The 67,933-nt window shown below is 35.2% G+C and overlaps 2 protein-coding genes across 5 annotated transcripts; one reads left to right on the top strand and one right to left on the bottom strand.

Annotated features, from left to right (window-relative positions):
* Positions 1-28,202: 28,202 nt before the first annotated feature.
* On the top strand, positions 28,203-37,188 carry LOC132051710 (NADH dehydrogenase [ubiquinone] iron-sulfur protein 6, mitochondrial-like). Its single transcript, XM_059442896.1, has 3 exons — positions 28,203-28,426; positions 35,686-35,770; positions 35,923-37,188. The coding sequence occupies exons 1-3, from the start codon at positions 28,298-28,300 to the stop codon at positions 36,030-36,032; spliced, it is 324 nt and encodes a 107-aa protein (XP_059298879.1). The 5' UTR covers positions 28,203-28,297; the 3' UTR covers positions 36,033-37,188.
* A 194-nt stretch (positions 37,189-37,382) lies between these two features.
* On the bottom strand, positions 37,383-41,148 carry LOC132051709 (calcineurin B-like protein 7). 4 transcript variants are annotated; one of them, XM_059442893.1, is made up of 9 exons: positions 40,995-41,148; positions 39,496-39,657; positions 39,226-39,308; positions 39,017-39,076; positions 38,746-38,854; positions 38,585-38,637; positions 38,362-38,442; positions 38,158-38,270; positions 37,383-37,966 (listed from the first exon to the last, which is right to left on the bottom strand). In XM_059442893.1, exons 1-9 carry the CDS (start codon positions 41,080-41,082, stop codon positions 37,903-37,905), a joined length of 813 nt encoding a protein of 270 aa, XP_059298876.1. In that variant the 5' UTR covers positions 41,083-41,148; the 3' UTR covers positions 37,383-37,902. The 4 variants fall into 4 exon arrangements, with proteins under 4 accessions (XP_059298876.1, XP_059298875.1, XP_059298878.1 ...); XM_059442892.1 differs by lacking the exon at positions 40,995-41,148 and adding an exon at positions 40,616-40,727; XM_059442895.1 differs by lacking the exon at positions 40,995-41,148 and adding an exon at positions 40,258-40,469.
* Between the last annotated feature and the right edge of the window lie 26,785 nt (positions 41,149-67,933).

Genomic DNA, 67,933 nt, shown 5'->3' on the forward strand with positions numbered 1-67,933 from the left:
AAGTAAGCATGCCTTACCTCCTAGTGACGCGTTTTAAAGCCGTGCGGGCCTAGGCCCAAAGCGGACAATATCATTAGTGGGCTGGGCTGTTACAATGACTTCTCTATGTCACACCCCATTTTACTTAGGGATCAAAATTAGGTTTTAAGGTGAATTAGGGCACCTAATTATTAACTTAAGGTAAAACTAACCTCAGTTAATAGTAAAACCAAAGGTGATTCTAGGTAAGAGTTCTATATTATCCTAAAGGGAAGGGGTTAGGCATCCTTTAGAATCCGTTAACTTACGCTATCCGACCAAACTTAGGTTAATTAATTAAAGCTAAAATGACTTACAAATATTGCTAAAGTTTTAAAGAAACATGTAATAATGTTGTTTAAAAATGAACTTACGAGAAAATAATAATTTGCATAAAAGATGTCTTTAAATACTATTTAAAATAAGATTTATAAAAATTTGTTATGGACTTTAAATGAGAATAGATAATAATGCTATATAAAATGAGATTTGCAAAACATAGTAGTTTGTATATAAGCGAGCGAAAAATGCCGATTTAAGCAATACTTTGATATTTAAAACAACTCAAATGATAAAATATTAACGATTTTCAATTTAGGAATATATAAAAAAAATAGCCAATGTGAGTTTTCTTTATTACTTTTTATTATTTCTTATTAACTATACATGGTTAAATATATGTGTGATTGATTCAAACTTGAGGGATTATTTATAAAATATACTAGAGCTCATACTTGCATATTAATAACATTTTAGTTTTTTTCTAAGATAGTAGGCATAAGTCATAAATCTTTTAGCTCAAAATATGTAGTCATACTATTTGAAAATCAATTATTCTAATGATAACTATTATAGGTATTTATAAATGACATTAATATAAAAGAAGGAAATAAAACTTGTGGAGTTAATTGGTCTTTCTTCAATTAACTACCCCTTAACTAAAACTAAGTTCCATACTAATCTACTAAGGTTCATTTAGCTAAGGAAACAAACAAGTAAAATGTTAGTTGCACAAATACCAATCCAATGCATAAAAATGAAATAAAGGAGCGAATGATATCAAAATGGGCTCAGCCCATATTTTGGGGCCTTGCGACCGAGCCACTCTTGGGCTTCGGCCGGTCAATTTCTAGGCTAAAGCGGCCGTTTTTTTATTTATTTGGGCTTTGACCCGGAACTCCATTTTTTGGCTGCGGACAGAACTGAACATGGGGGGAAATCGTATTTCGTTGGGCCTCGGCCCAACACCGAATGCGGGAGACGAGTCCTTCGGACTCATACGCGATGTTCATGCATAAGATAAAGGAAAAGGAATTAGTATATAATCAAGGAACATGGTTAAATACATAAAATATAAACTTAAGACAGCTCAGTCGGTTATGTATATCCTGTGTATATTCAATATACTTTGCATATACATGATTCTACTACGACCAGCATACAAGCAAATAGCACCTAGACATGGTAGCAATAAACACTTACAATGTTTTAAGATTCGATGTCCCCTTTTAAACCAAATTCCTATATGCTCATCTAAGCTTCAATTGAATACGGAATATATGTCTATATGATACTAACCATAAAAATAGAGTAAACACATATTTCACACATAGGCAACCATCGATCTAAAGGTGCTTTTGCCGGCATGAATGCCATTCGGTGGCAAAGGAATCACTTGCTTCATTCTAAAACAAGAGCAAACATAGGATGGACACAGGACAGAATCCTTTCAATTGGTACCAACATGATTTCATCTACCAAACTTCAAAACAAATAGGGCATAATAGAAGAACACAAACAAAAAGAAGATTGAATAGCATAGGGACTGAACTGACTTAATCAAACGTATACTAAGTCACAACGAAAATGAACAGATTCGGGATTGTGCCCCATCTAATCAAACAAATTTCCACTTAAACATAGTAATATTCGTTCACAATGTATTATGCCCTTAAGAGACAACTTCAACTAACAGAGGACCCAATTTGAGGAAAACGATTAGTTGCATACAAAGTCCACCCCTATAGGGTCATATCAACATATGATTACTAATTAAGCGATTTACGGTCCATACATACAACCCAAACTAATTCAAGAAACGCAAATATGCATGCTCATTGGTATCCTAGCGATTAGACCGAAAACAGGATCCAACTAACTAATCCTAAGAATAAGCAATGTGCTCGATACCTACTTGACCAACCGAAACCAAACAAATTCATAGATACATGCTAAACTAATTAGACGAAACAAGAATGACAATCATGAGACTCCATACTTGGAATTTAATCTAAAACATAAAAGTATACAAACACATCTTTGGGACAAGATCACACAATGAATAACAAACATAAGATATCTTGATATCTAAACCAACCTAACGAAAGAACATAAGCCGATTTGAGTGAAATGATAATAACAAGGCATCATAACATGATTTTCTATAGCAACGGAATTCTAACGGAACAACCGAGTCGAAATGCATTAGATTTTACACATTGGTGGTGCGATGAACGGGGCGTCGAAGGTCTCGAATGCGTGTTCGAACTCGAACGCGACGGACAGAGGGTGCTTCGATAGAGCCCAAAATTTGATTGTATGAGAATATAGATGTTTTAGAGTAATGTACGGCTACTGTTTTTGAAACCCGAAAAGAACCCAATTTCAACAAATCCAAGATTTTGAATAACAATCGGAAATATCGAAAAAATTCAATCCCCCTTCTACCGATGGTATGAGAGAGTATTTATAGGCTCGTTTTGGGTTCTATTTTCGGCGGGATTTTGAATCGATTTTTAAAACGAATTCAAAGTGAACCGTTGAAATGTTCACGTGATTTGATTCGGTGTTACCCGAAGTGGACCAATTTTCTTCGTTCTTTAAGAAGGCATTACTGTTTTGAGGCGAAAAATGGAAACTCTTCCTCTGTCAACAACGAGAAAGAAAGCGAGGCGAGAGGAAAAAGACAATTTTCATGGAAATGGGGGGAGCAAGGTCGTATAAGATTAAAAGGGGCCCGGTTTTCACTAAAATGGAAGGGAGAGAAAGACAGGTGGGGAGAGAGAGAGACGACAAAGAAACCAGAGGGTTTTACACGAAAATGGCCTGTTTGACTCTGCCATGGTTGAAAGCGGGCGGAGCAGCGGTCGAAAATGGAAGGGAAAGAGATGAGAGAGAGAGGAGCGGAGAGGAGAGAGATAGGGAGGGAGGCGGCTGAGGAATGAAAAAAGAAAACCCTAGGCTTCATTTGTTTAGGTGACAATTGGGTCGGGTCGGGTCGGATTGCGGGTATGGGCTGGTGGATGAATTAAAGGTGGGCTGATGAATATGGCTAATGATATTAGGTACAGCAATTAGCGGGTAGGGTACTATTTTAGGTGACGATGGGCTTCTAATTCTAAATATAGACCTATCTTAATTAATTATACCAACGCGTGTTAAAATATTATACGATATAAAAGTATGTATTTATTAGTACTTAGACAAAATAAAATGACGTCGTAATAGCCGTGCGATAATATATTTGAAATCCAATAGTAAATAAACACTATTATTTAATTGCGCGAGAAATAAATGTAGTGCGTGTGCATACGATGGTAAAAATCTTTGAAATGATAAAATCCGAATAATAATAATACTTTGTAGTAATAAATAATAGCAAAATAATAGTAGTAGTAATAATAATAATAATAATAATAATAATAATAATAATAATAATAATAATAATAATAATAATAATAATAATAATAATAATGATAATAATAATAATAATAATAATAATAATAATAATAATAATAATAATAATAATAGTGATAGTGATAGTGGTGACTATAACAAGATAATAAAATGTCAGTATTAGTAAAAGTCAATAATTATAATAGAAATATAAATAATCATTTCTTAAATTGCCAAAATTACTATAAATTTAAATAAATATTTAGGGAAGGCGGGACAAAATTGGGTGTCAATAACTTGTCCCTCTTTGCCCGGTAATAATGAAAGAATTTTCGGGCAAAGACGTTGACTCAGTAGCCTATTTTGTCCCGGCTAGAGGATTTTGGAGGACTAAGGTTAAGGAATGTGAAAGGATTACGAAGATTGTGGCCGAACTCCGGTCTCCGAGTTGCCTACATATCTCGGGCTGCACGAGAATCAGGCCGCGTGTAGTTCTGGGATAAACTACGACTCTTATGAATAACGAGTGCCGATTGACGCAGATCTTTGCAAAAATTGTCCCAGTGTCGAATTATGATGACACTGGATATTATGATAGAGCTTGAGAGTTCTGAAAATTGAGTGTGCTGGAATGCAAGCGGAATATTTGGAATTGGAGATGAGTGTTCGAGGTAGATCCTTGACCCGTGTCGGGAAGTCTGCTTATCCTTCCCAACGTATTGCCCCAAGTTAATTCCGAAGAAGATAGTTCCACGAGTTGATGTGTGATGCTAACTTTAATATTTTCAAGTAGCCACCAGCTAAAAACATTTGTCGTGATAAAGAAATATATGTGAATGAAATAAGGTTGAGGAAGTTTATACTTATAACCCATGTTTCGGTAGTCGAATCCACATCGTACTTTGGAGATGTATTGAATTTATGGCTTCCACTTGAAGAAGAAATTAAGTCGACATCCACAATTATATTAACGAAAGCTAAATCCACATCCACGTCTGTTTTGAGGAAAGCTAAAACCGTGATGACACCACATTTTTAGGGGAGCTAATTTGTGTCCATATTCAAAAACCTTATGTACAAAATTCACTTTGCGTAAATATAAATCCACGTCCTTATCCACGAAATCCATGCTCACATCATAAAACTCATGATGCAGAAAAATGAATTCATATCCACACCCACAAAAATCCACTATGCACCAATATAAATCCAGTCCACGTCCACATTCCACGGTATAAAATGTAAATCCACATCCATTTCCATAAACTTTAAGTGCAAAGAGATAAATCTATTTCTACATCCACAAGATCTATAATGTAAAAAATAAATCCACATCCACGAAATTCACTGTACTGAAATTTAAATCTACGTCTATGCCCCAAAATCCACAATGCGAAATATAAATCCACGTCCACTTTCATGAACTTTATAATGTAGAAATATAAATCCACGTCCACATCCACATTCCATGGTATGAAAATATAAATCTACATCCACTTCCACAGATTTTAAGGGCGAAAAGATAAATCCACTTCCACGTCCGCATTACACGGTACAAAAAATGTAAATCCACATCCACTTCCATGTTACAGAAATATAAATCCACATCCACTTCCACGGTACAAAAATATAAATCAACTTCCATGGTATAAATCCACATCCACTTCCACTGTACAAAAATATAAATCCACATCCACTTCCACGGTACAAAAAATGTAAATCCACATCCACTTCCACAGTACAAAAATATAAATCCACATCCACTTCTACGGTACGAACAATATAAATCCACATTCACTTCCACGGTACAAAAAATGTAAATCCACATCCACTTCCACGGTACAAAAATATAAATCCACATCCACTTCTACGGTACGAACAATATAAATCCACATCCACTTCCACTGTACAAAAAATATAAATCCACATCCACTTCCACAAATTTTAAGAGCGAAGAGATACATCTACATCCACGTCCACAATATTCATAATGTAAAAAGATAAATCCACTTCCACATCCACAATATCCACAACGCAGAAAAATAAATCCACATCCACACAATCCACGATGTAGAAATGTATATCCATGCTTATGTCTACATCCAACATCATTCGTGAAGAGATATAATTCCACATCCTAATTGACGTCCTGTTGTGTCGTAAGTTAAATCTACAAATGTCCCCACGATTTGACATATGATGCAAGATTTCGATCCTGTCATCTCATTAAATACCACATTCTAAAAAGAAACTTGTTAGCGACGTGAAATAAATAAATATGTACAAAATGATGACAAATTTGAGGAATTTAAACTAATAACAGGTGACCATATTCGTATCCACTTTGAAGAGCATTGAATCCACGATCATGTGCCCTTGATCCATCGAGAAATGCCACGAGCTAAACAACTATTAGTGATAAGAGTATGTAAATAGGCCAAAGAATTTATGCTCACCTTCCAGTTGAGAAGATAAATTCATGTCCACTGTTGTGATCAAAATTTCATGAAGAGTGGAACAACATCCACTGTTTAGCGCAAGCTAAATTTACATCCACATTGAAGAATATTTGCCTTTGAAGAAAGCTAACTCTTTGCCCACGTCCATAATCAAAATTTGAAGGGAATTCAAATATGCCCCACATTCATGTTAATTGAAACCTGTCTCATCAAAGAAAAATTGTGAGTTTTAAAAGAAAATTGGTTGACTTGTGCATATCGGGGAACTTGATCCTTGAATTGATTCTTGTCTCGATCGCATCCACATTCTTCGAGGCCCCACCAGATATTTTGCTTGACCAAGGAGTTTCAGTAATAAGTAATAAAGGATATTAAGAGTAATGAGCTTTGGAAGATTTCGAAAGGGGATACTTAGTGGCTTTAATAGACAAAATGATTATGAAGACTGAAATTCAAACTAAGCGACATTTTAAAAACTTTATTTAAAATTTCTGAACATTTAAGACCACTTTTGTGCTACTTCTAAAAATTGTCCCAGTTTCTAGTCCCGGAGGCGCTTTAATCGAAAAGTGAGAAGTTATAACGAAAAATTTTTGAAAGCGATTTGATCGATTTCAAAATTTGTCCCAGTTTCAAGATACTACTACACATAAATTTAAACAATGGGAAGACCAAAACTTTACGCAAAATCCTCATGTATCTCATAGGGACGAAAATTGTCGGATAAAACCAAGACTTTGAAATTTTAAAATAGAAGGGCCGATATTGCCTACGTATCCCAAAGGAATCGTAGATGAGTAAAATAAGAACTTTTGAGATTTTTAATAAAAACAGGGCCGAACCCGATATGGGTTGCCTACGTATCCACAAGAAAATCAGGCCACACGTAGTTCAAACCTACAAAACAAAGACACGGAAATTTTGAAAAGAGTGACCGAACCCGATATGGGCTGCCTACGTATCCAAAAGGAAGTCAGGTCAAGCGTAGTTCATTACAACAAATGTGTAACACCCCGTAAACTTGAACTTGGTGTGAATATATAAAAATCTACTATTAAGATGATATTTTATAAAATTCGGGTGGAGGATGGTCGTTTTGAAGTCAAACCAATTAGTGAAGTTCTTAAGGCCTCTTAAATTGCCTAAGTTTTGGTAGGTCTATCTTAAATTTTCATGAAAATGTGTTGTGAATTTGGAAACACTTCCTCAATGAAGTTGTAGATCTTTGAAATATATTTCCAACGGTAGGTCGCCCGGAAAACGGATCTAGGTACAAAAGTTATGCCCATTTTACCGAACACGTCGACACACGCTAGAATTCCGGGCGCGTGCGGACGCGTGCGATAGCCACGCGCCTATCGCACAAAAACCCTTCTCTGAATTTGACCTGAAATGGTCGTGCGATGGCCATGCGTCGCACGCCCATCGCATAATAGGCCCGATTCGGGTCAAAAGTCGGGTTTACGCGTTTTAAGTTATATTTAAGCTTGGGGTTTATTTCCCAACAACCCTAGTCACGAAAAATCACCCTAAAGTCGGGAAGAATAAGTTCCAAACCTCAAGAACCCTACAAGTAAGTTTTATCATAATTCTAGGTTGAATTCAAGTCCCTAATCCCTTTCTAACATCAAACCCATGATTCTTAATATGTTTTGTGATCAAAACCTAGGATTTGCAACATAATTCTTCCCAAAGTGATTCAAGATAGGGTTTGGGTGCTCTTCATTAGAAAAGTTATTTGTTAAACCTTGTTTAACAAATTAAGGTATGTCCTTTTGAACATACTCTTTCTATCGGTCTTGAACTTTTTGGTTGTGGTTGGTATGTCTTATTTAAAAATCATATTTTGGCTATAAGGATGATTTGTATGTCTTCCTTTTAAAAATCTTATTTTGGATGTATTCTCTTTTGAACATACTCTTTCTATCGGTTTTACGAACTTTTTGGTTGTGGTTTGTATGTCTTATTTTAAAAATCATATTTTGGCTATAAAGAATGTCTCTCTCTTACAAATTTATTTGAATGAAAGTCACCTTTTGAAACTATTGAAACCTAAATTTTATTCAAGATTAAATGAGGGAAAAAGTAATCGTTTTATATTTCTTGAACCCTAAATTATGTATAAATCTTTGGTTAATGTGTGTGAGGGGACAAACCCACATTAAACCTAAATCGTAAAATGATATATGTATAAGTTATTATGGGTGTTTTTCTCTATGAAAGATGCTACCAAATGGTTATTGGTAATGACACCATTTAAATTGGGATATGGGAATATTTTATAAAAAGTCATGGATTTTCAAACTTTATTGGAATGACTTATAACCTAATGAACCTTTAATGTTATTGATGGTGTGACTACTAAAGATATTTTGTGAATCGGCTTCTATGCCATGGACCTTGTTGCTTGTGTTTGCTTGGTTCGGGAGGATGAATGGTCACCGAGGGTCTCAAAGGTGTGCTTACGCCTATTCGGGAGGATGAATGGTCAAAAATCTCATAGTGAAACGCCTAGCCATTCGGGAGGATGAATGGTCACCGAGAATCTCATAGTTTGCTTAAATTTATTCGGGAGGATGAGTGGTCACCGAGGATTTCACATTACTGTGTTTATGCCTAGCCATTCGGGAGGATGAGTGGTCATAAATTTTATAATCCGAAGACCAAAACTTTATCACAAAATTGATTCTTGGGCACATATCTTCTTATCCTATCATGGAATTATTGATGACTATCTTAATTGACAAAAAGGATTCGAAAATGTAACTTGACAAAAAGGCTTTGTGAATGATTTTTGATATTTATTATCGAGATACATAGAAGAATATTTGCGACGTTGATTTCATATGATTTTCAAGGGATTTCTTCATGTATTATTTTACTTTATTTTCGTATTATTCATTGTCCCCGAACTCGGAGTACGAAGTACTCGAGCATACCATTGTTGTTTTGATGGTATGTTAGGTAACGGAGAAGAATACTTTTGGAAGGATTTTTAATAAAGTTTCGACACCCGATGATTTTTCTTCATTACATTAGTCCGTCCCGATGATTCGAGAACTCATTTATCTTAGGCTCCCGTCTACATTTGTGGGTAGTTATTGAGTTATTGATTAACTCTTGGGCACTCATTATGTTTGACAAGTAGAGATAACTAAAGACTTCGAATTTAATTCTTATATGCATGAATTGTTTACCTTTATTTTATAAACGTTGGAGGCGAATGTTGAACCTTTCAAGTGTTATTATTGTATTGTTAGGTTCTTCCGATGTTGTTCATGACGTCGGATGCCGGTTCATTTTTGGGGGCAACAAATGACAACATCTTAATTTAGAAAGGCCGTTACAAAACATAGAGGCGACACGACAAAAACAAAAAGGTTCCAAATTATGCCTCCGGCCTATTACAAAAGAAAATTTAAACTTAAACTACCTCCCGGCGAATCGGGGCTGAGATGCAAATCCAATTCTTGACTCGGGTCTGGTTCGGCGGCCGTAAGGTCGGTGTTTCGACAATGTCTTCAATTACCACGGTATGATCATCTTCATCTTCCACGAACAAATTCTTGATCCCTTCCACAATATCATCATAGGAAACTTCAACGTAGCGATCCGAAGTTTGGGAGATGGCAAGTTTTGAGAAAGTTTGATCAATATCAGGAATAGGTTTCGGCAAGAAAATCTCCTTTCCTTTATTCTTTCGTGCCTTCTTCACTTCTTCCTCAGTTGGTTCATATCCCAAACCAAATGTAAACTGTTGTGCGGGGAGGACTACGAGGCTCAACCCGCCCATTTAATGTCTTCCCTAACCCAATCCAGGTTGGTACCCATTTTTTAGCATTTCCTTTGCAACCATGATTGCGGCGCATGACATTTTCGATTCTTGAATTTGACTCCCGTCACCCACTCTAGTAACATTCACAACCTCCCACGCATGGTAAGTTGTTCCATCAAACCCTCCCCGTTGCCTCAATGAATGGGATAGATTGCTCTCGATAGATGGACGTGTCACATTCTCCTTGTATGCATATTTGTTGTTGATTCCACTCAAATTTGACAGTCTGATGCAAAGTAGATGGCACAGCTCCAGCCAAATGAATCCACGGTCTTCCTAACAACATGTTGTATGTCGTGGAGATATCAAGTACTTGAAAATCCATAATGAACTCAACGGTCCAATCGGTTCGCGTTTAACTCTATTTCTCCAATAGGACGCCTTTGAGCCCCATCAAATGCTCGAATATTCATATCACTTGTCTTAAGCTCGCTAGTATTATATCCGATCTTCTTCGACTCGTTAGCGGCAAATGTTAAGTCCGATCCTCCATCAATCAACACTTTAGACACAAACATGTTACGACACTTGAACGGTTATATGGAGCGCTTTGTTGTGACTACATCCCTCCGGTGGCGATTCTTCATTATCGAAGCTGATTCGATGACTGTCAAGCACGCGCTCGATCATTCCAGCTAATGTCTCACTAGTTGTTTCAGTCGAAACACATGCTTCACTCAAAATCTTCAAGAGTGCATTTCTGTGTACATCCGAACTCAAAAGCAAAGAAAGGACAGGAATATGGGCATTGGTCTTTTTCAACTGATCCTGTTGGTATTCACTGGCCTTAATCTTCCTCAAAAATTCTTCGGCCTCGGCTTCTGTCACAGCCCTTTTTGGAGGCGCATCACTTTCTTTGGTTTGCCTCAACCTAGCTAGCTCTTCCGGGGTATAACACCTTCCAGACCTTGTCATTCCTGACGTCTTACTCTTGTCAGCGATCGTTTCTTTTCCTCGACACTCCATCACAGCTTGTTGATAATTCCATGGTACGACTTTGGTATCGAGCACTGGTAACTGATTTGGTGCTGGAACTACTTCCACAAGTGTTGATGAAGCTCCTAATATCTCAACAGGTACAAAACCCCTTACCACTATAGCCAGAGAAGCAACGGCTATAAGACCATAATCTTTCACGCTATTCACAGGCACTATAAATTTGGCCAAATCATCATCATTTTCATCTATACCAATCATATTTATCGAGGCCTCATCATGTGTCGGGAGTGGGTTGTTATCCACATTTGGTGTCGGTTCTTTGACCATGATTTGTTTTGCTTCAATAAGATCTTCAACCTTATGTTTCAATGCGTAACAACGATCAGTAGCATGGCCTTTTACCCCGAATGATATGCACACGTTTTAGTAGGATCAAAACTTTTGGGTAACGGATGCGGAATTCTACCTTCCACGGGATATAATAAGCCGAAGCTTGCGGTCTTTCAAAAACAACGCTTAACGGCTCTCTAGCGGTGTAAAATTACGAAAAGGTCTATTTGGGCGAGGTGCGGATGCATTGTTTGGATGATGAGATTGTGATGGTGGAGCTTGGTATGTTGGTGGTCGTGGAGGTCGGTATGTTGGTTGTGTGTGGTAGACGGGGTAGGAAATTTGTGGTGATTGAGGTTGGTAAGATGACAAAACTTGGTTGTATGGATGCGATGAATATTGAAAATATTGTGGGTGGGGAGCGTTAGACTGGTATCGTGGAGGTTGTTGATGGTGGTATGAGGTGTTTCCTAGAGCCATTACATTGTCGCTTCTTTTTCTTTTTTCTTTCCATTTCCGAGAGCGCCGGTTTGTATGGCCTTACTAGTAGGCTATGCCGCTAGACTTGTTATTCTCCCTGTCTTAATGCCATCTTCGATCATGTCCCCAGCTTTGATCACTTCCAAAAATTTTCCACCCATTGTCACCAAACGTTCATAATACTCTGGCTCTAGCGCCTGAATGAAGAAAGTGACCATTTCGCTTCCTCCATCGGAGGGTGTACCTGGATGCTTCTTCCTCCACCGTATAGCATATTCTCGGAATGATTCTACTTCTTCTTCTTTAATTTTGTAATTGAAATTAAATCGGAGCGATCTCGACATGAAACTTGTAATGATCCACAAAAGCATTTGCCAAGTCATCCCAAGTACGCCATTTGGTTGTATCTTGTTGAAATACCATTCAAAGCTTTCCCACTTAAACTTTGATTAAATAGTTTGACTCTTATCCCTTCATTTTTCCCTACGCCAATCAACTTTTCGCAATAGACTTTCAAATGGAAGAAAGGATTTCCCGACCCATCAAACTTCTCAAATTTTGGAATCTTGTAACCTGGTGGCAATTCTACCTCAGGAAATGCACACAATTCTTCATATCTCACGCTTTGGTTACTACCGAGTCCACGTAAACTTCTCATAGCCTCCTCCAAACTTTTGAGCTTTCTATTTATCATTTCATCATTAACGCCCTTGTCTCCTTTTCGACTTCGACATAATGATCAACATCTGCGTGACATAGTCCTTGGGTTTGTGTCAATGGCGGAGCTGTGGCATAAGTATATACCGGCGGAACTTGATGTGTATTGGTAACATGATGTGCCGGCGGTATGTACTGAGCCTTTGAAGAAGTAGCTGTAAACAAGAGAGGAGCATTTTGAGTGACTAGGTGGGTGAGAGGTTCAGAAGTAGCCGGTTGAGAGGTGGTAAAATAGTTCGTTTGGTTAAGTTCGTCTAAGTTTGGGAATGGGGGTGGCATGGGCAAAGTCTGACGAACTCCCTGAGATGGAGTCATATGTGGCGGAGTTTGAGAAAATGACCGGTTTTGTAATACCATGTGACTTAGTTCAGCCACTCGTTGCTCCAGACGAGCAATGACCTCCAAATGTGTTTCTGGTTCATTAGAGGATGTGGGATCACTTGGGATAGGTAAACTAAGAGATGACTCAGATGAAGTGGTTGCATTGATCAAACTTTGCTCCATTTTAGAACGAGTCTTTTTGGTTAACCAGGTGACTAATGACGAGTCAGAGTCTGATTTCTTCGCTTTAGACCGTGTGAAATATGGATGCTCCGCCAGTTCCCCTTTAGCACAAGTCAACCTTCTGTTTTGAAAATAAGTTTAAAATAAATAAATAAAAAGATAGAAAAGAAAAGAAAAAGAAAACGAGTTAGTATACGGCAAGGACATAATATTGCACATAAACACATTATTGCACATAATACATCGTGTTCTATAATGCAAGGGACCTCTTTATGCCAGAGGTAGGCCTAACGAATATTTGAAGGACAAATATGTCTTTTATGTATCATTCCATAACTCTTCCTAAAACTAATTAACAAGAATAAATAAAAAATTTATTACATGCCAATTAATAATACAATTCAAAGTTAATCTAAGATATCTAATAATTCATCTCCACTAATTTTCTTTGGTTGTCTTCAAACCTCCGGCATTAATTGGGTGCTCCACGACAACCTGCAACAAAGCGTCAGTTTTCCCCGAAATATTTATCTATAGAGTACTAGGTCCACATATTCCTCACATTTGTCCTTCAAATAATGCACATACATAGTGAATAGTGTCACTTAGAGTCATAGACTCATTTGAACATTTGGTAAGGTTGACTAATGAACTTAATACACCAAGGGTATTAAGCTTCCTAGGCTTAAAATGATGCATGTCCTTACAAGGTTTTGGTTTCGCTCTACGCTAGGTTGACTAAGAATTGGTTTACTAGACGCAAGGTTCCCGAGCGGACTACTCGAGTGAGAAGGCTACGCGGTCACCGGTATTCGGACACCCCGCGCATATGCCAACTCTCCTAAAATTTGGATTTTTGAAAGAAATTTGCGGGTGCGCAAAACACACCTCGCGTGTACGTGTGATAGTGTGAGTTTCCAGAAGTGGAGAAATATGAACGGGATGACAGTTTATATCAAAACGAATAGCATAAACAAAATTTATATCAAAACGGTAACATGTAAGCAGTTTATATCAAACAAACAATTAATAGCATGTAAAATCAGTTAACAATCAATAAAGCAATTAAAGTAAGCACACAAAGCCTATTACTAAGTCCGTTATGATTAGAACCTGAGTGATTCCCCAGCGGAGTCGCCAAGCTGTCACACCCCATTTTAACCGGGATCAAAATTAGGAGTATGATGTATTGGAGATTCCTATTTGTTTTATTTTAAGGAGTCGCCACCTAATTGATTTTAAGGTGAATTAGGGCACCTAATTATTAACTTAAGGTAAAACTAACCTCCGTTAATAGTCTGCTTAACCAGTGTGATTCTAGGTAAGGGTTCTATATTATCCTAAAGGGAAGGGGTTAGGCATCCTTTAGAATCCGTTAACTTACGGTTATCCGACCAAACTTAGGTTAATTAATTAAAGCTAAAATGACTTACAAATATTGCTAAAGTTTTAAAGAAACATGTAATAATGTTGTTTAAAAACAGAACTTACAGAAAAATAATAATTTGCATAAAAGATGTCTTTAAATACTATTTAAAATAAGATTTATAAAGGTTGTTAAGACTTTAAATGAGAATAGATAATAATGCTATATAAAATGAGATTTGCAAAACATAGTAGTTTGTATATAAGCAGGCGAAAAATGCCGATTTAAGCAATACTTTGATATTTAAAACAACTCAAATGATAAAATATTAACTGATTTTCAATTTAGGAATATATAAAAAAAATAGCCAATGTGAGTTTTCTTTATTACTTTTTATTATTTCTTATTAACTATACATGGTTAAATATATGTGTGATTGATTCAAACTTGAGGGATTATTTATAAAATATACTAGAGCTCATACTTGCATATTAATAACATTTTAGTTTTTTCTAAGATAGTAGGCATAAGTCATAAATCTTTTAGCTCAAAATATGTAGTCATACTATTTGAAAATCAATTATTCTAATGATAACTATTATAGGTATTTATAAATGACATTAATATAAAAGAAGGAAATAAAACTTGTGGAGTTAATTGGTCTTTCTTAAATTAACTACCCCTTAACTAAAACTAAGTTTCATACTAATCTACTAAGGTTCATTTAGCTAAGGAAACAAACAAGTAAAATGTTAGTTGCACAAATACCAATCCAATGCATAAAAATGAAATAAAGGAGCGAATGATATCAAAATGGGCTCAGCCCATATTTTGGGGCTGCTGTGACCAGGCCACTCGCACTGGCTTCGGCCCAGTCAATTTCTAGACTGCTGCGGCTGCTTTGTTTTTTTATTTATTTGGGCTTTGACCGGAACTCCATTTTTTGGACGGACGGGCGAACATGGGGGGAAATCGTATTTCGTTGGGCCTCGACCAACACCGAATTTTAATCGGGAGACGAGTCCTTCGGACTCATACGCGATGTTCATGCATAAGATAAAGGAAAAGGAATTAGTATATAATCAAGGAACATGGTTAAATACATAAAATATAAACTTAAGACATTCCCAACTGACTCGGTCGGTTATGTATATCCCTGTGTATATTCAATATACTTTGCATATACATGATTCTACTACAGCCTAGCATACAAGCAAATAGCACCTGAACATGGTAGCAATAAACACTTACAATGTTTTAAGATTCGATGTCCCCTTTTAAACCAAATTCCTATATGCTCATCTAAGCTTCAATTGAATACGGAATATATGTCTATATGATACTAACCATAAAAATAGAGTAAACACATATTTCACACATAGGCAACCATCTGATCTAAAGGTGCTTTTGCCAGCATGAATGCCATTCAGTGGCAAAGGAATCACTTGCTTCATTCTAAAACAAGAGCAAACATAGGATGCACACAGGACAGAATCCTTTCAACTGGTACCAACATGATTTCATCTACCAGCTTCAAAACAAATAGGGCATAATAGAAGAACACAAACAAAAAGAAGATTGAATAGCATAGGGACTGAACTGACTTAATCAAACGTATACTAAGTCACAACGAAAATGAACAGATTCGGGATTGTGCCCCATCTAATCAAACAAATTTCCACTTAAACATAGTAATATTCGTTTACAACGTATTATGCCCTTAAGAGACAACTTCAACTAACAGAGGACCCAATTTGAGGAAAACGATTAGTTGCATACAAAGTCCACCCCTATAGGGTCATATCAACATATGATTACTAATTAACTGATTTACAGGTCCATACATACAACCCAAACTAATTCAAGAAACGCAAATATGCATGCTCATTGGTATCCTAGCGATTAGACTGAAACAGATCCAACTAACTAATCCTAAGAATAAGCAATGTGCTCGATACCTACTGACCAACTGAAACCAAACAAATTCATAGATACATGCTAAACTAATTAGACGAAACAAGAATGACAATCATGAGACTCCATACTTGGAATTTAATCTAAAACATAAAAGTATACAAACACATGCTGGGACAAGATCACACAGCAATAACAAACATAAGATATGCTGATATCTAAACCAACCTAACAGCAACAGTAAGCACAGATTTGAGTGAAATGATAATAACAAGGCATCATAACATGATTTTCTATAGCAACGGAATTCTAACGGAACACTGAGTCGAAATGCATTAGATTTTACCTGTTGGTGGTGCGGAACGGGCGTCGAAGGTCTCGAATCTGTGTTCGAACTCGAACGCGACGGACAGAGGGTGCTTCGATAGAGCCCAAAATTTGATTGTATGAGAATATAGATGTTTTAGAGTAATGTACGGCTACTGTTTTTGAAACCCGAAAAGAACCCAATTTCAACAAATCCAAGATTTTGAATAACAGTCGGAAATATCGAAAAAATTCAATCCCCCCTTCGGCTGATGGTATGAGAGAGTATTTATAGGCTCGTTTTGGGTTCTATTTTCGGGGGATTTTGAATCTGATTTTTAAAACGAATTCAAAGTGAACCGTTGAAATGTTCACGTGATTTGATTCGGGTGTTACCCGAAGTGGACCGATTTTCTGTTCTTTAAGAAGCTGTTCTGTTTTGAGGCGAAAAATGGAAACTCTTCCTCTGTCAACAACAGAAAAAGAAAGCAGAGCAGAGGAAAAAGACAATTTTCATGGAAATGGGGGGAGCAAGGTCTGTATAAGATTAAAAGGGACTGAGGTTTTCACTAAAATGGAAGGGAGAGAAAGACACGGGAGAGAAGACGACAAAGAAAGCGAGAGGGTTTTACGAAAATGGCACTTTGACTGCGCCATGGTTGGTTGAAAGGGCGGAGCGACGGTCGAAAATGGAAGGAAAGAGATGAGAGAGAAAGGAGCGGAGAGGAGAGAGATAGGGAGGAGGCGGTACCGAGGAATGAAAAAAGAAAACCCTAGGCTTCATTTGTTTAGGTGACAATTGGGTCGGTCGGGTCGGATTGCGGGTATGGGGTCATGGTGGATGAATTAAAGGGGGTCATGAATATGGCTAATGATATTGGGTCGGCAATTAGCGGGTAGGGTACTATTTTAGGTGACGATGGGCTTCTAATTCTAAATATAGACCTATCTTAATTAATTATACCAACGCGTGTTAAAATATTATCTGATATAAAAGTATGTATTTATTAGTACTTAGACAAAATAAAATGACGTCGTAATAGCCGTGCGATAATATATTTGAAATCCAATAGTAAATAAACACTATTATTTAATTGCGCGAGAAATAAATGTAGTGCGTGTGCATACGATGGTAAAAATGTCTTGAAATGATAAAATCCGAATAATAATAATACGGTAGTAATAAATAATAGCAAAATAATAGTAGTAGTAATAATAATAATAATAATAATAATAATAATAATAATAATAATAATAATAATAATAATAATAATAATAATAATAATAATAATAATAATAATAATAATAATAATAATAATAATAATAATAATAATAATAATAATAATAATAATAATAATAATAATAATAATAATAATAATAATAATAATAATAATAATAATAATAATAATAATAATAATAATAATAATAATAATAATAATAATAATAATAATAATAATAATAATAGTGATAGTGGTGACTATAACAAGATAATAAAATGTAGGTATTAGTAAAAGTCAATAATTATAATAGAAATATAAATAATCATTTCTTAAATTGCCAAAATTACTATAAATTTAAATAAATATTTAGGGAAGGCGGGACAAAATTGGGTGTCAACACTCTATATATAGCCGGGATACATTGATGGTATATAGTGTGACCCGGTTGGTGCTGACACTTGACAGTCGACATACATTTGGGGTGTGCTTATAGTGTATTGCTTCTGCTTCAAGTGTGATGCTTCCTAATTAGATCGATAAAATACCCCTATGTATTATTACTAAATTAATTCTGCAACATGGTATTTGTTGACACCCAATTTTGTCCCGCCTTTCTTCCAAAATATTTATTTGCGCTTCTAATATTTTTGACGACTTAAGAATAGTTATTTATGCTTTACTACAATTATTAGCTTTCTATTAATATCGTCGTTTTTCATTATCCTACTATAGTCATTAGCTATTATCATTTTTATTACCGTTATTACTATTATTATTATTATTATTATTATTATTATTATTATTATTATTATTATTATTATGATTATCATTTTCATTATATTGCATCACTTAATATCGTAATCGCCATGATCGCTTGTAACATCTTACGCATCGCATTTATTTTATATATTTAGACGATAGCATTTACTCACTTTTAAACTTTAAAAAATATTATCCCGCGCCTATTACGATATCGTATAATTTTATTTGAGTACTAATAATTTTTTTTTTATATATATTAGATAATACTTTAACACGCGTTAATATATAATTAACTAAAGAGTGTCTTTCATCTTAATTTAGGAGCCCAAATGAATATAAGGAAGAAAGTATTTTTAATCCAATGTCAAAAGACTTCATTTCGACAATTCATATAATATCTGATTCTTAATTAGGCCAACAATAGCCCAAAAGGAAGCCCAATCTACACAACCCATTCTTATACTCTCCTCTCCACGTGGACCCCTCTAGCGCCACATCTGTGCCACTTAGGTGCCAAACGGTCAGAAGCATACAACCAACACATGCTGACCACTCGCCTCTCACAACCTTCCACAAGCCCAGCACCTTCCCTCCACATGTAACATTTTTATTGGTCATTTAATTCAAATTAAAAATCCTAAATTCCTTTTTATTGTAAGATACCTATTTTGCCCTCACTTAATCCACTTAAAAATCCCAGAATACCCTTGAGTCCCTAAAAATCTTAGGGTTTTCTTTCTTTGCCTCTCACCCGCCACCTTCCTCCTTTCTCTGCCATGGCAGAAAAAACTTTTGGCATTTTTCTCCATTTTAACAAACGTTTGACCTTCATATCCCAAAGGCAGAGATCATATATCCATTCCAAGAAAAACTTTGTGAGGGTAAAAACAAAACGATTCAGAGATGGCTGACAAAGTGATTCAAATTTCTTTCTTCTTTTCCATTATAGAACAAGGCAAGGTAAAAGGTTTACATTTTTACTTGATGCATTTTCACCATATTTGGCATCAAGACCTCTGTCCCATCAATTTTCTCTTCCATGTTGCCGCAGATCTACAAAATAGGCCATTTTGAAACCCAAGAATTGAGCTTAAATCCCGTCTAAAGCAAACCCTAATTTTCTACTCCTATAAAAACTACTTTGGACTCCAAAGAAAAAGGGCAAGCTTTGAAGACCATCAAAAATCTTTCTAAGACTTCTATTGTTCAGTCTCGTTGGCTTGTATTTTATCAACTGTAACAGCCTAGCCCACTAGTGATATTGTCCGCTTTGGGCCTAGGCCGCACGGCTTTAAAACGCGTCAACGGAGGTAAGGCATACTTACTTATATACCCAAAGACCTCTCCAAAGGTTATGCCGATGTGGGACTTTCCTCTAAGCCGGGGTGTCACATACACCCCTCTTATGGACTCTAAGTCTCGCCGAGGTTTGCCCCACCGTACGGGATTTGCCAGACCCACCGAGGTTTGCCCCGCCTGCCGGATTCGCCTAAACTCCGCCGAACTCTAGCCCCCATCGACAAGGCCGACACGAGTGGCTCGATACCATCCGTAACAACCCGCCCACTAGTGATATTGTCCGCTGGGCCTGGCCCGCACTGCGTTTTAAAACGCGTCACTAGGAGGTAAGGCATGCTTACTTATATACCTAGCACCCTCTCTAGTGTTATGCCGATGTGGGACTTTCCTCCTAAGCTGGGGTGTCACAGTTCCCTTTGAAAAAGTAACGTAGCTAGTCATCTTAGATCAGAAGCAAAAATCAAGAGAAGAAAAGGAAAAGACAAATTTCAACTTTCTTTTTCTTCTCTCTTCTTTGCTTTTGTTGGATTGAAATTGTGTGAGCTGGTATGGTTTTATTAATTGAAAATACCTAGATGATGCTATATACAAAATTTGAGAAAAATTAGAGGTGATTTAGATTGGTTTTAAGCCAAAATTTAGACCTAAAAGAGCTCCCTACGGCGTGTATATATCACATTGTATATCAGTATATATCACACATAGATTTTCATGGATATATACAAATATATATAATACACAAGAGATAAACAGATATACAATGAAATATATACTGATATACATGGGGACATACACAGATATACAAGGAGATACACAGAAGAAGTCGTCTTCAACCTCGAGTTTTCAAACTGAAATTCAGATAAAATCTGCCTCAAATCGTCTCCAAAAACATCCAAAATTGATATTCAAGCTCCTTAAATTGTTTTCAACAAAACCTGATATCATCCAATCGAAATAAATAACAGATACACAAATAAAAAAAAATGATCCAAACTTGATCTTTGATGATGTTTTCTGGTCCTTGATAAAAAGATTTCGGGATAAAGATTAAAAAACTTGGGGAGAGTAATTGAACGAAATTTGAGAAAATGATCAATAGAGAGAGAGATTTTGAAGCTATTTTTGCACAATAATTTTGACTACATAAAACAATTTTTCAAGTTAAAAAGTGAATGAGGGTTACCGAGTGTCATCTACTTTGCCAATCGTCATGCAACGCCAAATTTTAAAGATAAATGATATTCACGTTATTAGCAAAACAAGTCGTACTACACTACTTATTTTGTTTTGGTGCAAAAACAAATATTTTATTGTTAACTAAGCTATATAATGTTCGATCATTCTTAGTCGTTTAGAGTCTCAAATGTGTTATTTAAAGTTTCAAAAATGGTATTCCTTCCCCATTGTATTCCTTCCCCATTTTTCGTCCTTTGTCCTTAGGAGTTGTTCGATTGATGCTTTAAAAAAATTTAATCTCCTTATAAAATTAGCAATAAATAAAAGAAAGTTTGGTTTGGATTTGAAAAGATGTAATCTTCATATTGAAATTTGCAACTAAGTTATAAAATGTTGGGTTCCTGCATTTTGTTTCCTTAAAAACAATATAATGCATAAGTTATGCGTAATTCTATTTATTATTTTATGTAGAATAGAATGCGAAATGAAAATATGAGTATTACTAATAAAAGAATTAAAAATACAATAATGAGAAAATTAACTCTCATAAAACTAAGAAAAAATTTACTTTGTTAAAGAGTTTTCAAATATTTAAAATGTATATTATATACGAATTTATAATATATCAACTAAACATTCAACGAGAAATGATCCGCACATACAATACTTTCATCACTATCCCCAAGATGTGTGATTAGTGCTCATAAAAGTGCTTGGCGCTGTCATGAATGACCTCATCAAAAACTCTTTTTCTGGCACTCAAAATTTGAAAGTAATAACAAAGTACATTTTGTGAAATTTAAAGTCTTCTTTAATTTATTTTTTTCATTAGATAAACTAAATGTATATGGTTATACATTCAACCTATCTGTATTTTTCAAAAGTTAAATTAACATCACCAACATCTTTTAGTGAGATAAAAAGACATATGCACGGAAGCACAAAAACAAAAAGGCTAAAATTAAAATCTCAAAATATCTCCAGTGTCATCAATAGTGTCCGTATGTGTATATTGAATGATCAATTTGTCTCGTTTGGCTTATATTAGCCTATTTTTAACTAATAAAAGAAATGAATAACTAATCAACTAAGCAGTAATAAAATGTATGTCATATTAGTTAAAGCATAATTTACTTTCTAAAATATTTCATTCTTATTTTAGAAGAAATACTGATTATTTAAGATTGAATCTCTTTTTAAAAGCTTTAATGAACCAAAAACAAACAAATCAAATTCCACGACAGAGTGACTTAAAAGATTTTATGACAAATAATACTCAAAGAATTAAAGTAAAGAAGAAAAAAGAACTTAACTGGTGGAAATTTTCATTGTGAGGCTGCACCTTCTTACTCACCCTTTTCTCACTGACAAGGAAGATACTTTCTATAAAGCTCGTGAAATACATTCTAATCTTGTCAACGTGTCGTTTACTTACAATAAGTTTATCGAATTAGAAAAATTATTTGAACAAAATTCACTCTTTTTTTTTTATTGGAATTGGAACTAAATGTTGAAACTTTAAATATGACCAAATTAAGCTTGAATCTTTTTCTCAATTAATTCTTTCGGTATAAAAGAGAGAATAATTTCATTTACATTATTTTTCAAAGACTAAGACCCAACCGCAGCTTCTGCTATTTAAATAATGACAATGAAAGAAATACTCAACTAATGTCTAGCTGATGAGAGAATTATCTTTTCAATATCACTATTTGTAATACTTACAAAAAATAATGAACAAAGAATAAATGGAAAACAAAATATCAAAGGGACAATACATATCAAGTAAGTTGTTTAAATACCTAAACTATAAAGAAGAGGAAATACCTTTGCATGTGGTAATTTTAGCAACCCATATATTTTATCTTGATGGAGATACGCGCAACATGAGTGATAAACTTAGTTAGAGACACTTCAATACCCAAAACCGTTGTAGCACTAATATTTTTTCTCCAAAAAGTATACAACTAATAAAACACATAATATTAGGCAATACACACATATTAAAACTAAATTTACAATATACAAGAGAAAGAAACATATGAAATTTTTTTAACAAAAATAAATAAATGAAGAATTACATATCTTCCTGAAGTTTAACAATGAACTATATATAGCAACAAATTGACTGAACATGTCTACATAATTTCAAGAGCGTATAGGAAGGCAATGATATGTTACATTTCAAGGAGTTTATTTGAAAATTAAATAGGCAAGTAAATGATTAGAATTTAATGGCAAGTAACGTACACAAAATGGAAAAAAATGCCGGCAGCATAATTTCTTTCAATATGGACTCTTTAGAACAAATAAAATAAAGGAAAAAAATGTCACAAAAATGAGATGAATAGATGATGTAGTAACGTGGGGAGGGAAAAACGTTGAATAATACATAAATGCATATTAAGTTAAGTCATTTAATAAAGAAGACAATTAATAGTGGGAGGTGAAAAATTGATTCATCGAAATTAAAGATTTTTGCTATTAAAAATCAACTAAATAGATAAATGGAGGGAAAAATGTCAAAAAAATGAGAAAAAAGATAAATGGTGTTCTAGGCCATAAAGAGGTATCGCATCACCTTGTCTATGCCTAGCTTTATATTATATATAGACTAGTGAATTTGGCCGCGGTTCGCACGGTTATTATCTATACATTTATAAATTAATTTTTTTGTTAAATTTAATCGGGTAGAAGAATCATAAAGTTGCATTCTCATATATAAAATTCATGTCTATTAATATCATACTAAAACTTATTTAAGCAAGTAGAACACTGAAAGAAAAAATCATAAAATTATTGCCTACATTCTTTTTGGTATGAGCATTAACACAAAGAAGGATATGTAAGCTCTTTGCTTATTTGCATGAGAACTTGAGAATCACAAAAGAAAACTCAAAATTAATGATCAATGTTTTGATAAATATGGAGCAAAAAAAAATATGCAGCCTAAAGAGATAAGACTTGGAGATTTATGAAGCGAAAAAAATTGATAATGAACTGAAGAATCAATCCACCATTATCATCAGAATTCAAGGATATATCATAATGGACAATGTTAATTGATTTTAATTAAGCTCAATAAAACGTGCATTTTCAACTCAATATTAATTGAGCTCTTATATATTCCCTTTATTAATTATAATTATTAATGAAAAATGAATATGAAGAGGCATATGAGTTGATACACATTGATCATGGCCATAATCAGATATTAAAGTTCTGTCCGCTCTTTTCGTAGTGCTCCAAATAGAGCTAATTGATTTACTTTCTATAAAGAACTTAAATAGTGAAAGATCTAGGTAAGGAACTAATTTTTTTAGAGTTTTTGACATTTTATAAGGCAAAAAAAAGAGAAAAAAAAAAAGATAAATAAAATCATTGATCAAAGAGACTTTTCTTTTTCCTAGCTTCAATATGTATAGAGATTAGGCTATCAGCAATATGTAATATGAATATGCAAACAAAACAGTACAGTTGTATGTCTTAATCACTCAGTATAATTGTATGTCTTAATCACTATCTTCAGAAGATATTTCTTTTTTATCAATTATCACAATAGTAATCAGGGATATATAGCGAGCAAAATGTATAAAGCATTTATAGGGTTTACTGAAATGTATCTATTTAAACTCATTATTCTAATTTATTTCCACTTTTAAAGAGAAAAAAAAGCAACCTAAGGAGTACCAGATTTTTTTTGGTACATTGAGATATTTATAACTTATGGCAATAGTGTGATTAATACCTAAATACTTGAGAATACTATCTAATAGATGGACAGCTAGTAGCCATAAAATAAGACAAAATGGATGTTAAAATGTAATAGATGGGCAGTTTGAAGCCATATAATACGACCAAAAAGGGTGTTAAAATGTCTAATTGATAAACAATTATAAAGGGGAAACGTTATATAATTTTACTTAGAGACTGTGGCCTTCTAAAAGTAGGGCAAGTAAAAAATGAGGGGCGAAAGAGAAAAAAAAAAAAAAAAAAAAAAAACATTGTACAAGTAAATTTCTTGCCGTAAAAAAAAGTGTTGAATCACCTTTTAGATATATATATATATATATGTGTGTAAGTTTTTTATATCTTCATAAGATCTCAGATCTTGATTCACCTTGTGCTCCTCCCGCATATATACCCCTTCAATTATATAGCTGAAAATAAGAAGTCGCCCTCCATATGTGGAACCACTGGTAAAGGTAATACATGAGGGATGATAATAACAAAAGCCCCACTATCTTTGTTTGACGCCGCCCATTATCATTAAAATTGTGGTTAGGATTTTGAGATTCGGGTTAAAGCCGAGTGTCACACGGGCCTTCATTTTTTAAAGTAGCACCTTCGCTTTGTTTGTAATGAAAAGAAAAGAGAAGATCTTCGAATATTTTTTTAGGAGAGGACTTTCTTGATCGCCTTACTCTTCAACCATGGGTTAAGATGTGGCTAAAATCTTTTCGATGATAGCATATATTACGCTCCTCTTATTGTACCAATGTCCATATAATTAAATATGAAAGCCAAACTGATGAGCAGTGCATCAGATTTCTTGTCACATGTGTATCTGTGATATACTTATGAAAGAAAAAAAGCTCCTGGAATATTATATAGAGACATGTTAGGTTAAATATGTAGAGTAGCCATTTAAGTGGTGTTATCTGAAGAACTAATGATAGTCCTTTGGGTTCCCAAACTGAAAAAGAGACGTGGGAATAAAGCAGAGTAAAGGATTGAGGAATAAAGAAGAGTAAAGGAGGGAGGTGTAATTTAGAAAATATCATTTAAAAGTGACTTTCACCTTTTTAATATATCATATAAATAGGGAAAAGTAGGAAAAAATCTCAAAAATTTGAAAAAAAAGATAAATAGAAATGGAGGTCATAGAGAGGTGCCACATCACCTTATTTATGCCTAGCTTTATATTATATATAGATATAGATTAGTATTCATAAAATGATTGAGACCGAAAACCATTGAAAAAAATTATAAGTTGAATGTTAATAGCTAGTGAAAACTTTATTATATTAACACCTGTCAGCTAACAAATCATGATCATTATCTTTATAAATTCAATACCAAAGCACCACCTCCACAGTGAATCATTCACCTTCCATCTCCGACCAAAAACAAATACATTAATAAAGGTAAACATTTCAAGTTATAAATTTAAAAAGATCGTATTAAAAGTATATTCACACACATATTTATGTCAAATATTATAATTGATATTGCATAAACGACATGTTTAACGTCCAATATCAACAAATTCGCTGTATCCTTGTAAAGGTGGTAGGATTAATACCTTCAATTTCGAGGTAAAGTTGTAAGAGAATATTAGGAGAGGCAAAACGTTGTTAGGATGTCAAGTGTAGTCACCATAAAATTTCAATCTAAAAATACACAAAAAAAAAACCCTACAAACTCTCAAAAATGGATATTACACTGCCATCTCTAGTGGTAGAGATGACGTTGTAAGCTTGTTTCCCCTAGTTCTCTCTATTATCGTTAATATCTGCTTCATTCGGCGTTTTGTTATGCACAACAAAAGGGCCGAAAAAACAAATGAATTGTTTCCGAGAACTATGCGAGGAGACGAATCCTTTTTGCTTTGGTCATATGTAGAACTCTTTAATGAGTAGTTTTGTGAGAGTATATGGATTATTTATTTTATAAAAATGAGATTAAGAAATAGTCAGAAGAAAAAGAGCAGGAGGAAATCTGAGAACCGAGAAACATAGATTGATTGCTTTGATTGAATTTTTTTTATTCAATGTTGTACTCTACTCAGACAGTTGAAGGTATTTTCATTTTTATTGTTCTTGAAAATGGTGGTTTTGATGTTATTTTCTGTCACTTCATCATTTTTCTGGGTTCTTTTTTGATCTCATGGAATGGTCTGAAGTCCTTAATGTCCTTTGAATGAAAAAACTAAAGAGACAATTTTGATGTTTTTGTTTGTAGAGAAATGTCAAAAATCTCATTTTTATGCGCGATTTATGGATCTTAAAAAAAAGAGGATAAAAGACTCTTCAACATAATTATGAGTCTTGAAAAAAAAAGATGAGAAGTTATTATACAGTTATGAAATTTAAGCTCTACTTTCCTATTCAAGTTGTTCACATAATAACTACTAAAATTAAACTGAACGAATTAGTTCATTTCCAAGATTAAATTGAACGAGCAACAGTGGTAAGGAGGAAAAAAAAAAAAAAAGGGAAAAGAAAAGAAAAAAATCTGAGATGAAGTAACGGTAGGAAGATTGGAGGGATAGGAGGAGTCTTTAGAGACAACAACGGAGTTTGGGTGACAGATTTTCTTCAAAATACATATGTTAATTCTTCACTGCATCCGAAACTAGGCATTAGATGAAGATTTAAAGATTGCCAGAGGGGCCGTTGCTTCTATCATCTAGAAATAGAAACAGATAGCACGAATGTCAGAAAAACTTTATATAATGAAAATGACTTACTTCATTCTAATCCTATCTTGAAAATCATTAATGCTCTAGGAGAAGGAGGTGATGATCTAGCATAACTTCTTATAGGGAAATAAATTGGCACATCTAATGGCCAAGGAAGCATCCAGGCAGCCCATATCAGGCAAAACTAGTAACCATGAACTCCACCATCTTTTGTTATACATCAACTGCGCTATGATAAAGCAACAAGCACTCTCTTTATTAACTATCCAGAAGAAAATAACTATAATATGTTAGCTAGTATGAGAAACCAAAGTGTCCTGCGAGACACGGCCACTACGCGGCCACTACGCATTGTGTATTTTGTATCCTCCGTGGTTTTTATATTAATATAACTATCCTTAGTGCATTGAAGTCTTTTTTCAAATGAAATTATGGCATTAATTTTCTAATTGTATGTTTTTTTTATAATCGCATGAACCACTGACATAATTACTAGTTATATTATTGCATATTAAGAAAAGGAAAAAAAGATGTAGGAAAAAATAACACTACTTTGGCTGAACAAGTTAACTCCTTATATAATTACCCAAAAAAGAGAAATTACAGTAAAAGTCTGTTCAACCATATAATTTACAAAATATATATATACATTGTATAAGTAGCATATAGTTTATTTTAAATACTAAATATATTAATAGACATACTTATATACTACTAGGTACTATCTATACAGGGGAAATACAATTCCACAAGTTTCCCAAAAGAAAAGGAACTCCAAAGGAAAAAGAAATAAGGTCCGGTGTGACGCTTCAGTTGGCAGTGGGCTAAAACTCATTTGTTTGTGTAGGAGTGGGAATTTCAGCAAAAACAAGAATGGCAGCATTTGGGAAGAAAGCAATGGCCACAAATCTCTTGAAAACCCTAACATGTTCCAACTCCAGATGTTTGAGCGGCGTTGGTAGCAGTGAGGTCATCACCTCCCACACATACAAATGGATGCAGGTATCATCTAACTACTTTCCTCCTTTCTCTATTGTCATCAGTCTATCACATACTCTCTTCGTCCTAATTTAAGTGTCTTACAAACTTCTTTCTATATTTAGTGAGCTGACAATTCAAATATGCTACCTGATTTAAAATCACAAGATTCAAAGTACATTTACATTACATACGTTCTTTTATTCCTTATATTTTGTCCTTTGTGCCTAATCAAAATAGGACACTTAAATTGCGACATACAATATTTTCCCATTTTTTTAAACTGAGCAGATTCATGAATATGTGCTTTATTTAGCTATTCTGAAGTCTCTCCTTTCCTGTTTTTTGTAGCAAAGTCTTCCTTAAAGAGATGTCTTCTGTTTTCCTTTTTTTCAGTAAGGAATTTTTGAACTTTGAGATGTAAGGGGAACAAATTAGAATCTTTAGGAACTTATGTAGTTATATACCCTAGGAAGTGTAATTGCAGAAGAATTTGACTTATATTTGTTGCAGACTGGATTTTGAGCTGAAATCTAGCTAAGAACTAAGCTAAGCTATATTAATTAAAGCTAGAAGATGATTTGTGATTGACAAAATTCCAGAAGGGTTACATGGCTATTAGGAGAAGCCCTCGCTAGCCTATGGGATCTAAAAGAACTACTACAAGGAAAATTGGGATTAAATCAAGAAACTAAACTTAAGGGGTCCGGTACAACTGATGAAACTCGTGTCCTCCTCCCGTAAATCAACACCCCAAAGCTGTTAACTAAACTAATTTTACTTGGTACATCCATTGCAAGCATCAGTTCATCTTTCATACTATAGCTCCTAAAGTTAGTCTGCATCAATATTTCCCCACAAATAACAGGATAAAGATATATGTGAAAGCTCAACAATAAAAATAAATAGAATATAGTAAATCATTGGGTACCAGCAAGCGCTACAAGGTCGGTTTTCTGGGGTTTTTGGGTGGGGGTGGGGGGGGGGGGGGAGGGGGATAGGCTTGTGAAGAAGCAAGCCTATCCCACCCCGACCGGCAGCTGCTACGTTTAGCACAGAAAGTTATCTGGAATTCCTAGCAAGCATCTTTGCCTGCTATAAAGTTGTGAATTAAGCAAGAAAGGGGTGTGTGTGTGTGTATCTATTGTGTCTATAGTTTCTTATTACATGGATTTTAAGCAATATAATCTGAAAAAATAACAGATTCTCAATGTGTCATTATTATCAAATTTTATGGGCTAGTTTCAGACAGGTATAATGTCAACTAGTTGTTAAAAGCAACCACGATTTATTGTCCTCAAATGTTGGGTTTGTTAGGATTAAGAATTTCACTCAATTTGTATTCGCCCTTTGTTTTCCTTTCTTTTGAGATTGAACTCGACAAATGAGCAGCTCAGCATGGGAAAATTATATATGAAAAAGATATAGGGTCATTTTTCAGAATGCACTTCATGCGATGTTGACGAAGTAAACTACAAATTGTCGGTGAAAACTTAGCATCCTACAAGCTAATAGGATAATATCATTAACTATAGAAATAGGAAATAGAAGAATAAAACTATCAAAAAGCATCTACCAAGAGCTACATGTAAACCAAACTCAGGCACATGTACGGTGGGATATCTTTTATGCTCAGGTGATATGGAAAGACTGAAAGGATTTAGAAGAGAAATCTATGGTTGATGCAAGCATATGAGTATCTGCAAAGTTTAAGCTAGAATATTTGTTGAGCTGAAATCAGATCTTCATTGCAATATGCTTTTGGTACTTTCAAGATTGTGCAAAAGAGGATATGTGCACTGGGAGTAGACACTGCAATTAAGAACTGAACAAACATATGATGTCATGGTTAAAGAGCCAATGAAGAAGAAATCATGGCACCAAGAGATTTTTAGCAACATAATATTGATATTTCAAAAAATTTATACAATTGTCATTCATATTAAATGGATATTCTACAAGTGTTTTTGTGTGAAGAGGACAAGTGGCAATTAATAAATGGCAGAGGAGATATGGCACTTGTCTCAAGAAGTTATCATCATCAAGCCTATAACTAGGCCTCCGTCTCAAGTCATCTTGTGTATCCGCTTATAAATAATGTTGCAGTGTTATCTTTTTTTTTAATTTCCCCGTTATTCTTCTACTACAATCTAAGCAACTATATCAGTAGTATGAATTGTTTCCCCGGGATTAAACAAGCCTACCTTTAAAATAGAAACAAAACAATAATTTAAACCAGCAAATCTAGAAGAAAAAATAAGAAAAGGGGAATGCTAAAAGAAAAGAAAGGATGAGAAGAGGAAGGAAAGGAGACAGAATGTAGTAATTTAGCTAATGATTCGCTTGTTTCTCTTGGTGAGTAATTCAGATGGAGATGGAGGCCTATTTATAGGCTTGATTATGATAACTTCTTCAGACAAGTGTCATGTGTCCTCTGCCATTTGCTAATTGGCTTATGCCACTTATCCAGGACCAAAAGAATGGATGCCACATCTACTGCACTTGTCCTCTTCATACAAAAATACCTGTAGAATATCCATTTAATATGAATGACAATTGTATAAATTTTTTGAATTATCAATGTTATTTTGCTAACAATTACACTCCTTTCAACATGTGCGCCACCATCGAAACATAAGCGCCTAGAGAAAGTGAGAACAGTGAAGCTGTCTTTAAAGCTCCAGAGTTTGAAGGATATATGAAATACAGTTGAAAGGAGAAACCCCGAATTGAGAAAATACTGACCACATTTTCATAGCAAATTTTTGAAAAGGAAGGTCCCGTGTTAGCTTTCCTACTTTCGATTTTGGGTTAGAAAATGGCTCCACTTAAAAGAAAAACTTTTTGCCTATACTTTTCAGTACTTTTTCTGTTCTTCTATTTTCATGAAAGTACTATTTTATGAACATATTAATACTAACATAAATAATACCACACCAGCACATCTGGTACCCAGTTTCTCGTCCTTCTCTCTTCTCCTTCTCTTCCTTCCACCCTCTCTGCCATTTCCAGATTCATCTTCACTATCAAGTAAAAGGATTCATGGCCATAATCTTTAACAATTAAGAACTCTTTACCAAAAAAAAAAAAAAAAATCTTTAATAATTAAGAAGTGTCTTTCAGCTTTGATGCCCCGATTTATTTGATTAAATCCCATTTCTTCTCTGGCATTTTGTTTTAGATATTTCGGAACAGTTTTGATATTACACTAGAACATCAATGGAGTTACACATGTAATCAATGGGCTCTTTTGTTTTGTGGAGCTTATCATAAATGTTTTGCAACTTGTCTACTGGGGAAATTATTTCTTACTGAAAAATATTACATTACTTTTTTTTTTTTTTTTTTTTTTTTTTTTAATCTTAAAGTGGGTTTAGTTTTTGATTTATCAATGTAGCTTCGAGGAGTTACAGATGATTTCAAGTTGGATTTGCTAAGAAATTTATGCTCTTAAGTTGAAAGGGGTATTAATGGCTGAAAGAATCTCAGTTTAAAAACATAACTTACAATCCATCTAGAAGGAAACTGAAGTTCAGGAGATGGCTTGAAATCTGTAAAGCAAGTGCAAACCCATCAACGTTTCCAGTCTATTTCTTTACTCCAGCCATCTTTTCTATTTGTTTAGTATTTAAGAATAATGCGCGTTCAGAGACATCTAGAATCAAATTTTAGAATATTTAGGTGACAAGAATATGAACAAATGAGAGATTTGAAACTAAGATGTTAAAATTGAAGAGGAAACGAGAGAATTGTGAAGAAGAAAGGGGATTTTATAGTAAAAGACAAAAATGTGCCCATTTTAAATGAGTTGGCCTCAAATAATAAGGGTATTTAAAAGAAAGCAAAAATGGGGAGATTGCTAATATACTACCTTCATGTAGTATGTTAGCAAGACCCTATATATATATATATATATATATATATATATATATATATATATATATAAAAAACCATTTCTTCTGGTTGACGCACAAACTACCCCATGACCAACATCTCAGTAAGTCAATTGTAAGCTTTGGGATAACTCATCTCATGAGTTGTGACAGGGCAGTGTAGGAACAAATGGGAGTTGTCTTCAGCCTCCTTTTTACATAAATAAAATCTGGAACTCGATTGATAACTCCTCCTCCTTACTTTTCATGTGGAAGCCACAAGCCATGCAAAACATAATATCTTAGAAGGTTCATTTACACTTCCAAATTTGTTTCCCAGTCCATTCCCTGCCTTCCTAGTAGTACCTCATTAGAAACTTATAAGCTGATTTTACTGAGAAGTACTAGTCCATTCCATATTTAAGAGTCTTCACGTCTGCTATCCCTCGTGTGTAATGTTGGCTCAGAAGCTCAACTACTCTATCCACTTCCCAATCATTTAACAATCATCTTAAGTTCAGATTCCATCCGTGTTGTCCGCTCACTTCATCCACTTTGACCTGAGGATTTGTTGCATGTAAGAACATGTCAGGATATTGTTCTTTTATAGGACCACACCCAAAAAGTAGCCTTCTTTCCAATGCGTATCTTGATTTGGGTATTCTTCCTGAAACTGAGCCATAGGCATTGATTGCTTTCCAATTGGTAACTGCATGTGGAGAGTACCTTCTTGGTACACCATTGAGAAGTTTGTCCATATTTAGCTTCAATGACCTTCCTCCATAGAGCTTGTTGTTCACTGTTATTTATCTAAAGCCACTTGAAGAGAAAAGATCTGTTTTGTTCTCTAATATTTTTTATGCTCAAACCACTTGTTCTTTGCTTGGATGACCTTCTCCCATTCAAAAGAGGAAAAGCTTTTGTTTCTTTATTCACCTGCCAAAGAAAGTTTCTTCAAAGGGTATCCATTCTCTTTTCCATCTTAGCTGGTAAAGGGAATAGAGACATCACATAGGTTGGTAAGGAATCCGACACACTAATTACTAGAACCACTTTGCCACCAAGTGATAGATACTGAGTTTTTCACTTGGCCAGTCTCTTTTCAGACCTTTCCAACACTCTTATCACACATCTCCATAGCTTTAATCTTTGCACCCAAAGCTAAGCCCAGATATATATGTTGTTGGCAGGTTGCCAATTTCACATGCCAAATTGGCTGCCAAGATCTTCATCTGAGGTACCTCATTTATGTGAAAAAAGGCTTTTCTCCAATTAACATGGAGACCTGACACTGCTCCAAACATAGTTACAATCATTCTCATATGTCTCAATTGTTCAACATCAGCATCACATAAAATTAAGGAGTCATCTGCTTACAGCAAATGAGAAATTTCCAGGCTGCATCCTGGTCTATCTGAGGACTTGAAACACCTTATCCTTGCATTTGCTCTAGCCCTTTGAGCACACTAGTGAGGCCTTCCATCTTTAAAATGAAAAGGAAAGGAGAAAAGGGATCTCCTTGCCCACGACCGCTGTTTGAAGGAAAAAAGTCCTCAAGGGAACCATTTATTAACATAGAGAATCTGACAGTACATAAGAATATCCAATTCAACCATTTACTTCCAAAAGCCATATCCTTCATGATTTTGATCAAAATATTTCTAATTGACATGATCATATGCCTTCTCTAAATGAGCAAGTCTTGGACTCTAACCTTTATAGTTGTGTCCTACCAGAATAGGACATATATAAATTGGATGGAGGGAATACTAAATAGATGGTCTCTGGGTTTAAATCTTAGAAGGGTTTCTCTGCCTAATGATTTGCTATGAGTATGTTGAGTCTTTAACATCTGACCCGTTATGTTTATCTTACACTAGGATTTTCAAACCCTAATGAGGCAAATCTGGTGCCTTAGAGCTTCACAAAGGACCACATGATTCTAAACAGTAGAGGATCACAAGATTTTATTCACCTTGATACACATGGTTGCAGGTAGTTGAGTCAAGACAAATCTGAGGCAAGCCTTACTTTGTCAGGCCTTTGCTTGAGATAGTCTAGCCTAAGATCTCGTTGCTTGAACTTGACACAAATATAGCAACTGGGGGAGTATGAGATTGAACAGTTTGATTTGAGATCAAATTAGCGATGTCCAATTTTTACAGTTCGAAAGATTATTATGTTTGCAACTCAATATTCAACATTTTTCATGTGGCTGAGTGTGAAACCTCAATTTTGTATTGCATGTCAAAGAAGGAAGCTGAAAAGCCAGTATTATTGAAATCATGGAAAAGGCAAGATGAGATTGAGATAGGAAAGTGGGAGAGTGACAAAAGTAGAAAGATTGGAGACAGGAGAATAAGGATATGAACACAGTATTGTAGATGACAAGAAGGAGCTGATCAAAGATAGGACTGACAGACAAAAAAGACGGATCGAGGGGATAAGTGAAAGTTGTGTCTGAGAAGCTGATGTATTAATGTGTATTCATATATACTCCTATCTGAAGGCTGAAAATTACTATAAAGATGTTTATTGATTTTGGTTTGGACAAGTGTGTTTAAGCCACAATTTTCTGGGCTTGATAAAAAAGAAGTTCCAATTTTCTGGGAGAAGAATTTAAAGGGGTACACGAGCATGGAGACAAGTTGCTGTTGTATTGAGATTAGCAAAATGCTAGTCAAGTTCAGCAATTTAAAATTGCTTGAGTAGCTTGTGAGACAGCCAGGCATGCCAGCAGCCCAAGTGGTAATCAATTTCTTCCCCTGAATCCAATTTCTTTCCTCTTCTTCAAAGGATTCTGCTGTTGTTGTCTTTCCACATGCTGCACCACACTGTTCTGTGACCATTTGTGTGGTAGAAAATGCACTATGTAGTCGACATTTTTTTTTTGTGAAATGGTAGCATAAACTAATTTTAAGACACTATGTAGTCGATTTTGAATCATGTGTAATGCATGCAGTTTCATAAGCTTGTCAAGGTTCATATAAAAATGCGACATTTTATAGATATAATCAATAGGGTTTAAGATGGTTCCAAGATATGATCGAACTAATCCATTGACACAAATAGTTCATGGGAGAAAATTAAGTTATTTGGGCCCTGGAGGACTGACACGGCGCACTGCTAGTTTGCTCGTTTAGTCGTTTTTGCTTTTGTCTCTACCAAACCTCTTTTAATACAAAATTGCATCAAGAATTCTCTCCCTATTAATCAGTGTCAACCAGTGGATTAATAAGCCTGATCAGAAAAGGCTGGTGGAACATAAAGTTTTCAAGATGGTTCCAATATATGAATCCTCGTAGTTGCTGTTGTTTTTAGATGCCACTGTTAATGCAGAATTACATCAAGATTTTTTTCCTATTATGTACTCTGTCTTTTCCTGATTGCTATGTGGTGCTTAAATGGTAGGATACTAGCAAGAAATCTCCCATGGAATTGATCAGTGAAGTTCCACCTATTAAGGTTGAGGGCAGGATTGCTGCCTGCGAAGGAGGTAATCTGAATACTACCATGTTCCCTTTTTTTTTTTTTTTTTTTTTTCTTCTTCTTCTGGAAGTGTCCGTGAGTTGCTTAAAACTATACTGCTTCCATTACAAATCAATCTGCCTGAACGTGTTTTTTTTTTTCAATTTTTTCCTGATACAGACACTAATCCTGCTCTTGGACATCCAATTGAGTATATATGTCTTGATCTGGCTGAGCCTTCTGTATGCAAGTACTGTGGTTTGCGCTATACTCAAGATCATCACCGTTAGGGTTCCTGAATTAAGAGTGTTCTTCATTTTATATGTAAGCAGCTGTGTTTATTGTGATCCTTTGTACTACTGATCTTAATAAGGATTAGGGTCCCGTGTGATCCAATTTTCTTAAAGCTGGTATACAGATGCTTTTCGCAAGTTCATTTCTCTATTTTGGACATAGGCCCATAGTATATGCTTGTTTTTAGCATGACTGATATTATAATGCACAACTCTTGGGAGTCGTTTGGTACATGAGATAAGGATAATATTCCCGTAATAAGATTTGTGCTTAACTTTATATCATGTTTGGTTTGAGGCATTAGCTAATCTGGAGATAACTTTTACACTAAATGGTAGAGTTAGTTGTCCATATAGAAGGTGGGATGACTAATAATCTCGTGAGATATCCTAGGATATCCCGCCGTTGTAAAAAACGACCCCTTACCATACATAATGTTTTAGAAGGTAACACTAGAACTCTGCTGGTATTCACCCGAGGCAAGGCACTATAGAAAACGCCCTGCAGACTCTCAAAATACTTTAATTCACCCCCTCTCCTCTAGTACTGTAGTGGTATATAAAATAAATACAAAATAAATACACTCCATCACCTGACTGAATATGAGAAGCACCAATTGCACAGACAACGAGTTTGGTTGAAGATATTTCTGACAGGTGCTTAGGACATATTTAAATCATGACCTAATCTCCAACATTAAAGTAGGCTCCCCTTTGGGCCTAACGACTAATGACTAAAGCCATCAGGCTCGATAAGCTTGACAGAGATCGTCTAACAACTAGGAGTATAATTGATATGACAGCTCCCTAACATAATTAATGACATTATCAAATAATCAAGATTCACCAAAAAGTATGTGGACCACATCTACAGTACTAGGTGCATCCTAATTGGTAGTATTATCTCGGGGTGGCCCTACAAACTACGAATGTGAACAAGACTGCAGGTCAATTACCTAAGGTTAAGCATTTGTTGATGAGTTGGGAAACACTACAGAGCATATAATTGCTCACGCTTGGATTTCATTTAACTCACAGAAAAAAAAAAAAAAAAAAAAAAAACAGTAGGGTCAATGGAGGATCATCAACATGATTGAGTTGAACTATTTAATTTCACTCATTCGCATTTGCATGGAGTATGCAATGACACGCCATCTGTCAAGTAACAACAAAAACACCATCAGGACATGTAGTAATGAGCAAACCCCTTTCACCCTCCCTAACCCTGCATAATAGAGGATTAACAATAAAAAATAGTTGAATTTGGAACATACAAAAAGAAGGAAAACCTGGAGCCCCACAATTTAGCATCATTAGACATTGCTGGAACTTGAAAATCTCAGAGAATAAGTTGAATAGTAAATGATGTTATATCAAATTAAATTTCATTTCTCAGTACACCGGATCAAAGAACAAACAAATGAGTATCCAATGTTAAAATCTTAGCCTACAAGCTGGAAAACAAAAAAGGAAGGGGGTTTGGAATAACTACAATATGTACAATGCTATGTTGCATATATATATATATATATATATATATATATATATATATATATATATATATATATCAGCCTAGCTTGAACCCATGAAAAGAATTAACATCATCTTGCTAAGCGAATGAAGATGGCCGAGAAGCCATGATGTGCCCCTTAAATACTAGTATCTCCTTTTTCTTAGATCGGAGAAATTCCCTGTGGGCTTTTGGCCAAATCCAGTTGGCCCCAATCGCCAAATAATCATTGTAAAACCTGACGTTCTTCTGATTCTTGAACTCCTTTGCACTGGATTGAATTGGATCATCAAAACACCAGCGCGGAAGAGGCCTGTTTAACATGACCTTCACGGACTTGTATTTAGGCGCACAAGTCTAAATTTCTGAATCATCAACCTCAGAGCTTACCACAAAGTTGGGGAATGCCAAGGTTATATCCCTGAATAAAGCAAGGCCAACTATATTAGTAAGGAGTATCAGGTAAGAGCAATTTACGTGTCTCGAGATGAAAAAAAGGTATCCCAGTGTACTAAGCTCCCGCTATGCATAGCCAGGGAAGGGCCGACCACAAGATAATCACAGTTAAAAAGCATAATGAACTATCTGAGTTTTCATTGATGCCACACTTACATCAGATATGGAAGTGTCATATTCTTTAGAAGAGATGGATTCTTTGAAACAAATTCCTTCCACTCTTCTGGATCTATCCTCCCATCACCCTTTGTGTCTGCATCACTAAACGTCTGGCACACATGATAAAAGATAGAATTTGAGTAAACAGAAAAAATGACTACACATATGGACAATTGGGTGGTAAGATGGTTTAGTCTTCACCTTATCTACAATCATCTCAACTACGTCATCTGAAAGAACCAAGTCTGATTCATGCAGCAGCGCCAATACCATCTCTTTCAACTGCAAATTATAATCCACGTTGCATAGAGATTATTACCTTTCGCTAACATGCCTTTGCTTGTCAAATTAATACCACAGATTTTTTTCTTTTTCTACAGGACAGGGAACATATTTGAAAGCAATATATAGCTTCAATACCAACCTCTTCTCTCTCGATAAAACCAGTGTGCCTTAAATCATATAATCTGAATGCAACTGCAAAGATGTTAATGCGTTTCATTAGAAAACAGAAAGTGAGAAAATGAGAAATAAGTGAAAGGCAGAATATCAATAGTATAAAAGCTAGCAAAGTTCAATTCCTACATGCCATTTTATCAGCTACTGGTGCATTAGGGTGGAAGATACCCAGAGATCGGACAAATTCTCCAAACTCAATCACTCCATTGCGCTTAATATCGAAAAGATCAAATACCTGCATAATAAGAAACTCCGTGATGAGATATCCACAACCTCAGATGGACACAGAACAGAGAAATTGACAGAAGAAGCAGTTGATTTCCAGCAATGCACAAGATTTTTGGGAAAATTCATTTATAGGGAGCATTTGAATGAAAAGTTGGCTGAAAATACGTACCCTATCTGCAAACAGATTCTTCTTTTTTTGGTTCCTAAAGATCGCTAGCTGAAACTCTTCCTGATGATGGCAATTTTGCATGAATTAGAATAGATAGCATAACACATTTTAGGCCTATCTACTAGCTAAGTACTATATCAATTATACATTTAAGAATCCAAAACACAGAAAGATATATGTATGTCTATTTGCAAGCAGTAGAGACATACCTTATGAATGAGCCCATCATCAATTATGCAGCTGCTTATTCTTTTGAACAGCTCATATAATGCTTCGACTTCACTCACTGTAACTGCAACATTTCATAAATGATTAGCAGTTGCACTAACAAGTTATTGACAAAAGGTGTATAGATCTCTATCTTATAGAATTCCAACGGTGCTTTACTGCTTCTTCTCTAAGGCATATTGGAAACAAGCAAATTGTGCTTTCAACTTGAGTGAAACACATGACAGATTTTTAATACGATTCATACTCACAAGGTGTCTCAGCAGCAAGCACAGTGGGCTCCTCGTAACCGGGCGTGTATTGGGGTGATGTTCTTTTTGAGTGAAAGCAGCCCATCAGAAGATGGTAGTAACAATAGCAAAAGATTATTCTAGAAATAATATATTGATCCAGATAGTCATTGAACGATCCACCTGCCACAATTAAGATTAGGTCACTAACAGTAATAAAATAGATAGAGACTTATAAGCAACTATCTAAAGAGCACAGAAATTCAACAGTTAACATCAAGAAGGTAACTTCATTTTCACAACCATTCCAAAATCATTAAGTAATTCAGCTAATAAATTATATAAAATGTGTTTGCCAAATGGAGAAGGTTTTCCAGCTCTTTTCCAGCTCTATCGTAATTGTAAGTATTGACAATGCCCTATTAAATTTATGTGGCTGATTTAATATTCATCATAATGAAAGATGGGCGCACACAGTTTATTGATGACATCTTAAATACTCAACCCAACATTCTTTACTCAATGGCCAAGGCATCAATTCTTGTTTACACTTACCATAAGTGTAGCAAATAATGATCTAGGCTAATATTAAACGTCTCTGTTTAGTTATCAATCAACTCCAGGGGAGATAATACAGAGTTTTAAATGAGATAAGAGTCCACTTCTTAAACTATAGAAGCCATAGATATAACAAAATTTCCTCAGAATACTATAACGACAAAACCAAGATAACATAACAAAAGAGAAAAAAACATCACTTTGTTGCATTACAAGATTACCTACAGAGAAAGAAGATAAGAGTCTAAAACCCAAATGAACTACAAAGATCCCCTGTCTTCCCTTCGATCTTAGAGCCTAGTTTTAAAACTTTGGCTTAAAATCTTCAGAAAACACTTCCAAATAGAAAAACCAAAGTTGTTTTGAGTAGAATAGAGGTGAAATCAAATGGTAAAATTCCTCAAAAAAAAAAAATATATATATATATTCGATGAAACCAAGAAATTAAAGAATCTCCCAGTCGGTGCATGCACCTTATATACAGGAAAGATTAAAGAGGAAATGGTACAAGTTTGGAAGCGCGTGTCTATATATATATATAATAATTTAGTTTCTGCTATAATAACGCCAAGAAACAGAGAACCTGTGCTAAGCTCCAGAAACTTCTGTAACAAATAATGGAGAAAAGAAAAAGCCAAGTACAGAAGAAAACAAAAAAGAAAAGCACAATGAAATTGCATTCAAGATTGAGTTTTTGGTACCAATGATGATCTTGTTATATATGGGATAACAATGTAAAAGCCAAAAAAGAAAAAGATGAAATCTTGAGTTGTGTGAAACCCCATCATGTTACATTGGTCATCAAAACTGAATACGTAATTTATGGGAACGCAAAATTTCATCTTTTTATTTGTAACCCCACGTTTGGTTTAAATCTTAACAACCCAAAGAGAGATTTTAAAGTTTCATAACGAAGTTGCAGAAAAACACTCCTAGAAAAAAGGAGAGAGAGAAAAAGTCACCTGAAAATGGCAAGACTGCAAAAGTTTTGCTGTTCGTGTGTATGTGTGGGTGTATATATACATTCTTTGGATTTATTTGAGCTTTCATAAATATGAAGTTGCACTTTGTAAAATACAAATTTGTTTTCTTTTCTTTTTTCTTTGCTGTAATAAAAGTCGCCGTACAATCAGAGTGCTAGTTGTAATACACCATAATTTTACTTTTGTTTTTTCAAGTGTCCAGTCAAAGTTGATGAGCTTTCAGCCACAAAAAAAGTATGACGTGAGATAGAGAAAGTTTTAACCATCCTTAAAGGGGTAAAACTGGCTTCTAACGTAACAGCACAATTTGGATAAAAAAAACAAATAATCCTATAATTTTATAAAAGTATTTTATTTTTCAAATGTTGTACGTTTATAAAAAAAGTTCTTGAAGGATCAGATATAAAATTTAAAACGATTTATGCAGGACTATAAAATAATTAATCTTCTTAAAATATAGCCCCCTCCATCTACACAATGTGTTTGATTAGATAAGAAAAAAGTTAAAAATTTGTGACCAGTATTTTTAAAGGCATTTTTGGGGTGAAATTCAAGGCGGGACGTACCAAGAACGCTTCGGGAAACAAATGATAGGCGTAGGGCGTACACTCTAGAATTTGAGGTGGAAGTTGCAGGCACAAAAGCGTAAGCTTAGGGCGTAAAAGCATACCCTAGACTTAAATTTGATTTTTTTTTCGTTTTAAAAGTGTTTTGGAGTTCAGTGTTTTGTGATACACCATATTTTTTATTATTGGTGTAATGATATTTATACATTATCCTATCATGTTATGTTAGAGTGGTTTCCTAAAATATATAAATAAAGAAAGCAATTCTCATGGAAAAGAACAATTACATATCCGGTATAATTCCACAAGTGGGGTCTGAGCTCATGGAAAGTAACATTGCCATAAATAATTTTTTAGATGATTATGCCTGAAATTGATAGGATAGAGATTCCATAATACAGTGTCTCTGAGGCAATTTTATCAATTTTTGTCATTGCTCTTACATTTTTACCCTTCTCCGAAATATATAAACAAAAATCAGTCCAAATATTAGTTGAGGGTGCAAAGGATGGAGATCAATGATGAAATGGATGATGATTTCATTTCAAAGATTGTCTCTGTTATTATATTTTTTGTGTTCTGACCTTAATAATAGTTATAATAATAATTTTTTATATTATTGGTGATTAATTTGAATTTATTTACAGAAATTTAATACTCCCTCTATCCCAATTTATGCGATACGCTTACCTTTTTTGTCTGTCTCAAAAAAAATATTACATTTCTATATTTAGAAATAACTAGTCTCTATGAGCATGCCTCGCACGTTATTCTCTGTCAATCTCTCAAACACATGTAATAATTAAGAAAAAGTTGAAAAACATCTACTCTAAATATAGATTAATTTTTATGAGAAGAAATAATACCTTTTTAGAAGTGTGCCGAATTTTGTTATGTTCTTTCTGAAGAGATAGTACCACATGATGGAGAATGTGGAACATGATTTTTTTTAAAATTGTTTGGCTCCTATATCAAATTAATTTGGAGCACAATTCAAATAGAAACAGAAAAAGAGATCAAATTGTTAGGACGCTCTGTTAGATAGTTTAATAAAAATAGGATTAGTTAGTACGTCGTTCAGAAATAGGATTAGTTATTAGTAGTGATAGACGACATTGTTAGTAGTAAAATAGAGTTAGGTAGATCAATAGAAATAGGATTAGTAGTTAGCAGTGTTGGTAGTAATAGTAAAGGTATACAAGTCATTCAATATTATAATGTTATTTTGGTCAATCAATATTTATGTTTATGCTTTTATAATAATATAGATAGATGTAGATATAATTCAAAATTTTCCCTTTTACCAAATGATTTACAATCACTCAAATATCTATGACTTGTTTTAGATCATAAGTTTCAAAAGTCTTCATTTCTTTCTTAAACTTTGTGCATAGTCAAACTATATCATATAAATTGGGACGGAGGGAGTAAAAATTTTACTTTTTCTTATTTTCTCAATAATAAAATTATAAACTCATGGGAGCCCGTTCTGCGTAAAACGTCTCGCCTTGCATCTCTGCCTCTTAAAATATTGGTTGTGACCTAAAATATGATAGTATATCTTTTTTTAATAAATTCATATTATTAAGAGTAAAATACATTAAAAATTTAAATATAAAAAAAGACTTAGTCTGTTAATTTTAATTTATATAGCGGTTTTTGATTTCAGATGAAATTTAAGAAGAAAATAGTTTTTAAAATTTATAGTCTAAAGCATTTCATAAGCTTTTGTATGATTGACAATTCAAAGTACCAATTATAATATTTACTAACTATAAATTGAAATCAGGGAAACCCCTTTTTTTTTAGAGAGCACGACGCCACGTTTGGCTGCATCGTCTCTTAGTTGGCACTTGTACATCCGTATCTTTCCACCTCGTTTTCAGATAGGGATTGTAAAAAAAATACTCTCTACTCCTATATATTTGGTCCATACCCTACTATAATACTGCCATGTTTTCTTCAAAGCAAATTGACTTTTTGCTTTCCTTAAAGGATGCTACTTGCAAAAAATGTGGTCACGTCGTTAATAAAAATGGTATATGGATGTGTATAATGGATGGTATTAAATAATTAATATGTTATTATTTTAGATTTAACTAATTTTGGTCGTCTAGCTAGTGAATTGGTCGAATGACAAAAGATACATGAACATTTTTATTTTATATGTCCTTCCTTAATACTTGAATCTTGGATGAATCCTGAAATCTCTCACGGCAAGTATTGTATTTGTTCCCTTAGTAGTTGACATTTGTTCTTGCGTCTCATTAGTTTAATCTTTCTTTCTTTATTTGTTAGTAATTCAATTGCAATGTGTTTACAATTGTCAATAACCGGAAAGCTTACATAAACTGACGTGTTGACAACAAGTTGCGATAAGTGTTTATTGAAATTTGCAGCAAAAGATTCCTATATCTGTTAGTTTAATCTCTCTATTAAATTAATCTACATGACGTAAGACAGATTTCATGGGAGTAGATAACGTGACTCAATTTGTAATGTATGTATTTTTAGATATTTGAAAGTGAGTTATGCAAATATTTAATTATGTATAAGTATTATCATGTTTAATAACTGGTTAGGAGGTAAGTTATTCATATATAAAATTAAAACGTTTTTAGTTTCTAATTTAAAAATGCAGAATAATTAATACATGAATATAAAAAGTGGAAAACTAATACATGAATAATTAAATCATGCATAACTAATTCCAGCATAAAATAATATGACATAAATTCTCTCATAACTAATTTTTGTATTACTAATACCTGCATAACTCCAACCAGCTACCAAACGACCCCTTAGTATTAATTCTACATAATACATTTATATTATGGTCATTATAAATAGTTGATCCAAAATACTTGTTCTTTTAGAAAATCAAAATAAAATTATTATTTATTCACCTTTATCCGTTCTATAATAAATGTGGAGAACGATTAATATGCTAGGAAAAAAAGTAAGTAAGTAATTGAGATAAAAAATAAATAAAAGTAATCTAAATAAATTATTTTTAAAATTTATATTCAAGTAAAATGGATTGAAAGAGTAAATTTATTTTCGAATATGTACTTTCACTAATTCGATCTCACAAATTAATAATCTGAAGTCAAACCAATAATAAACTCGAGGATTTTATTTTTCGTTGATGTTTCCCAAGGAAATTGAATAGCAAAAGACAAAAAAGTGAAAAGAAAAAAGAAGAAAAGGACGAAAGGGCGAGTGGGAGAAAACTACAAGTAATAAGAAGCCAAAACTTTAAGAAAAAAAAAAAAAAAGATTATTGAAATGCGTAAATGGTGTATGCCTGGCTGCAAGCTGTGTGTATGCCAGCTGGCAGCTCCGGAAATAGCTAACAAGTTTCACAATCGACACGTTATCCTTCCATTTAAAATAATTTGACTTTACTTGGCAAGGCATTTGGATATAAGTTTGGCCGAAATTTGACCCAAAAAAAAAAAACAAAAAATTAAATGTTGAAGTTGAATGATATTTGAAAGTGGAAATCGTATTTGGAGGTGTATTTGATTTGAAAAAATATTAAAGTTTATTAGCATAGAAAAAATATAATCTGTCGAACCAGTTTTTTCAGAAGTGAAAAACTCATCTTCCAAAACTAGTAGTAAAAAATTAGCCTAGTGTATAATCATTTTTGAATTTATTTTCTTTAAAAAAAAAAAAAGACTATGTCCAAATGGCTGCTTAATTCCCAAAAAGAATATTTTCTAACATTGTTTGATTATATATTAATATTAATTTTTGGATTGTTTTTCAAGTTTGAAATTATTAGTGGAATTCTTTTTTGCCCCATTTACAATCACTCTTTTCTATACCCAGTGTGGAATTGTGAATAAATATTAAATTGTCAGTAAACTTTGTTAGATTAAATTACAATTCATTTATTAATTTGATCTTTTTTAATCTGCATAAATTTAGCCTAACTCGCTAATTTTCTACCTCTAATCATAGCCGAAGAAGCTCTTTATAAGGATTGGAATAGAGCAGGGACACGGCATGGGTTATGAATTATGATGATAAAACTTATTTTATGAAGGAAAACATCACTAATTGCCCCCAAAATACAAAACATTTACCCGCCTATGTTCCTTTTCAAACTATTTTTGCTTCTATCCGAGGGGCGGAGCCACGTTAGCTCCAGGGGTTCATCCAAAACCCCTCGACGAAAAATTACAGTGTATTTTTAAAGTTAAAATTATTTTATTATGTATATATAATAGATGTTGAACCCCCTGACTTCTTCGTGTATTTATCTTTTAGAATTTTTGAACCCCCTATCCCCACCGGCTGCAAGTATTTCCCTGGCATACCCCTCGGCCAAATCCCTCCTCTTCGTGATACCATCTCATTATATTTATATATCATGATGGTATCATGGAGGACTAAGAGAAGCACTGAAACAGTCCTCCATAATACCATCTCAGAATATTTATATATCATAATAGTATCATGGTCCTGAGGGGTATCTCATTAAAGGACTGAAGTAGTCTTTCATGATACCATGCCGGTATATGTATATAAAACAATGGCATCATAGAGGAGTGTTTCATTGAAGGACTGAAGCAGTTCTTTATGACACCATCACGGTATACGAACATGATCATCCATAATACTGTCTCAGTATATTTATATACCATGATGGTATCATGAAGAACCAAGAGAAGGACTGAAGCATCTTCTATGATACTATCTCAGTATATTTATATCAGTATATTTATATGTCATTTTGGTATCGTAACTCGGGGGCATCTCAGGTAAATACTTTTAATTTTTTCTGGGAGTACAAAAATAATGGGGGTATGGGCGGACAATTTTTTTTGTTTGAGGGGGCATCCGTGATCTTTCCCCTTATATGAATAGAGTCTTTTGGGGCAGATCAGGGCAGGTAACGGGTCGGGGCTTTTAGCAGCAAACTATGGAACAAAGTTGACAATATTAGCCTTGTGCAAGAATTGATTTTGCCGTATCCGTACTAATATCAATTCAAGCCATTTCATGAATAAAATGTGACTAATTAAGTTGCGGCTCTTGAAATTTGAACTAAACAACGTGATTTATTTATAGCTTTGCTTAATCGTATTTAATTTCTCTTGTTCTTACTAAAACTATTTTTTCTTCATTTTTCCATGGTAATTTACTGTTCCCATTTAATGTTTGTGCTGATTTAAGTTTTAAAATTGGAATTTACATATCCACAAATACTGTATCAAGAGATCAAATTGTAATGTTTAAAATTTTTACCAGTTATTAATTGAACATTTGGAAAAATCACAGTAAAGGAAAAAAAATAGTCTGACTCTTCAACTAATGATAATAATTTAATGTAAATGTCATATCAACATAATTAAAAACAACTAGAAAAACCGAATAGAAGAATGTTTAATACGTAGTTCTTGTTCTTAGTTCCAGCATTTTCTCTTTAAATAAAAAAACTATAAAGTTTTTAATGACTTAGATCCTTCCATGGTAATTTGAAAAGAGGATACAATACTTTACAAAACAAAGTGGTATTACTAGATTGTAGTTTTCACGAAGATAAAGCAATGTATGAAGGGAGAATGACATATATATACATAAGAATAGGGTATATTTACAAAATATGACGATATTTTTCAGTTTACAAAATATAATGATAGATTTCTTACAAAACATATACGAAGAATTTCACTCAAGGCTTAAAGTTTTCGCTCAAGATTTTGTGTATGAAATGTGTATATCTCGCTCAAGGCTTAAAAATTTCACTCAAAATTTTATGTATGAAATATGTATATCTCGCTCAAGGTTTAGAATTCTCACATTTTTCGTGTATGAAAACGGTATAAAAACAGTGTGAAATAAGTATATAATTGTATAAAAATTTATATAGAGTTCATGTTAGGTTTTTGAAAATTTAATACAACTATAACAACATTTTATACAATTTTCCTACAATATTCATACAAATTTGATACAATTTTGAATCTCGCTTTGAAATTCGGTTGAAATTTAATACAACTACAATAATATTGTTTACAACTTTCGTACAATATTAATACTAATTTAATACAAATTTTCTTATTGTTAAATGCACGGAGAGAAAGTTGACCTTCTGATTTTAGTTCTCATAATCTCCTTTTATGGACTTTGCACACATTGCCAGGTTGAAGGTCCGCATAAACAAGCCAGTTTACAAGGAATCCTTATAGTACTGAAAGTGCTTATGTTAAAGTCCAATATTTGTTGTGAGGCGTTTTAGTCTATTTAGAAATTTGTACATCAGCAGAAAAGGAAAGAACTTTCGGTGTTAAAGAATCTCAATTTTTTGAGTAATTGAATGAAACGGGTGAAGAAGATAATAGATGTTGAGGATTCAATCAATGAATCGGAAAAAGAGCATCTATCAGTACTAATTAAAACATTCTTCTTTGGAAAAATCTATTGCTGCCACTTCCGACATTTGAATACCAGCTAAAACCTATATTTTCTTCATCTTGCGATTATCTTTGTCGAGGTTCTAACATCGCTGGACATAGGCACCTGTTGTAATTCTTACATCTGAAGCAGAGGTTAGAGTAGAAGGGGGAGAAGGGGAGGGGAAGGGAAGGGTGGGAAAGGGGCAAATGAAGGGTGGCTGCTGGGTAAAGGTCAAGGGAAGGGTGGGCTTTAAATTTTCAGATCTGGTATGATTTGTAATTAAGTTATTATGTTTTGTAAATAAGGAAAAGTATTCTTATGTTTTGTAATATAGTGTCTTAGATGGTATTATTAGGTCATTTTCCCATGTATGAATTGTATTGATGAAGAGCTTTCAATGACGGGTCCGAAACCTAAATGACCCAAAAAAAGTGCAAGTGAATCAAAATACCCCAAGAAAAAAAAAGTGATACCAAAGTATCCTTAACGCAGTAAATTGTTGCGTTAATGGTCTTAATTGTATCAGTTCAGTTAAGTCCAATAACACAGTAATTTACTCTGTGCGTGTGTGTGTGTGTGTTTTTTTAACTACTCTCTTTCTTTTAAATTTTCTCACTTATTTCGTACTTTGATCATAGATTAGTCCCTCCGGAACTTCAATATTTTATATAGAACCCGATTTTTTTTTTTGTGCGATTAATAATGGAGGCTCAATATATCAAGGATACACAAAACTTCGGGTCGTCGTTTTAGTGGTTGAAAAGTGCTCGAAGTAAGTTTTTGTTTGAAAACTGGTTATCATTAGCTTTAAGTTTTTTATTTTTAGGAATTAGATTTAAACGTGTTATTTTTTAGTTAATGCGTAACTTTATTTCGAATATGTTGCGATTTTTTTAATAATTAGTTTAGAATGTCACACGAGTTAGTTATAAACTATAACATAGGATAAAATAAGATTTATCATTAAGAAATAGATACGCAAAAAATATACTTAATATTTACTTAAACCATGCATCATGCACCATGCACCTAACCAAGGCCCGCCTAGATTTGATCCCTGTGGTTGGGATAAAAAAGAAGTCAAAAGGAGAAGGCTAAACCACCAAGCCAAGTTTGTGAAAATGATAATGTAGACACTTTTTATTATTTATAATGTTCACTAATGCTATCTAACTTGTTTTATAAAATGAATATCGAACCTTGAAATCGACATTCAAAACATCATTACCACGAGATTACCATCTTGAAATACATTTTTTATCATTACATTTTTACTTAAGGTGAATGAAAATTCTGCACCAATTTGGGGAAAAACAAAAAATAAATGGGATAAAGGACGTTTTTCTAAAAACTGGTCTGGCCAAACCGCCTTGCGGGAGTTTGCGTGACTAGATCTCGAAAATATAGCCAAAACCAAAAAAAAAATTGCCTAAATCGGACATCCGAGCGCAAAGTTATGACCGTTTAAAGTTTAATCAATTTACAACTACTTTTTCTCCTTATACTCGCTATTTTATAATTTTATCTTATCAAATTGGATTTGTATAACTGCTTAAGTTCATGCCACATTGTTTAAATCAAACATTCATAAATCTCGCTGCTCAAAGACAAATGTACCGTCAAACATCACTAATAATCGAGCACTTTTCAACTATTAAAACGACGATCCGAAGTTTTGCGTATCCTTGATATATTGAGCCTACATTATTATTGCAAAAAAATAAATTGGGTTCTATATAAAATATTAAAGTTACAAGTCTCAAAGCATGATTAATCTATGGCCAAAGTACGGAATTTTTTTGAAAATTTAAACGAAAGAGAGTAATTAAAAAAAAAAAAAAAGAATACTGCAATAATTTACTTCGTTATTGGACTTAACTGAGTCATTACAGTTAAGTCTACTAACATAGTAATTTACTGCATTAAGCGTACTTTGATATTACTTTTTTTTTCCTTGAGTTTTTGGTTCATTTCCACTTTTTTTGGGTTACTTAGGTTCCGGACTCTGCTTCCATGCATTGATCTTTCTCTTATTAATTTGTTACACCGGTCTTCAATTTTTTCCCCTCAAATTGGTGGTTTTTAATTTTTGCCTTCGCTAAAAATTTCTTAGTTTCGAGTTCGAATCCCTTTTAGTTAAAATTTAAAAAATGAAATCGCTAGGTAGAGTTTGGATTCGCAAGACAGAGTGCAAAAACGCTAATGCAAAACTCTACCTCAGGTAGAATTTCAAACTCTCCTTAAGGTAGAGTTTTGCCTTCAGGCATAAGTCGAAACTCTGCTTTAAGACAGAGTTTTTTTTTTTTTTTTTTTTGCTTAGTTGGAAATTTACAAACCTCTGCCTTAAGGCCTAACTTTTACCCGAATTGGCCTAACTTTGCTACAAACTTCTGCTTTCGATTTTTTTTAATATTTTACTGAGCAGGGGTTCGAACCCAGAACTCATGAGTTTTAGGCGAAGGGCAAAAATTAAAGATTTCAAATTTGAGGGCAAAAATTAGAGACCCGTGCCTTGAAGGGCATTCTGCACAAAAAAATGAACTGGCCATGATAGGGCGGCTCAAAGCTTGCCCCACCCCATAAAATGGCGGACATAGAGTGTTATGGGTCTTATTGCCTTTCACCATGTTTAGTCTTATTGCCTTTCATCAAGTTTACCCCTAAAAATATGACAATTGAATTTGTACGCGGTTTAAAGGATACGTGGTTTAATCAGTCGTTAACGTAATGAAATATGAAATAACAATAAATTGTATGTAACGAACAAAGAAAGAAATAGCTTGAATCATTTATTGCTTGTAACTGAAAACTGGTCCGATGCAGAGCGTTAAAGCGTGTCCGAGCCAAATCGCTAAAGAACTTAAACTTTATGAAATTTTACAGAATAAGTGCGTGAGATTAGAATCAGATCCCCTCTAATGAGAGGGTTTACCCCTTTTATAGTACAAGAATTAGAATCCTAATGCTCTTTAAAATATGATAATTTGATACTAATCACTACTATTAACAGCGCCTTAACAGCAGGTCGCGTAATGGGTGGTATGAAATCCAACCTGTAATGGATTTCTCGCGTTTGTCCTAACTGGCGTCTCTCCGGCTTACTGGATTCACGATCTCTCGGACTTCGTTTCACCCGAATCACCGAACTCAAACCAACGCCACATCTTGAAGTCAATGTTCCTATTTTACTCCGACCTCTCGTTGGAAGGTCACAACATTTTACATCGATTTTATCATATACAGATAGTCCCCACCCTTTCCGGATCAGAGTTTATCGGAGTGATGGGAAGTGAAATGATAACCTTGGTATCTTCTCTTGTAAGCTTCTTCTAAAAAATAAGTGGGAGATCAGACGTCCTCTCACATCACGTCTTTCTTAATTCGGACACGTGTATCTACCTGATTGGACCGTCCCTTCGGTTCTCGAATTGGAACGTTTCGCCATTATTACTCTCCCTCTATAAAAGTGTGATTCTTTCCCTTTTCACCTTTTACCACTCGCTTAATCACTCCTCGAACTTCTTTTGAATCTTCAACTTTATCCTCGCTTTCCTTCAAATCTTCATCTGTCAACCTTCAAAACTTCATATCAATCTTCATCTGCCAACCTTCAAAACTTTATATCAATCTTCAAATCTTCATCTTATTCTTCAAAATCTTCATTCTATTCTTCAAATCTTCATCCAGATCACCAAATCTTCACAAGAAATGGCAACGAACTCCAGATCTTCTTCCAAAAATGCTTCACTGGCTGCTTCTCCACCTCCGGCGACCGACGTCGTTGCTAACCTCAAGGTTAGCGCTCAGGTCTATCCCTTCGAACCTCAAGCTCAAGATATTCTGCCCTTGCACTGTCACTTTGACACCGAATTGCCTGTCGAGACAACTTCAAAAAAGTCTGACAGAGGCTATAATGTCAGACGCTATCCTTCTTCGATCAAGGAAACGGACCTCCTAAGAGTCCAAACTGATTATGGTTGGATAACCCAGCTTTTCGAGATCGTTATTATGGGTCTGGATGATGACATTACCACCTTCAGAGACGGATACTCAAGCGTATACACCTATCCCTTCACATTCAAAGTTGACCCCCTGATCGATCAAGTCATCCTCGAAATGTGCAAAACATATAACTTATGCCTTATAGAAATTGGTCTGTCCGTCTGGTGGGTTGTAACTTGTCTCCGCTTTTTGGCGAATAATGTCAACACGGACTTTACTTTACACCATTTGATCCGGCTATACAGTATGCGGGTCTTTCGCGGTAGGTTTGTAAAGCTCTTGAAATGAGGGAAACACCTTATCCTTTTCAGCGTTGATGAGAACAAAAGTCGAGTCTGTGTCGAACGTTTCGTCAGGGTCAAAATCGCGGAGATAATCCCAGCAGAATCCGTGCCATTCCCCGAGCGGTGGAACATAAAATGTAAGCTTCGTAGAGCTTTTATTTTTTCCACATGCTTTCAATTATTCATCTAACTCTTTCTTATACTTCAACCGTGGCATGGATCCCGAATGAAATAGAAAACTTCCTCGATTGGGTAGAGGACATTATATGCCAATACCCGCACCAACTATGCACATGGAAAGAGCTGCCCGAAGAGAAGTGGGTGGCAAAGAATCATGGTAAGTAGATCCTTTTCCTATTTTGCTTCGTGTTTTTTCCTTTACTCATCCTTTTTTCTAATTTCGACGTTACCTTTCTCAGGCCTGCCGAAGGGTTCATCGATCCCAAGGCCCGAACCAACAGATGCCCCTCTCAAGTTCAGGGTTAAGAGACTTCCCGGATAATGATATTCTTATAGCGAAAGTCGATGCGGTCGCCTTTGCCACTACTACCGTCGCCGAGGCGAATCCCGCTCCGATTGATGTTTCGAAGGAGAATGTCATGGCTGGTTTGACCGAATCCATTGCTGATGACGCGACTGAAAATCTTTCCGACCCCATCGTCCAACCTTTCCAACACCCTGCTCCATTAAATGTCATTATACCTGAAACGGATACTGTCATCGTTGAGGATTGTACGTCTTCAGAAGGAGAGCCTATCGCCAAGAGGCCAAGCAAACCGTGTCAACTCTTTCTTCACCTCCTGCCTATACTTTCGGGCAAGAAGATTTTGATAATATATTCCTCGATGAACGGGTTGCTACCACATCCACTGAGATGGCGGGTGCCTCCGAGTTTGGCCATCTCGCTATTCCACAAAAGCCGATGAAGTCTACTTGGTCCCCCAAGGAATCCGAATTTGGTTCGCGATCAAAGCTCGTGGGCACCTTCCCGGCTATGAGCGTTGATCCGAATAGGATGAGGTCGGTCACTATCACCATCCTCAAGGATACCAGTTTTTTGTCTCGGCCTGTCAGGGTAGCCAGCTATCTTCGACCCCTCGTGTTGGAATCCGATAGGGAGAAGATAGGGCGAGTCTCCTAGAAATTCTTCAATGAGAGCGTGCACGTTGCCAATCGGGTAAACATTCCATTCTTTCAAAAGTTTTATTTGCTTCGAGTAATTCTCACGATCTACTGATTTTTAACTTCATTTTCCTTTGCAGTCTATCGTACTTGAGAGCGAAGGTTTCTTCGTATTATGCGGGAGATGGACGATATGCAAGGACAATTGGATGCCCAAGGCTGAGAAATCGAGAAGCTTAAACTTCTTATGCAGCAAAAATAAGATCAGCTGCAGCAAATTGGTGATCCTTCGGTCCTCAGAGCTGAGCTTAATGAGGCTAAAAAAGAAACCCTCCGAGTCAAGAATGACCTCGAGTATATGATCGAGAAAAATGAGGTCCTTGAGGCAGACATCAAGAAGCTCGTCTAGGATGCCTCTGCCTCTGGCAAGCAGTTCGACGAGCAACAGGCAACTATCGCCCAACTGAGGCAATAAATAGACTCTCTGAAGGTCAAGGTTGTCAACATCGGGGACAGTTTTTCCCGAATGGAAGCTAACAGGACCTCTGAGAAAGAGATCTTAAGGGTGGCCCAGGAAAAGGCAGAAAACTGGGCCAAAGCCAACGAAGAGCTCAGGGATGAGCTTGAAACTTCTACCCATGCCCTCGACACCCTGAGTCAAAGAAATGCCGAACTGACGGCCCAACTGCAAAGAAGCTTTGGCTGAACGGAACCAAGCTCGTGCTGACATTGATGCGGCCAGGGTTCGGTCTTCGCTAAAGGCCAAGCACATGAGATGGAATTTTCAGAGGCTTACTTTGGAAGAAGCTTGGGGTGGAATTGAGGATATTTCCGCCAAGATCGAGAAAGCGAGAGTAATCAAGGATAAAACACAGAAAGCTCTCCTCGGAGATAGCTCAGAGGATAATCTCGAAGGCTCTGATGACTCGGATTCCTCTTCGGAGGATTAGATAGGCTTTTAGAAAGCCTTTGTATTTTCTTTTCTTTTGATTTATTTGTAAGTTTGTCAAGGTCAATCTCCGGCTTTTGTTTATATGAAATGGAAGCTTCGGTTCGACTTTATTCCGTCGGTGTTTGCTTTTTGAGCATTTTTCTGCTTTCAATACTTAACCAAATAAGATTTAAGTTAAATGAATGACTTTTGAATCGGATAACATTACTAACATTATCTCAACCAAGTAAATCTCGACCTTGAGTAAATCGATCTTAATGAAATTTCGAACCGACTTAACTATATAAGAACTTGAAAGTTTTAGGTTCTCTTTTATACCGTGCCTTTTTCTATTAGTGATTTTCTTGAAGACATATGTAAGGGCCTTACTTTTATGCTTGTGAATTCGGACGTCTCCAAATCACTTCGGGCATATGGGTTGAAGTTTTAATTACTTCTAACCTTTTTAGACTATTTAAAGTCTTTACAAATTAGGCTCAGTTCACTATGACTTTAATGCCTTCGTTTTGTTCCGTCTATTTTGTGACGATAGTCCTCAGTGGGGGGTAGCCTGTGAGCTTCAAATATTAATTACTTAGGAATGTTTAGTGAATATTCATGCAAGAGTATAATTGACACGAAATTTAACCAAAGTATTCTTCTCATTTCAAATATTTGTCTCATAAAAACAACTGAGGCGAGACTCCTTTGATCTTTACTGCCTTTGTCGTAGCAAATAAACTATTCGGGCCACAACTCATTCGATTGTTTGGCCCTTATAACAGATCCTAGTGCAGAAAGTCTAAAAAATATCTACTTCTTTGAGCTACCTCAAACTTGTCGAGGGTATGGCAGTACCCTAGTGTTTGTGTTCGAAGCATGAGAAGTCAAACACTATTAAAGTCCAATGCAGGGCAATCCCCAACACTCAACTGGTCTTCAATAGAAAAGTAACACGTTGTACATTGTTGCCTTATTAAAAACCTTGCCGAAAAACCCACTTCGGGACAAAACCGAGCTAAGGGAAAAAGAGTGCAACACGTGTTTTCAGACCTAATTATAACCTCTTGAATTTTGTTCCGGTTTGTACCTACAAGGGTCAACTGACTAAAGCAACTTTAAAAAATTCACAAAGGGTTAGCGATCCATACCTTAGCAATAATATCTTTTCAAGTGTGCCACGTTCCAATTGTTTTGCAACTGTTGGCCATCTTAAGATTCCAGTTGATACGAGCCTTTACCAGTTATTCCAGTTACTCTGTACGGTCCTTCCCAATTTGGACCCAACTTCCCATCGTTGGGATTTTTGGTGTGAAGGGTAACTTTCCGTAGAACTAAGTCCCCAACTTGGAAGTGCCGAAGATTCGTTCTTCGATTGTAATATCTTTCCATCCGTTGTTTCTGGGATGCTAAACGGACCAACGCAATCTCGCGAAGTTCATCCGTTAAATCAAGCTTTACAGCCATAGCCTCATCATTCGACTCATCTGTTGCGTACTGGAATCTTAAGCTCGACTCCCCGACTTCCACAAGAATTAAGGCCTCCGCACCATAAACTAGAGAAAACGGTGTTTCACCAGTGCTCGACTTTGAGGTCGTTCTATACGCCCAAAGCACTTCCAACAAAACTTCCTCCCACTTGCGCTTTGATTCTTTCAACCGCTTTCTTATATTTTGAATGATGGTCTTATATGTTGACTCCGCTTGCCCTTTCGCACTTGGGTGATACAGAGTTGATAAAATCTTCTTAATTTTCAAGCCCTCGAGGAAATTATTAACCTTATTGCCAATGAACTGATGACCATTATCGCACATTATCTCGGTGAGAATACTGAACCGACTGATGATGTGATTTCTAAATGAAGTCAATGATCACCTTTTCTCTGACTTTCTCAAAGGCCTACGCTTCAACCCATTTAGAAAAATAGTCAGTCATAAATAAAATGAACCGTACCTTAACAGGAGCCCAAGGCAACGGGCCGACTATATCCTTTCCCTATTTATGAATTGTCATGGAGATAGGATCGGATGCATAAATTTCCCCGGTTAGTGTATCATCAGTGTATGCCTCTTACACTCGTCGCACTTGCGGACGAAATTGTTTGTATCTTCTTCTTTCTGGTTCCAGTAATAGCCGGTCCTAATCAACTTCCAGACCAACGACTCTGTTCCCAAATGATTGTTACAAGTCCCCTCATGGACTTCACACATCACGTGATCTGTTTTTTTAGTCCCCGGGCATCTAGACAAAGGGAAGTAGAAAGATAGACTGTATAATTGGCCATCGATCAAGCAAAATCTCACCGCTTTGGTCCGAAGAGCTCTAGACTCCTTAGGGTCCATTGGCAACTTCCCATCTTGAAGATAGTCTATATACTTATTGCGCCAGTCCCAAGTCAAACTTGTTATGTTTACCTCGGCATGGCCATTTTCTACCGCGAAGTTCATCAGCTGAACGACTGTACCGGAGTTAAATTCCTCCGCTCTTACTGACGAACCCAAATTGGCCAACGCATCTGCCTTATTATTCTGTTCTCTTAGTACATGCTGCATGGTCCATTCCTTGAATCGATGTAAAATCACTTGGATTTTTTCCAAGTACCTCTACATCCTTTCATCTTTTACTTCGAAAACCCTGTTAACTTGGTTCACGACTAGAAGTGAGTCACATATTGCTTCGATGAGTTCAGCTCCTAAATTTTTGGCCAGCTCTAAACCTGAAATCATAGCCTCATACTCGGCTTCATTGCTAGTCAATTTTAAAGTCCTTATTGATTGCCAAATAATATCGCCTGCGGGAGCCTTAAGTACGATTCCCTGTCCGGAACCTTTCATGTTCGATGCTCCGTCTGTGTGCAAGGTCCATACCTTCGAAGTTTTTCTCGAGGCTAACAGAAGTTGTTTTTTCACCTTGGGAACCATTGCGGTTGTAAACTCTGCTACGAAGTCTGCTAAAATTTGAGACTTTATAGCCATTCTGGATTTATAATCAATGTCATAACCACTAATTTCTACTACCCATTTTGCTAACCTACCAGATAATTTCGGCTTATGCATGACATTTTTTAACGGGTATGTCGTTGTCGTTACTACGCATATAGGATGACATTGGAAATAAGGTTTCAGCTTTCTAGATGCACTTAACAAAGCTAGAGCCAATTTTTCCAAATGAGGATATCGCGTTTCCGCAACCCCCCAAAGTTCTGCTTACGTAATAAATTGGGAATTGCGTACCTTCTTCTTCTCGAACCAAAATGCCACTTACCGCAACCTCGGATACTTCCAGGTACAAAAATAATTGTCCGTCCGCCTTTGGTATATGGAGCAAAAGTGGGCTCGACAGGTATTGCTTCAACTCTTCGAAAGATTGTTGACACTGTGGTGTCCACATGAAGTTATTCTTCTTTTTCAGCAATGAAAAGAACCGATTAGTTTTATCCAAAGACCGAGAGATAAACCTGCTCAAAGCTGCAATCCCCCCGGTTAACCTTTGCACTGCTTTCCCGCTATCGCCTACTTCGATGGCCTTAATTTTGTTCGGGTTGATCTCTATTCCTCGATTTGACACCATGAAGCCCAAGAACTTGCCCGAGCCTACTCCGAAGGCACACTTTTTCAGATTCAACTTCATGTTGTATTTGCAAAGTATGTCGAAGGTTTCTTGCAAATGCTTTAGATGGTCCTCTATTTCCAGGGACTTAACTAGCATATCATCAATATAAACGTCCATTGTTTTCCCTATTTGTTCTTCGAACATCCGGTTAGCTAGGCATTGATAAGTTGCTCCAGCAATTTTTAGTCTGCGTGGCATTACATTGTAGCAATATGCCCCATATCAGGTTATAAAAGAAGTTTTCTCTTGGTCCTCCGGATCCATCCGAATCTGGTTGTACCCGAAGTAAGCGTCAAGAAAACTTAGCATTTTATGCCCCGCCATCGCATCAATCATTCGATCAATGTGGGGCAAAGGAAATGAATCCTTGGGGCACGCTTTATTTAAATTCTTATAATCTACGCACATTCTGGATTTATTGCCTTTCTTAGGCACAACTACTACGTTAGCTAATCAGTCTGGGTATTTGACTTCCCGGATGGAACCTATTTTTAAAAGCTTCATTACCTCCTCTTTGACGAACTTATGCTTAACGGCCATTGGTCTTCTTTTCTACTTCACCGGGGGAAAGTTTTGATCAAGACTCAGCTTGTGAGCCATCACCTCCGATGGTATACCTGTCATGTTGAAATGGGACTATGCAAAACAATCAGCGTTAGTTTGAAGAAATTCAATTAACTTATGCCTGAGCTCTGGGGTTAACCCCGTGCCCAAGTATACCTTTCTATCCGGCAGATGCACGAACAAAATAATTTATTCTAATTCTTCCACAGTTGATTTGGTTTCGTCTGAATCATCCGACAAAGACAAACGACCCAGTAACACCTAAATCTTCTTCCTCAAAGTTTATCTTTTCTTCGGACTGACTGGGCCCGAGTCCTGTAATTGCTATTTAACATCTTTGCCTTTGATCGAATCCTCTACAGCCTTTAATGTTAGTGCCTTCGATCGGAGTCAACCTTTCAATCGTAAACATCTCCCCTCGTACCGATCGTTGTTCCCTATGAACCGTTTTTTATACCCTCACGGGAGTTGAAATTTCAACATTTGGTGCAATGTCGAGGGTACTGCCTCATGTTGTGCACCCACGGTCTGCCAAACAATGCATTGTACCTCGTCTAGCCTTCAATGACGTAAAACTTTATATGTTGAATAGTCCCAGCGGTATTCACCGGCAAAGCAATTTCTCCCTTCGTAGTTTCAAATGCCATATTGAATCTGTTGAGAACCCGAGCTGCCGGCACAATTTAGTCTAACAGTACCAACTGCTCTACCACTTTCCAACGGATAATATTGGCTGAACTACCTAGATCAATCAAAATACGGTTAACCTGAGATTTATTAATGACGACAGAAATTATCAAAGCATCATTATAGGGTTGAATGATGCCCTTCGCGTCTTCATCACTGAAGGAAATGGATCCCTCCGGCACATAATTCCTTGTTCTTTTTTTCCCTAGTGATCGAGACTTTTGTCCTCTTTATCATTAGACCCCGGGGAATTTCTGCCCCCTGATAATCATATTGATCACGTGTTGAGGCTCCACTGGCTCAACTTGCTTATTTGTTTCCCTGTTTTATAATTTTCTTTTGCTCGGTCACTTAAAATTCACTTAAGTGCCTGTTTTTCAATAGTCGGGCTACTTCATCCCTAAGTTGTCGACAATCCTCAATCTGATGACCATGAGTACCATGATAATCGCATACCACATTCGGATCCCTATGAGCAGGATCGAACCAAAGCGGCCTCGGCCACCTCGTGTCCTTAATATGGCCAATAGCTGAAACGAGGCCTGCAGCATCGACCTTGAAGTTGTATTTGGACAACTTCGGGCTCTCACCACTATCAGACGATCCACCGGTGTCATTCCTAAATTGCAAACCTTGGTTACCCGAACTGTGATCATTTTGCCTATCATTCCTGACCAAGTGATGATTGCGGCCACTTCTTCCCCTATCCATTCTAAAATTGGACCTTTCCGATTGACCGTATGGCTGGTACCTATCCTTCGATGACTTCGACTCTGTTTCGACCACCCTTTTTGGTTTATCTGCACTTTTGCCTCGGCTTGCCGAACCTGGTGGAAGTTTAAGTTGATCATCCTCCACTCGAATTTTAGACTTATATCTGTTGTGGACATCTGCCCATGTTACTGCCTCGTACTCTAACAAGTTCTCCTTCAGATTGAATGACGCGGCGGAGCTCCGAGAGTTGAGCCCCTTAGTGAAAGCTTGGCTGCCCATTCATCCGGAACCGGGGGCAAAAGCATTCATTCTTTTACGGAATCTTGATAGGAACTCTCGGAGTAACTCGTTGTCCTTTTGGGCGATTCTGAATATATCAGCCTTCCATGCTTAGACCTTTTGAGCTCCCGCATGAGCCTTTATAAAAGTATCAGGAAGCATTTCAAACGAGTTAACAGAATGTTTAGGAAGCATAGAATACCATGCCATTGCCCCCTTGGACAATGTCTTGCCGAATTTCTTTAGTAGCACCGACTCAATTTCATCCTCTTTGAGATCATTGCCTTTTATGGCACAAGTATAGGAAATCACGTACTCTTGTGGATCCGTCGTACTTAGGAATGTCCAGCATCTTAAACCTTTTCAGAATCAACTTCGGGGCCACGCTCGGAGGGAAAGGCCTTTGAATGTACCGTTTGGAATCCGGCCCTCTTAAGATCGGAGGAGCCCTGGGGATGTGGTCTACTCGAGAATTATAGGTTTTCCACCTTTTTGTCATTGGCGTCGATCCATTTGGTCAATACTTCGAGAATTTTCAGGACCTCGGACGATCCATTGGAGCCCGATCTGTTGCCATTGTCAGCGATTCGATCTTCCTCGCGGACCGTATCACTGATTTGATTCGATTCCGTCGCACTTGCACCGCTGCTCTTCTTTTGAAGTTGAGCTATAGCCGTCTGCTGTTCTTGCAACATATTAAATATTAAGCGTAAGTTAATTTCTTCTCCTGCATCATCCGGTGTCTTTCGTATAGATGCCCAAGGTGAAATCACGGGGTTATTGTTGTTGAAGGCTGAGCGCCGCCAACATTCAGGTCGATAACATCACTTGAATTGACAATATTTGGATCGACAGGGGGGACACTATTTGGATCAACATGGGGTAAATTGTTGCCTGGTACCCCATTATTGTTGTTCTCGTGGTGGTGGCTTGGTTCATCGTTATTGTTCAAGTGAATTGATTGGCTGCTGTTTGACATCTTGAAGTTAACCTGAAATCACAAAATTCAAGAAAATAAGTGAAAGAAGGGTTGTAAAAAAATCACCACTATTACTCTTAGCCCCGCGGTGAACACTAAGTTGTTTACCCCTAAAAGATAACAATTGAATTTATACACGATTTAAAAGATACGTGGTTTAATAAGTCATTAACATAATGAAATATGATATATCAATTGTATGTAACGAACAAAGATAGAAATAGCATGAATCGTTTATTGCTTGTAACTGAAAACTGGTCCAGTGCAGAGCGTTAAGCTGTGTGCCCGAGCCAAATCGCTAAAGAACTTGAACTTTATGAAATTTTACAGAGTAAGTGTGTGAGATTAGAATCAGATTAAGTGCGTGAGATTAGAATCAGATCCTCTCTAATGAGAGGTTTTACCCTTTTTTATAGTACAAGAATTAGAGTCGTAATGCTCCTTGAAATCTGATAATTTGATACTAATCACTGCTATTAATGGCGCCTTGACAGCTGGTTGCATAATGGCGACATAATAGGCGGCGTGAAATTCGACCTGTAACGGATTTCTTGCGTTTGTGCTAACTAGCGTCTCTCCGGCTTACTGGATTAACGACCCCTCGGACTTCGTTTCACCCGGATCACCTAACTCAAACCAACGCCACATCTTGAAGTCAATGTTCCTATTTACTCCGATCTCTCATCGGAAGGTCATAACATTTTACATCGTCTTTTTCCGTATACACACCAGATCTAATATATTTACGTAGGCAACTATCAAAAAATTAGATAAGCATTGAATGTTTTCATAAAATGAATTTTGGGCCTAATTCAATCCCAAAAGCTAGCTCACGGAGGAAGAATTGCCCAAGACTATATAAGAAGGCCTTCCCATCCCCAAGGGGTCGTTTGATAGCTGGACAAAAGACAAGTTATTCATGTATTAGTTTCTGCATTAAGAGCCCGTTTGGATTGGCTTATAAGTTGCCTATAAGCTGTTTTCAGCTTTTTTGAGTGTTTGGCCGACCAGCTTAAAGCCATTTTGTGCTTAAAATAAGCTCAAAAAATTAATTGAGCCCGTTTGGCTTAGCTTATCTAAAACAGCTTATAAAAACGTGAAAACAGCTTATAAGCCAAAAAAAATAAGTTGGACTACCCCAACTTATTTTTTTTTGGCTTATAAGCTGTTTCCAGCTTATAAGTTGCTTTTTTTTTAAGCCCATCCAAACAGGCTCTAGCTCATACCATGTTTGGTAGCTAGTAAAGAGACACCTTATTCATACATTAATTTCAGCTACCGCTTTTGATAGCTAGTTAGGAAGTAAGTTATTCATGTATAAAATTAGTACGTTGTTTGGTTTGCAATTTAGAAACCCACATAACTAATACATGTAAAAGTTATGAGAGAATCTATGTATTAATTATGTGGGGTAGAAGATGGAATTACTATAAATGAATAAAAAGTTGAAATGACAATATTAACCTTATCATGCCCACTTAAACACTTTCCTTTTCTAAACCATATTTTTAATAATTCTTTAATATAATATTTTAATATTTATTAAATAAATAGTATTTTAATACTAAATAAATATTTTAATTTTAAGAAATATATAATATTTATTAACGTTTAATATAACAAACCAACATTCAAAGAAATAATTTATGCATAATTAAACCATGCATAATTGAACCCTGCATAACTAATATTTGTGTAATCCTAACCAGCTACTGAACAACCCCTAAATGAATGATGTAGGACTCAACACTCCCTCGCACGTCTAGGACTGGACATCTAGATCGTGGATAACATAAGATGGGGGCTCAACATCGGTAAATGAATTAGGATGGGTCTGACTTTGAGACTATCATAAAATAGACTTTGGGCCAAACTCAACCCCAAAAGTTAGCTCATGGAAGGAGGATTGTCTAAGACTATATAAGATTGTCTAAGACCATTTAAGAAGGCCTCCCATCCTTAAATGAACGATGTGGGCTTAACACATTCACAGTTAAATTCATTTTCGTTTTCTTCTAAAACTTTTCTCAACGAGCATCCATGACTTTAAAATCTTAGGTCTGCCACTAGGCCCCACCCCAACCACCCCATTTACATCACTAGCTGTTCGTGAAAAAGACAGCAATCAACATCGGACCAATGAAAGGTGTAGGGCGTATGTCCTAGAATTTGAGGCGTAAGCCCCAGGCACAAAAGCGTAAGCCCAAGGTGTAAAAGCATACCCCGAGCGTTAATTTTTTTTTTTCATTTTAAAAGTATTTTTGTGGTATATCATATTTTTTTATTATTGGTGTAACGAATTTATTCTTTATTCCATCATGTTTTCATGTGAGTGATTTTCCTAAAATATATAAATAATTAAAGCAACTCTCCTGAAAAATAAGAACAACATATGTGGTGTAATTCCACAAGAGGGGTCTGAGCGTCTGGAGATAACATTGCTATAAATAATTTTTAGATGGTTATGTCTGAAATTGATAGGATAGAGATTCCATAATACTGTATTTCTGAGCAACTTTATCAATTTTTGTCGTTGCTCTTACATTTTTACCCTTCTCCGAACTATATAAATAAAACGAGTCCAAATATTAGTTAAAGGTAGGAACGGTGGAGATCAATGATAAAGTGGATGATGATTTCATTTTCAAGTTTGTCTATGCCATTATCTTTTTTTTGTGTTGTTACCTTTTTCAAATAATAATTATAATAATACTCCCTCTGGATCAAAAAAACTATCCACTTAGACTTTTTTTTTTTGTCAAAAAAACTCTCCACTTATTAAATCAAGAAACAATTAACCTTATCTTTTCAGATTTGCCCCTATTAAGTATTATGTGATTAAATCTCAATGCCTATTTAATTAGGGGTAGTTTAGTCAAAAAATTTTTTGGAATGAATAGTTTCTTAAGAGTTGTGCAAATGGCTAAGTTGACTCCTTTTTTTTTTTAATCCAAAGGGAGTACTTTTTATTTTTTTTAATATTATTATTGGTGAAGTGAGTATGTACTTTCATTAATTCGATATCACTAATTAATACTCCGAAGTCAAACCAAGGGTCAGGAACCAAAATGACCCCAAAAAAAACGTTTTGAACCAAAATACCCTAATAAAAAAAAAGGTGACAAAAGTACTTTTAGCGCAAAGAATTTACTGTGCTAAAGGACTTAACCGTAACGGCGCGGTTAAGTCCTTTAACGCAGTAAAATACTGCGCTAAAGGTGCCCAGTAAAAAAAATAAAAATTCTATAACGCAGTAAAATACTGCTTTATAGAAACAGTAAAAAAAAAAAAAAAAAAAATTGGCCAACTTTATTTTTTTGCAACACTTAGTGTTTTTTTCCTACTTTGACCAACGATTAGTCGTGTGTCAAGACTCCGAAACGTCAATATTTTATATAGAACTTGATATTTTTTTTAAGCGTACAATAATGCGAGCTCAATACATCAAGGATACGTAAATGTTCGGATCGTCATTTTAGGGGTTGAAAAGGTGCCCGAAGTAAGTTTTGTTTGAAAACTTTAGGTTCAAGTGTTCTATATACATAGACGTCCATTTTTGTTTGATGACTTGTTGTCATTAGCTTAAAGTTTTTTATTTTTAGGGTTTAGATTTAAGTATGTTATTTTTTAAAGCGTAACTTTATTTCGAATATACGCGATTTTTTGCGTTCGGACGTCCGATTCACTCATTTTTTTTTTTTGGCAACATATTCGAAATAAAGTTACGCATTAAAAAATAACACACTTAAGGAACACTTAGTGTTTTTTTTCATAAAAAGATCGCAACATCTTATTTTAATAAATCTTTTCTTTGCAACACTTAGTGTTTTTTTCATATTTTGACCAACGATTAGTCGTGTGTCAAGACTCCGAAACGTCAATATTTCATATAGAACCTGATATTTTTTTCTACGTACTATAATATAGGTTCAATACATCATGGATACGTAAACGTTCGGATCGTCATTTTAAGGGTTGAAAAGGCATCCGAAGTAAGTTTTGTTTGGAAACTTTAGGTTTAAGTGTTTTATTTTTTAAGGTTTTGATTTAAGCGTGTTATTTTTTAATCAAGACATAACTCTATTTTGAAAATAAATCTAATTCTAAAAATTATAAGGTGAAAAACTAGTTGTCAAGTGGTCAAGCTTTAGATGGTCATAACTTTGCGCTCAGATGTCCGTTTTGTGAGATTTTTTTTTTATCTTGCGTATTTTTTCGAGATCTACGCTGACAAACGGCCGCAAGGCAGTTTGGCTGAGCCGATTTTTAAAAAAACACTGGTTATCCTATTCAATTTCAATTTTCCCCCAAATTGGCTTGAAGTTTTTGGTTTTCTTTACTTATAATATGATGATACGCAATAGATTTCAACGTAAAAATTCCGAGACAATGTATCTGTTAATGTTAATTTCATTTTTGTGGTTTCAATTTTTCAAAATAAAGCTGACTAATTTTCTCGACATATAAAGTTGAGTCAAATACACTTAAACCTAAAGTTTTCAAACAAAACTTACTTCGGGCACCTTTTCAACCCCTAAAATGACGATCAGAACATTTACGTATCCTTGATGTATTGAGCCTGTATTATTATACGCAGAAAAAAATATCAGGTTCTATATAAAATATTGACGTTTCGGAGTCTTGACACACGACTAATCGTTGGTCAAAGTAGGGAAAAAACACTAAGTGTTGCAAAAAATAAAGTTGGCCAATTTTTTTTTTTTACTGTTTCTATAACGCAGTATTTTACTGTGTTATAGAATTTTTTTTTATTGGGCACCTTTAGCACAGTATTTTACTACGTTAAAGGATTTAACTGCGCCGTTACGGTTAAGTCCTTTAGCGCAGTAAATTATTGCGCTAAAGATACTTTTATTACTTTTTTTTTTATTGAAATATTTTGGTTCAAAACGTTTTTTTTGGGTCATTTTGATTTCGGAACCGTCAAACCAACGCATTTAATAAACTAGTGATTTTATTTTTCGTTTGATCTTTCCCAAGGAAATTGAATGAGAAACGACAAAAAAGTGAAAAAGAAAAGGACAAAAGGGCTAGTGGGAAGAGAATACAAGTAAGAAAAAAAAAAAAAAAAAAAGATTATTGAAATGCGTAGTGGTGGTATGCCTGGCTGCAAGCTCTGTGTATGCCAGCTGGCAGCTCCGGAAAGAGCTTACAAGTTTCACAATCACGTCATCCTTCCTATTCCCTTTTTTTAAGGGAAAATTTCAGAGACTTCCCTTCACATTTTACTTTATATCACTAACCGCTCTTCACGTTTACAATATTACGGCTATCTTTCTTATTTTAACTTTTTTGTAATAACTATTTTATTTTATTTATTACTAATAAAAAAATATCTGGACTGATTTGCCCTCCCTAAGATCATGCTCTTTTATTTAATTCTTATTTTGTCAATATCTCCTTTCCGATAAATCGAAAATAAAATACGTCAAAGTGCTCTTCAGTCTTTTCAGTAGCCAGGGTTCTCTTTTCCTATTCCTCTTTAACCGTCTCCATTGTTCACAACCACATTTGCCAATTCTTGGCCACTGCTGAACCTGTGGAACAAGTTAAAAAAGTTGGTTATGCAAAATCTTGAGCAATGACGCAAAAAGCTTTGAACTTTATTGACTAAAAGCAATTAAAAACAAAAATAATAGAATTGCCACTCATTAGGAGAACTGGGCATCTTCTTGGCCTTAGGAGAACTTGAGAAATCTCTGAAGGCCTAGCATTATCTAATATAAGCATAGTAATAGAAAAATATGGAGAAAAAGTTGACATACAAGGTTGACAAATGAAAAAGGAATGTGGAAAGTAGATGTAAAGGAGAAGAAGAAAATACCCAAAAATGAAAGGAACGATGCAGATTTTGGTAAAGTAGCTACTGGAAAAGAGCATTCATTCAGTTAGCTAAGACAACACTCAAAACTTTATCTCACCCATATTGTTGGCTTTGCTTGGTCATTTATATTTTTTAATATATAAAATTTAGTTTTAAAGTTTTTCTATATTTTTTTATCCTCTTTTTAATCAATTACAAGTTACTGGGCAAGATACTTTCTCCAAAAAGTTAAAATATGATTGATGAAGAGGCAAAAAAATATAAACATTGGGGTGAACTGCACATGATATTCTTTTTTAATATTCCTAAGAAATAACTTTTTAAAGGAGATATTGATAAGATAAGAATTAATTAAAAGAACATGATCTTAGGGAGGACAAAACAGTCCAGATATATTATTTTTTTATTAGTAATAAATAGAATAAAATAGTTGTTACAAAAAAGTTAAAATAGGGGAGGTAACCGTAATATTGTAAACGTGAGGGGAGGTCAGTGAAACGAAGCAAAACATGAGGGAAGGTCTCTGAAATTTTCCCTTTTTTTAATTGTTTCCATTTAAAATCACTTGATTTTACTTGGTAAGGCAATTGGATATAAATTTGGTCGAAAATTGATCCAAAAAAAAAAACAGTTCGAGTTGACTGACATTTGAAAGTGGAAATCGTATTTGAACAAAAAAATAGAATCTGTAAGCAGAGAAAAATTTAATCCGCTAAACCAGCTTTTTAGACGTGAAAAACTAGCTAATCAAGAAATTAGCCTAGTTTAAAACCAATTTTTTTTTTTTTTTTTTTTTTTTTTTTTTTTGTCCTAGTAGCTCCTTCATTCCCAAAAAGAATATTTTCTAACATTGTTTGGTAATATCTTGAAGTTAATTTTTGGATTGTTTTTCAGGTTTGAAATTATTAGTGAAATTTTTTT

Source organism: Lycium ferocissimum, chromosome 4 (assembly GCF_029784015.1).
Source record: "Lycium ferocissimum isolate CSIRO_LF1 chromosome 4, AGI_CSIRO_Lferr_CH_V1, whole genome shotgun sequence".
Classification (NCBI taxonomy): domain Eukaryota; kingdom Viridiplantae; phylum Streptophyta; class Magnoliopsida; order Solanales; family Solanaceae; genus Lycium; species Lycium ferocissimum.

Coding starts and splice junctions, on each gene's coding strand:
- LOC132051710 (XM_059442896.1), top strand. CDS start 28,298: ATGGCAGCATTTGGGAAGAAAGCAATGGCCACAAATCTCTTGAAAACC. Junction 28,427..35,685: donor ACACATACAAATGGATGCAG/GTATCATCTAAC, acceptor CTTAAATGGTAG/GATACTAGCAAGAAATCTCC. Junction 35,771..35,922: donor GATTGCTGCCTGCGAAGGAG/GTAATCTGAATA, acceptor TTCCTGATACAG/ACACTAATCCTGCTCTTGGA.
- LOC132051709 (XM_059442892.1), bottom strand. CDS start 40,712: ATGCAATTTCATTGTGCTTTTCTTTTTTGTTTTCTTCTGTACTTGGCT. Junction 38,638..38,745: donor AGTAGCTGATAAAATGGCAT/GTAGGAATTGAA, acceptor ACATCTTTGCAG/TTGCATTCAGATTATATGAT. Junction 37,967..38,157: donor ATGACACTTCCATATCTGAT/GTAAGTGTGGCA, acceptor TGCTTTATTCAG/GGATATAACCTTGGCATTCC.